At 42.6% G+C, this 60,552-nt stretch overlaps 3 protein-coding genes across 3 annotated transcripts in view; 2 read left to right on the forward strand and 1 right to left on the reverse strand.

Moving 5' to 3' along the window:
- klhl24a (kelch-like family member 24a) overlaps positions 1 to 19,627 on the forward strand; it is a 21,274-nt gene extending 1,647 nt beyond the window's left edge. Inside the window, exons 2-8 of the mRNA XM_061084028.1 lie at positions 398 to 516; positions 604 to 1,448; positions 2,983 to 3,167; positions 8,745 to 8,863; positions 13,795 to 13,983; positions 15,707 to 15,895; positions 16,018 to 19,627. Of these exons, the coding sequence (XP_060940011.1) occupies positions 442 to 516; positions 604 to 1,448; positions 2,983 to 3,167; positions 8,745 to 8,863; positions 13,795 to 13,983; positions 15,707 to 15,895; positions 16,018 to 16,218 (1,803 nt within the window). The 5' untranslated portion in view covers positions 398 to 441 and the 3' untranslated portion in view covers positions 16,219 to 19,627. The remainder of the gene's footprint in view (positions 1 to 397; positions 517 to 603; positions 1,449 to 2,982; positions 3,168 to 8,744; positions 8,864 to 13,794; positions 13,984 to 15,706; positions 15,896 to 16,017) is intronic.
- Positions 19,628 to 21,831: 2,204 nt separating this feature from the next.
- On the forward strand, positions 21,832 to 48,725 carry yeats2 (YEATS domain containing 2). The gene is made up of 28 exons (XM_061084732.1): positions 21,832 to 22,495; positions 22,592 to 22,689; positions 22,862 to 22,954; positions 23,291 to 23,524; positions 24,100 to 24,218; positions 25,177 to 25,338; positions 26,531 to 26,642; positions 27,202 to 27,246; positions 27,331 to 27,499; positions 28,231 to 28,467; positions 29,257 to 29,424; positions 30,333 to 30,424; positions 31,165 to 31,350; positions 34,500 to 34,728; positions 35,169 to 35,327; positions 36,431 to 36,555; positions 37,373 to 37,519; positions 38,274 to 38,462; positions 39,774 to 40,182; positions 40,288 to 40,422; positions 43,596 to 43,746; positions 43,991 to 44,067; positions 44,162 to 44,241; positions 45,075 to 45,279; positions 45,844 to 46,079; positions 46,178 to 46,252; positions 46,439 to 46,512; positions 47,108 to 48,725. Exons 1-28 carry the CDS (start codon positions 22,396 to 22,398, stop codon positions 47,214 to 47,216), a joined length of 4,215 nt encoding a protein of 1,404 aa, XP_060940715.1. The 5' UTR covers positions 21,832 to 22,395; the 3' UTR covers positions 47,217 to 48,725.
- An 812-nt stretch (positions 48,726 to 49,537) lies between these two features.
- On the reverse strand, positions 49,538 to 59,164 carry map6d1 (MAP6 domain containing 1). The gene is made up of 3 exons (XM_061083614.1): positions 58,632 to 59,164; positions 57,198 to 57,546; positions 49,538 to 49,615 (listed from the first exon to the last, which is right to left on the reverse strand). Exons 1-3 carry the CDS (start codon positions 59,162 to 59,164, stop codon positions 49,538 to 49,540), a joined length of 960 nt encoding a protein of 319 aa, XP_060939597.1.
- Between the last annotated feature and the right edge of the window lie 1,388 nt (positions 59,165 to 60,552).

A 60,552-nucleotide genomic window follows, 5' to 3' on the forward strand; every position in this document is an offset into this window, starting at 1 on the left:
CTGACTGACATGCAGGCCAACCCTCCCAACCGTTGCTCAGTCTGTCTCCCGCCTGTGTCTCCTCAACCATCTTCCGTCCCATTGTCATCCAAGGCAACTCAGATTTCATTCCTTGGAACTGTTTTCTTAGTCATCTTTGCAACACCCCCACAGGCAGTAGAAAAATATTTGTTGGATTCATGTCTTCTTGTCTTCTTTGTACACATGCTTTTTGTTATCGTTCCATGAGAGCTTTGTTTTCATGCAATGAATGTTTTCCATTTGAATAACGGTGATTCGATTAGCATTTATAAATGGGTGACGTTTCCTGGTCGTCCCCTACAATGACATCTGAAGCCGATTGTTTGAAGTGATATTTTATGGAAGCATGTACTGCATTTTCTTTCTTCGCCATCAGGTCATCTTAAAGTTTAGAGAAGGTCTACGTTGAAGGCTGCAGCCATGGTGTTGATTCTGGGCAGAAGGATGATCAGGGAGGAGTCAGGGACCAGAGATTCGCCAGCTGTCAAACGCAAGGTGCTGTGAAACAAAAGATTTGTATCGCCTTCTGTCGTTTAAGCCACACATTTTTGCTAATCTTTATACATGTTGTTGTTTCTTCAGGTCTTTGAGGTTGATCCCAAGACTCTGGCCAGCCAGGATGTCTTGGACTTCTGCTCCGGTGCATCCCACTCGGACGGCATCCTGCAGGTGTTCAACGAGTTCCGTGACACCCGCCTGTTTACTGATGTGGTCATCAGCGTGCAGGGCCGCGAGTTCCCGTGCCACCGCGCTGTGCTCTCCGCATGCTCCTCCTACTTCAGAGCCATGTTCTGCAATGATCACCGCGAGAGCCGCGAGATGCTGGTGGAGATCAATGGCATCCTGGCCGAGGCGATGGAGTCCTTCCTCTCCTATGTATATACTGGCCGCGCCAAGATCACCACTGAGAATGTCCAGTTCCTCTTCGAGACCTCCAGCCTCTTCCAGATCGCCACACTGCGTGATGCCTGTGCAAAGTTCCTGGAGGACCAGTTGGACCCGTGCAACTGCCTGGGCATCCAGCAATTCGCAGGTGCTCATGCCCTGAAGCAGTTGGCCAGCCGCTGCCGCAGTTACGCCCTGGCCAACTTCTCAGAGGTAGCTCAGCACGAGGAGTTCCTCGACATGCGCAAAGAGGAGCTGGAAGAGCACATTGCCAGCGATGAGCTGTCCATCGGTAAGGAGGAGGTGGTGTTCGAGGCCGTGATGCGATGGGTGTACCACAGTGTGGAGCACAGGAAGCCCATGCTGAAGGACCTGCTGCACCATGTGCGCCTGCCGCTTATGCACCCCAACTATTTTGTCCAGACGGTGGAGGGAGATCAGCTCATCCAGAACGCTCCAGAGTGCTACCAGCTCCTCCATGAGGCCAGGCGCTACCACGTGCTAGGAAATGAGATGATGTCACCCAGAACTTGTCCACGCAGGTAACTGAAATGTTGATTTACTAGTTATGAGTAAGCCAGAGGGAGATCATCTGTTCTAGATTGTTATCTATCATACATCTTTGTTCTGTGTTGATTCCATTACTTGTTAGTGTGACCAAATGCTTAAAGCGTATGCTCCATGAGGTCACATGAATGATTGCGCATGAACTTCGTGCTCCGTCTGACACTGTTGTTGTAAGTCTTTGTGCGAGTGTGTGCGTGATAGAGAGAGGGAGAGAGAGAGAGAGAGAGAGACTGTGCTGAACAAACAAATGTGTCATTGAATGCTTTTTTTTGAAGCCCTTTATTTAAATGGTAATTCTAATGAGGGAGGCAGGGCAGGTTCATACACAAACAGGTTTGCTGGAAATAAACGAGTGAAAAGTTGAGTCTTGTTATCATGTGCTGCCATCATAACAAGACTCAACTATGCTAATGTGTCTGATATACCAGTCAGCCAAGTCTATCGGTTCTACATTAGTGTCGGTGAATCTGCTCTTTTTTTGGTCATTTGAAAATGGTGAAAATACAATTGACAAAGAAAAGATGCCTTTGTATCTAATGTAGCTATTCATCCAGCTCTGTACACTGTACAGTATATATATATAGAGTGTGGTCTTTTATGTTTTTTTGTTTGTAGAGAGTCCAGTTGGCTGTTACAATGTGATATTTGATAACGAACAAAGGTTGCTGCTGACTGAAACGCTATGAATGAGAGACAAAATAAGCCATCTGGTCGCCCTGCTGTGCTACGGCAACAAACGGTTGCACAGCTGCCTTTGTGTGTTGGACCTGCTGCAAGGGTTAAAGTGGAGCCGGTGCCAGTTGTCGTATATCAAGGATGTGTGCAGTGTATTTCAGGTTTATTGTGTGATCTGTTCAGTTCAGCAAGCTCAGTTCCCGCACTGTCGGCTTTGTTTGCCCCGAGGGCCCAAACCTCGCCTGCTCAAAACAGATGCCTGCCTCTCTTCTTTCTCAGCCAACACCTGTGCTTCTCTCTTCTCATGGAAAGCCCGGAGAATCTAATTAATCACTCGCACACACATAATGTGAGGACACAGATAAAGCTGAATCGCTCCCGGGCAAGACAGTAAACACATGCATGTAAATATATATAAACTGTCAATGAGTGGGAGCTTATTTTCACTGTATGTGTGGGAATTATACACCGATAAACAGTTTGTAGCCTCTATGTGGTGTCAGTGTTTCAGAATGAAGCTGAAGTTAATTAGCTGCCTGTAGGAAATGTGGTCATACTCTCGGCATGTGACGAGCGGCCAAATAGGAAAGAATTGTGATCATGGAAATTGAGCTCCCAAGACTGTTTTGTATCACATCACACAGCCCCCTTTTGAGATTCAAGATTCCAACTTTATTGTCCAAACATGCAGGCTTTAATGAATGTGTATCTCTCGCTGGGGAGCATCACCCTTAATGCAAATAAGGAAAAATACAAAACACTGTATATTGACAGGACTGTGTTTCTTTTCCTCTGTCCATCCTTCCCTCCCCACCCCCCTTTTCATCTGTACAGGTCGACCGGCTTCTCTGAGGTGATCGTCGTGGTCGGTGGCTGCGAGCGGATAGGAGGCTTCAACCTGCCGTACACTGAATGCTATGATCCAGTCACAGGAGAGTGGAAGTCACTCGCCAAACTCCCTGAGTTTACCAAGTCAGAGTACGCCGTCTGTGCCCTCCGCAACGATATTCTGGTGTCCGGTAAGTTCCACATTTGTCACGAATAACTTCAATAACAAGGCTTGAAACGAACAAAACAGAAACTTCACTTGCTATGTAACTTCTTCGTCTGTGCTTACGCTCTGATATTCTTGAGTTATAAAGTTCAGTTTCCCTAAATTGCTTTATATCCCAAAAACAATTCCACTGAAGGGCCGTGGTCAGTGTGTGTCTGTGCTTCACACTCCATTAGATCTCACTGTGGAGTGGCAGGAAAGGCCTTGGTGGCTCTTTGCCCTGTGTTAGCTTTACAGCCCTGTTGAGTTTGAGATGAAGGAAAATATGAGAGCAGCATCTGGATGCACTCTCCAGGCTCAGCGCTGAGAGAGACATTGGCTCGCTCAGTCCTCTGCGCTTCCTGTTCGCCAATCATCAAGCTCACAACCTTTTACATCTATTCAGCAGCTTTCTAGGATCCTCATTGTGCCAAAACCCAACAACGGTTTCCAGTTTGAGCCTTCAGCCAATATGCTGTGGTGTTAAACTAGGTCTCAGGGCCTCTTGGCAAAGCCGTGGCATTTCTTGAACTTGTGCTTTCGGTAAATAAAAAACTAAACTGAACAAAACATTATTATTATTACATCATTCATTTTAACTGATGAGGTCAGGGTAATGGTAGTTGCCAGCTTCAACATTGTTTTGAATATGTGCTGTGCACAAGAGGCAGTTTTGTCAGGTTGTTGGATTGAGAGCATGGGAGATCACCTTACTTGACTCAAGTTCAAAATGTGCCTGATTGGACTGCTCATGCTCAGACATGCTTCATATGAACTGCATGACACTACTTGATGAAAGTTGAAATGTATAGAGAGGGTGGATGAGAATATAAATGAAAAAGAATGTTCCTTCCCTCAGCGGAGAGTGTGCGAATCTTCTTCATGTGCTCTCACTGTGCACAGTGACTCACAGTCCTTGCGTGTGTGCTATCTGTCTGCCTGCGAGCACTGCCTGGAAAAGTCAACATACCCCTCCCTCCACATCTCTCTGTCTAACACACACAGGCTCACTACTACTTTATACTGTATTATCATCTTCAATGCCCCGTTTTCCTTCTTTGTCTGCCCTGTCTGTATTTAATCAGCATAAAAAACATTTTCTTAAATCAACTTTTATCTTGTTATATCGCAACACATGCCTCCATGCTTCCTGTCTGTCTGTCCGCCCCTCTCCTCTTAGTGGGAACTGGGGCAAAACCTTGAAGATCCTCTGGCCTCTAGCACAGTTAGCTGTGGTCCTAAAGAAGGATGTGGCTCAGTTGGGTATAGAAGTCCTCTAAGGCCTTTTTCTTCTGGACAGCATCTTTGGCCACAGCTGATCCATCCAAAGCACTTCACTGAGCCACTTTGTTTGATCCAGAGTGTGTTTACAGGATTAGCCACGGAAATGCCTTTGAGTCCAGGAGTACTTTAGATTACAGTCAGCAGGAACTCGGTTATGATCTGATCTCACAATATGAAATATGTAACGACCAGAGGTGTAAAAAGAACTGAAATATTGTACTCAAGTAAAAGTACCTTTACTTTGATGAAATTATACTTAAGTACAAGTAAAAGTACCCATCTAAAAATCTACTCAAGTAAAAGTAAAAAGTAGTTAATTTAAAATGTACTTTAGGTAAAGGCTCTTATATACTTCTACGTTCTCCGTTTCTCGGAGAGGGCTCCACGGGGGGCAATGGTCTTTTTGATTTTTACTAATCCGACCACTGTACGTCGAAAAAAATTCACCGCCAAAACCATAGGTGGCGCAACGGAAGACGAGCTCAGAGAAGCCTACCCCATTTGGGAAGAAGAAGTCCACGTGTGTCTGTTTATATCTATCGGCTCGTCCCCACACACTGAACCATGGCAACTAACAGAACTAAATAAAGTGACACCCAGCGGGTCAAGATGCTGATGTAATCGTTTCTTAGCGCGGCGGTTCCCCGGTCTTGTTTCCGAACTGTGTTGCTGATTCCACAGCTTGAATCTGCTTGAGGCTACATGTAGCTAGAAGCTACACGGACCTAGCTCCCCCCAGCTTCCACACACAGTCAGCAGGGACTCCCGGCACTAACAACTACTATCCAGTGTTTGCTTCTAACCTGACGGTATTATAGAAACAGTGTCATGATAGAAGTGGAATTAAAGTCGTGACGGCGGGTTCTTACACATATTACCACCTCAGTTAGCATGGTGGCTATCCTAGCCCGCTAGCCTAGCCTGCTAGCGCCGTTTTGAAAGCTCGTCATAACCGTCTGTGACCGTGCACACATGCCGTCAGTGCTCGAACGAGCCACCGTCAGCCGGACAACTCCGCTGGATTAACACACACGTCACATTAATCGTAGAATCATAGTTGTGTTTGGGTTAGCTGTCAAGCAGAACGTTTGAGGCCGGAAATGACGTCGAACAGAAATGACGTCGTACGGAAATGATGTCGTTCGCGGACCAATCACAGCCAAGAGCTGTCCGTCGGGTCTCCAACATGAAGACGGAGAGTCAGAAAAATCAGACGTGTGCGTAAAGCTCTCCGACACGCTCGGAGAGGGCGTTCCACGACGGATAGGGCGGTCTTATCTATCCGTTTTACAAAATACGCAAAAGCATAAATTGGCCTTAAAAGTTACTTAGTTACTTCCAACAACTTGATGGGGGCCGCTCTTATACAGTGCAAAAAAGGACAAGTGGTCATAAATCCAATCCAAAACCAGTAATTTTTAATTAAAGGAAATCTTTACAAATATAAGTGCAATGACATCAAACATGTCAAACATTAAGCATTTAACATGTCAACACAACATTTAAGAACTTTTGGGAGGACATGTCAAGTTCAGTTCATTTCATAGTTCTAAGGTGGAAAGTGAGAATGAAAGACTTAACTTGTTTTTTAGAGAAAACTTTATCCATCACTACCCCTTGCCTTAAACTGTACTTCATATGTATCAATTACTAAAATAAATGTTTTTTTTATTTTGTTTTATTATTGCTAATTTTGCGTGTTTATTTATTCATACCCTGCGTGTTTATTTATTCATACCCTGCACAACAAATCAAAGTTTTGATAAATTTATTTTGAAAAGGTTTCTTTTATTTTCAACAGGCACTTTCTGAAAAATACAGAAAAGATCGCTACTGGCAGGTGTGTGCATAGATTTATATATAAAGGCTAGATGTCTCGTTCGACGGAGCTGGACGTCCGCACATGGCGGCCATCTTGCTACGGGGTAGCTCGCTCACCCATAACAATGTGTTGGTAGTGGTAAATAACCATAACTTGCTCAATTTGCAACCGATTTTTAAACGATCTGGTTTGTTATAGAAATGCCTTGCGCCTTGAACTATGTTTTTTTTTAACTCAGTAACGGATGTAATTTCCAATTCAGCGAAGTACAATACTTCAGTCAAAATCTACTTAAGTAAAAGTAAAATTACCCATTTCAAACACTACTCAAAAAATTACAAAGTCCACAAAAAAACTACTCAATTACAGTAACGTGAGTAAATGTAATTCATTACTTTACACCTCTGGTAACGACATGTAATAAATGTCTCTCTGCTGTGTGACACCATTGTAGGACTTAGAGTACGTCTGTACCATGTGTTATCAGCTCAGGAGTAGTGAGCTGACACATGTGCTTGCATCAGAGTACTCAGACTTTGACAAGTATTCTCGCTGCCTGCTTGAATTTCAGGAATTGTCTTAACATACTGAGCCAGATCATTAGCGCCAGCAATAAATCTGCATGTTCGGAAGGTTATGTGTAACCTTCAGGACAGCTGTCACGCAAAGTACAGGGAGGCCTCCCAAAGTCAATGCAAAGTAGTTGTAAATAACAGTGGTTAGCAGCTAGGGTCCTCCCCATCTGAGCGGAAGTTTAAGTTGTTGAGAAAAAAGCCTGTCTACTAACAAGCTGTCTACGTCCACAAATTGGTCTTTAAAGTTATACATCTTCCATCAAACAGTTTCCTCATGCAAATCTCTCCAGACAGAAAGGTCAATGGCAGCAGACTGTCTGTCTCTTTCACACCCCAGCAGATTACTGAGCTCACACACACTTAGCGACAAACTTCCTCCTCTCGTCGCCGCGAGTCTGTGTTCTACTGTGTAATTTAAGACGACTGAACATTAACTAACTAATATTAACCCCCCCCCCCCCCCCCCAGACACTCACACACACAAAACAGATGTGGTAGACATGGAGGTGTTTTTTAAATTTTTTGGGATACCTGTCAACTATCTTACAGTATGAAGGAAAACAATTCTTTGTGTGCATGGTTATGGGAACGAGGTCTAGACACCTTTGTTTACACTGGCAGGTTTTCTTCATGTCTTTCATTGCTGCACAGAACCACCCACATTTGTGTCTCTAACACAGCCAAATGTCACGGACTGACATTTTGGGTTATTTTACTTTCAGGAGACAATCAGGTATCTGTATCTCATTAAGAGATATCACCACCATGTGATACAATTGAAGTTCTGGTGTGAAATAACACAGATTGTCACTGACCTTTCTGTTCATGTGCTCGAGTTGTGTACCCATGCTACACACATGCTCAAAAGTGTACTTCTCCAGAGTTTCTTGTTGGACAAAAGCCATCAGATAACTGCTACCAGTTTAAAGAGCCCTGAGGCCATAAACATTGTTCATAAAAACATTGTTGGAGTGATAACGGTTCCCCAGTTGACCTACATTTGATCTCCCTTAAGGCCGTTACTTGTGTGGTAAACTGGCAGGTTTCTTTCTGCAGTTCAGAGCTGAATCAACAGACAGGTGTGTGCTTGGTGATGGCCATGGAGTGGTGGGGGGGTTTATTTAGCTAGAAGGGTGCACGTGTCCGGGCTTGTGAAAAAAACATGTCCTGTTGTTTCTCTTTAGAACTTCTAATAGCACGCTCTGTTTGTCCTGAGACAACAGAACAGGTACTCGGCCATAATGCAGTAGAGTTAATTATGCTGTAGATCTGTTCACTTCCAAAGATCCTGATTATGCTATGAATGACGGTGGCTGATGGTTATTTTGAGGGTTGACACCTGTGCCTACAACATGAAACATGATGCTGTGTGTGCGTGTGTGTGTGAGAGAGAGAGAGCGATGTAAAAACACTATATCAAGGTACATATCAACAACATAAACAATCTAATAGGAAAACCTAAAAACAGTACAAAAAGTTCATAGCACAAAAGGAACAATTAAATAAATAAAATATTTAATCAAAAACCTAAATTGCCAAATAAGGGTATAGGGGTGTGCCTTAATGGTACTCAAATTACATTACAAAGAGAAAATAGATAAGAAAAAATAAAATAGATCAGACAAAAGAACTAGAGGGCTGCCCCTGCCAAGGCTGTTGTCCTATCTCATGATGTCAAGTGAAACTAAATTCCTGGGTCTCCCCATTTATTCAGATCCACATGAACATTGACTAGGTTCTTCCCTGACTCGTACTGCCTCCTTCCACCAATTATTGTAGTAATCCGACCTGTAGTTTTTGCGTAACCCTGTCTTTACAAACTGAGCTCAAATCTCAAATATTGACAGTTGTGTGCCATCTTTGTGTTTTTTGGTGTTTTTAGGTGGTCGTATCAACGGCAGGGATGTGTGGATGTACAACTCACAGCTCAACCTCTGGATCAGAGTGGCTTCTCTCAACAAAGGACGCTGGAGACACAAGATGTGTGTCCTCCTGGGCAAGGTAAGGACTGGAGGGAGTCCCAAGATCTATGCCTCTGCTTTAGGGGGAATGACAACCCCCCACGATAGAACAGATTGCATCTGATGCAGGAACTGCAAACATTTTTCTGCCCTCTTGCATACCCAAAAGGAATCATGGTAAAATGTTTCATTTACCTCTTATAGTTGCTCCTCTGTGGAAAGTAGATGACAAAGAGATCATGTTACTTTCAGAATATAAAATTGGAGTGTTTCATATTCTCTTTACTACCTGGTGTGTACTTATCCAAGCGGAAGTACAAAGGGGGCTGTGATTTACACTTTGAGAAAATGATCTGTTCTGCTGGACTGGAATTTTCCTTGGAGCCTTTCTTTCAAGTCATACTTTTCACAATCATATGAGTCAGCCTACTGTTGGCATTCGCTTACCTGCACGCTCAAAGGAATTTCTCTTGAAACATACCAAAGGCTTTACAAACTAAGTGATAATGATTGAGATGAAGGATCTAGTTTCAGATTAGTTACTCTGCAGCAGCAGAATCCCAGTTAAATTTGACTACAGCCTCCTTCCTGCTTGAACTGCATCTCTTATGTTGCTTGATGGGGGCACACTCTAATGAGGAATGACATTTTATTTTAATGTGGATTTGTTTGTGGCCCCAGGTTTTTTTTAACACACTGTTGCTAACTTATCCATGTAACTGATCCAGCATTTGTTGGGCGCCCAGGTCTCTGTTGACCCCAAAGTCCCTTGAAATTCTACTTGATATCCCCCTGTATATATACGATACACCAGGATATGACACTGAAATGTTAGTTAGGTTAATGTCTAGACATGACTCGATCGTTAATCCTCGATCACTGTTTATATTTCCGAGCAGTACTATTTCCAGTTTGCAGCACAGGGACCGGTGGACATTCTTGTTCGAGGGCAGTGGGAGTTAAATGGAAATTGTGCCAGCACCTCATACTTTACCAAGTAAAGAACTGTATCGTGCTTCATGTCTCTCTGCTCAATCACTTAAGCCTGGTGTGGACATACATTGCACGTATAACTCCTGATAAGTCTGTAAACACACAGCAGGTGGGCATGCACCTGTGTAATTTGGCACGCATACTCTGTAAATGTAAACAGTACAAGGCTGCCCATGTCCCAGTGTAATGCTGAACACAGGGAAGAATAACTATAGATAACTTTATTCCTATAAAATGCTTGTTGCCACATGTTGTATTTTTTAAATCTTCCGTCAAGTTTGTCTTTATTGTGTAGAACTTACATTCGTAACATATTGTATCGACCATCATGATGCAAAACAAATGTGGACCTCTTGTGATACAAAAGAATGTTTACTTCACTAAAAGTTCCCCAAATGTAATTAACTGTTATTACTGTTGCGTAAAAGAGGAACAGCCAGTCATTGTCTTGGTTAAAGCAGGCACAGCACAATAAAGATGACACATACCACTCGCAGCCAAGTATAGTCATCATATATACAAGTGATCACACTTGTATACACAGACAAAAATTCAGGGATTCCTGGTAAGCTATGGACTTAAATAGTGCTGCATTTTCTCAGAAAATGCAGCACTATTTTGTCAGAAATGGCTTGACTCAGGAGGATTTCTCGTTGGTTCGAACATAACACTTTTTAGTTTTTGGATATCTGCTTGAGGCCAATCTGCACTGGATTTTCTGTGGCTGTCAAGCAACACCCAAAATGCTTTGTTGCCTCACCACCGAAACAACAAACATATGATCAGCGATCAAACTAGACACTGGTTTTCCACAACAGTGAGGAAATCAGCTGCCACACTGGGGCTATAAAAGTCAGTAATTAACTCCAAAGTGAGTCATATATCAATGTATGGTGAAAACAAGTCTGACTGTCTCGGCTGCTGCCATTCAACTCCACTATAGAGGAAGCCAAGTTGAAACTTCATTAACTGAAACTGGCTGAGCTCCCATGCTGAAAGGATTTGATGATGAAATAAGTTGGCAAAGTAGATGTTTCTGGTCAGTTGTTCCACAAACACATACTGTATTTTTATACTCAAGTCCAAGGCCTCTAAATTAGGAGCTGAAGTGTCATTACAAACGTCACACAAAACACTAGAATACCTCTGCCAAGGCCCGAGGGTCTCCTTAAAGTTAATCAAGCTTCACCAACATGTACACACTTAAAGATATCAGTTACTGAAACATGCCTGATTCTTCAATTTATTAAGATCCATGAATCATTCCCTGGGAAGTCAGTGAAAATATCCAAAAATGCCCCATCTACAATTAAAATAATAATAATAAACAGGAGGAAATTAACAAGCAGTGATTTATACAGTATATAGTCCTTTCACCATATATATATTCACATACACACACATTCTATTGTTTGTGGAAAACTGCTTTCTGTGGTGATTTTAAATCCCAGGAGATGCTCTGTGACCACATGTGGTGTCCTCTTCTGTTCTCTCCTCATTGTTTTATCGTTGACCTTCAGAACCCTGGAGTCCGCGATATTTCATTTTCTCTTGTTTCTTCTTTCCAGTGAATGTTTCTTGTTATTGTTTCATTCCAGGTTATATTTGGCCCATTTTATAAAGAAAAAAACTACAGTATCTCTTTTGGATAATTTCCCTTCAGAATTCAGTTCCCCCAGCTCCTCCTCCGGAATTTGTAGCCTGTCATTTCCTCTTTCCCTCTGTAATCTCTGCCTTTTTGAAGTGCAACACTGTTTCTGAAGCAGCATGTGTTGTAAACAAGCCTCTATAATGTATTGCTGCACGCTCACTACAGTGTACTTTGTGCTGACCTTTGATTAACTGCATTGATCGATTTACTCCTGCTAAGTTTAAACCTGGACAGTGGGTAAGTGCATAAGCACAAGAACACACACTTCTCTGTGTCCTACGGTCTGTGATGTCCTGTTGAACTGGTCTTGTTTCCATAGAGTAAAATCCAAAATAGGTCACCACTTGTTTTCCTCTCCACTGGTAACGGCTGTTCTCATCAATCATAATGTTTCACTCTGTCTCTCTCTCGCTTTGTCTCTTTGTCTCTCTCTCTCTCTCTCTCTCAGTCCCTCTTTATTTTGCTCTGATCTCCTTCCCCTGAAGTCACTCAGTCTCTTGTGTTTCTACTTCTCCCTTCTCTGTTGTCAGGATGTTAAGGAAACTGTTAATCATTCAACTACGGGCAGTGTTTAAACGTGCTCATAAAATTAGCCATGCATTTGCTTGTTGAGTGTCAGTCTGCAGAGAGTCATGAAACCCGTCGGCTAAGTGTTTATGCGACGGCCACATACCTCGGTTTGATACAGAGCATGTGCTTCCAACATCGAGCTAATGGGAAATGCTCCTATACTGATTAACACTTTCATGGTGTATTAGAACCACGTGCAGTGTTTTATCGTAGTGTTGTGTAGAGTGGTGAGGACAAAGGCGTTGAAATCCTAACCTCATTGGCGGAGCTGAATATCTTTGTAAGCACTTCATTCTCGACTCGTTTACTTTATGTCTGTGCCAACATACTCATCTTATCTCTCTTACATCTCAGTTATGGCATCAAATAACCTGCATTTATAATTTGTTATCAGTTTAAGATATCAGCTGATCCCTGTTCCCATAGTGTTATCCTGTGAATTTCCTCTACCAAATGTGGGTAAGATGCTGTGTTGTTGTCACTGAAAACACATGTAGACACACACAACTAACACAGCTTTGGAACCACAGTCTGAGATGTTGGTCAACAAGTGCATGAAGGTGTTTTTCCCCTGTATCCCTTTGTCAGTTAAAAAAGGCGGTAGTGCTTTCAGTGAGTTCAGGCGTTGAGTGCAAATATCGTGCCACTTCTGTCTTTTTGTTCCTCCTTCCTCCCTCCCTCCAACTGTCTCGGTCTTTGTTTCTCTCTCTTTTTCTCCGCCCCCCTCCGCCCCTCTCATCTCTCCTCTACACTTGTTTATGCTTCACATTCGGTGTAAAAACAGGAACAGCCTGAAGGTGATCTGTTGCATAAGACAAACCTGTTGATGAGCAGTGTTATGATTGAAACCAGCAATGCTGCCCATTGACACGTGATCTCCTGTATGTTATTGAGAAAATATGACTTTGCAATAAATCTCTACCTTTCACTGTTAAAAAAATATGATTTTCTACATTTTTCTCTTCTCTTCCTGCCTCTTGTTCCGACTTCTTTCTCATTTTGACATTCCTGGCGCTCGAGCAGGGTAGTATGCATAACCACGGGGCACTTATTGTTAGCCAACAAAATTCTCCAGTTTGCAATGCTTTACATTACATTTTATCACCATTTTATTACCAAATTAAAAAACATTTTCCCCGATTTCAGACATTGCGGCACAGAAAATCCATTAGATAGCCCAGCCAACGCGGCAAACTCGAATATGGGCTCAGGTCAGGTATCCACACTCTAAACTGTGAACCATTTTGGAAATAAACAAATTAGTATGAAAAAGTACACATTCAAAACATGATTTTCTGCTGAGTGACTCATCTCGGACTAGTAGCTGAGAATGATTTATGAACGGCATTTGTGTTAGTGAAAAACTCACACAGAGGTTTAACAAGACAGAACGGCGTCTCAGTGTAATGTTGAAGTTCAGGGTATGCAAATACATCAGTGCCTGCAGGTCTGCAAGGCAGTGTCTAGTGGTGTAAGAGGAACAAGTAATAGAATAATGTTGGTTCTTGAGAAGCAGTACGTCATCTTTCTACTGCACCTGATGGACTGGTTTGTTAATTGCTGACGTAGAGACTATTGTATTCATGAACTAGTAAGCTCGAATACGTACATCTTTTGTATATCTTATAACGTGAGTGTGTTTATGTGCGTATAGAGTGTGCAACAATTTTTTTATAACAAGTAGACACAACAAATGTTTTAATCTGGCAATAACATTCCTCCCTCTAATAGAAGTATGTTTGTGTCTTCGTCCTCAGGTCTATGCCGTGGGAGGCTATGATGGCCAGAGCCGCCTGAGCAGTGTGGAGTGCTACGACTCCTTCTCTAACCGCTGGACAGAGGTGGCACCAATGAAAGAGGGGGTGAGCTCTCCTGCGGTGGCCAGCTGTGCCGGCAAGCTCTTTGTCATTGGAGGAGGGCCCGATGACGAAACTTGCTCAGACAAGGTGCGAAACAGATGTTTGCTGCTGCCCCAACCACACACTTGTAGCACATAGTTATAACAGACAAGGTGCTTTTAGTATCAGATAACCTGTATTCAGTTATTATACCTTGCATACAAAATGAATGTGAAAAAAACATCAAAGTATACAAATTACAGGGTTGTCTGAACAAAATTTCAACATGTGGGGGGAAGGAATTGAAAAAAAAAATAATTACAGATGTTTGTTTTTTTTTGTTTCTTGTTCGTGTAATTGATTCTGGTCTTTTTTCTTGCCCTCATACAAAATTAGCATGTCTGATCTAACTCACATGATATATATCTTTTAAATTAAAAATTATTGGATATATAACTTGTGTTCTTCCTACTGGCACTAAAAAAAAATAATTAAGCCTAGCAGTTCTGGCGAATAATTTTTTTCTTTGATGAAACAAAGCTTCCTGAGTAGCCAAGATTAGATTGCTGAACTTGTTTTAGCTTGTTATTGGAGACTGGGGAGTGTAGAAAAACAGGAGTGTCATCTTTTCCTGTTAAACATCAGTGATTGATAGCCGATGACATAGCTGTACGATAGCTCATGTGATAAAATCCATAGCCTGAAGAACGTTTTTCTGAATTCATTATATTCTGGTCATTATCTGCATGCCAATTTTTCTATTTCGCTGTATTTCAAGTTTAAATTCGCATCAGTGACTGACAGAGTCTATTTAATCCGTGAGATTACACCAATCTGCTTTGAAACAATTTTTTTAATGGAAAGAAACCGGTAACAGTCATTAAGATCAACATTTTGGAGTTTGGCAATAAAAGGAATTCATAGATTAGATAATTTGTCATTGTAAAATCTGCCACTGTATAAATACTGTGTTTAGATAACGCCTGTGATCAGAGCATGACAAACTACTCTGGATTATCCCTATTGTGTTTTGACTTAACAGCCGTGATTCTGGTTGTAAACAGGAAGAAAGTGGCATTCGGTGACACTCAACTTTGGTACATGAATTTTTTTCTCTCTAGAATAGCTGATAAGTTGTTATGTGTGCCTCTGCCGACTAGGGACTGCACAGCCACAGGCAGAGAGAGAGTTTGATAAAAATTTGTCTTGTTGCATGGCTGACTGGACGTGGCCTTAAGACAATAGAGTTCATGGTGGCTCCACTCCCTTTGAGCCTCTTATCTCTGAAGTTTCCTTACATGGCCAACCAATAACATTGATTCCAAAGATTGTTTACTGTTGAAGAGAGAGTCTAAGCATGTGTTGTTCACAGCTGTAGTCAGACAAAACCGTTCGAAAAAGCGGCTATTTGAAAGACAAGTGGTATGAAATGTTCAGGTTTTTTACAGTAGCCCAGCATGGACAAACTAAAAGCCTTTTTGAGTTTTTATGTCAACTGAAGGCTATGACAGGTTCTTTCTCATGTTTGGAAGGGCAGGCTGAGGTGAGCTCTAACCAGCTGCAACATGCAACCTCTCCACTAGATGTCACTACATTCTACACACTGAACCTTTAATAACTCATTGTACGGCAAAATAAGCATTAAGTTATTTTCATTTCTTTAATGCGTCTTTGCTGTGTACATCCCTTTATTGGGTCCAATTATCCACTTGCATGGCTTCTCATATCACTGCTTCACAGATCTTCTAGATGAAGGAACTTCACCCTCATATTAACCTCTCCAAGATTGATATGAGTATTTATTAACATTATATGTCACTGTATGTCACAGGTTCAGTGCTATGATCCAGAGGAAAATTCTTGGTTACTACGGGCTAACATCCCCATCGCCAAGCGCTGTATCACGGCAGTGTCCCTCAACAACCTGATCTATGTTTCCGGTGGTCTTACCAAGTCCATATTCTGCTATGACCCCGCAGAGGACTACTGGATGCATGTGGTTCAAACCTTTAACAAACAGGTAATACATTAGATGGAAATACAGTGCACCTAATAAACAAACTGTTAGACCATGCTTGCAAGAATCCAGGGATTTGAACACTGCCAGCCTACAACCTTTAATTTCTGTCTCTTTCCCTGCAGGAGAGCTGCGGCATGTCAGTGTGCAATGGGAAGATCTTCATCCTTGGTGGCAGAGGGGAAAGTGGTGAAGCTACAGACACCATCTTGTGTTACGACCCATCGTCGGGCATCATCACAGGAGTGGCGGCCATGCCACGGCCAATCTCTTACCATGGCTGTGTCACCATCCACCGCTTCAATGACAAGTATCATAAGAAATGAGCATGAATAAAAACACAGACACACTCATGTTTTTCATGCTTACCCCATGTACAGCATCCTACTTTCTTTTTTTTTTTATAACAGGCACATTTTATCACACCTTTCAGCTAATGTTATTTTTCACAGCATCATGTAGCAGTTGTCGATGTGGTGCAGTGAATCTTTCATTGCTGTGCACCAGATAATAATAGCCCTTCTGTGAAAATGCTTAGAGGGTGGTAATGTTAATGACGTGCCTGGAACTTGAGATAAAGTGGAGTTAGATCAAAGTGGCAGATTTGTCTCGCATTAGTAGTAACTGCACAATATTGTTAATCTGATTGCAGAAATCCAGGAAAAACATGAGAACTTGCTAAATTAAAAAAAAAAAAAATAGAGATCATGATAGTATAAATAAAAATTGAACCTTGGAGATTCGTTCTTAACTTTTGGAACACAGCTTAGTAGTAAGATAAGATTTCATAAACTTAAGGTTCACATACTACCCATAGCCCATCATGTGACCTAAATGCAATGCACAAGTCTATTGTTTACATCTGACCCCCCGATTTGCTGAAGAATCCCTTTGCATATGGTTTAAAACTTAAGCTTATGAATGTTCAGAATGTTTTTTCACAATATTTGTAAACATTCTTCAAAATATTATTATGGTAAGTGTGGAGGATGTAGATCTTATGTTTCATACAGGAAACGTTATGCCAATATAACCACAAGAGCTCAAACTAACAACATTATGGTCAAATTTTTTAGTGTGATACTCGTTATGAGCAGGTAATCAGATTAACAGTGACCTTCACAACAATGTGCTTTTATTACTGTGCAAAGTAACCTTACGTTTAGATCTGGGTACCTGATGAGCTAAAGCAATCACAGATAGTGCTAATGAACAAAAACAGTGCCTTGTAGTGACAGTTAAAAAAACTCCATACAACCCAGAGAGTCATCTTCCTGCAGAATCAAAAATGATGACAGAAAGATGGAGTCAGGTCAAACATCTGACCTTGTGACCACTGCACTCATTACATTACATTTCATTTAGCTGACGCTTTTATCCAAAGCGACTTACAATAAGTGCATTCAACCCTGAGGGTACAAACCAAGAACACTCAATGCAGATGTGTGCACTCATTACAGTACATCACAGCACTGGGAAAGATTAACACAAAAAAACGTAGTGTCCGCAATTTGTATCTCTTTTCCGTGATACTAAAAATGACGTGTTGAAAATTGCGTGAGCAGTCAGCCAGCTGCTCGCCAGCAGTAACACTCGTCATAAATACAATTTGCTTTTACCCAGGCTTAAGAGAAGAGATAAAGAGCGGAGGCTGTACCATCAAATTGGAACACAGCCATTGTTAGCACTGCCCACTTGTTTCCTTTTGTCTCTCACATCCCTGCGCTTATCGCCTAGTTTCATATCCTGTGTGTGTTTCCCATTGCCCTGCTCCAGCTGTGTCACCATCTCACATCGATATCTACTTTTTTAACTTTATTTTTTATCATTATTCTTATTACACTCATTCTTGACATTTTTCCTTATTTTTTAAGTTATACATTACTTTGAGTTTTTTATAATTGGATGTTTGTTGTATTATTTGTAACTTTAGTGTGTCTATCAACGTTCGTTGATTGGTGCACTGGGCTTGTGTGTGGTTTGGTAGATGTGAGAAGCCTTTGTAGATCAAACTCAAAGACTGTTTAGAATAAGTGGCGTGTTTGTTACATAGGCTGAATGTAAAGATGGACGACATGACGGCTCCCCAAAAGTGAACAGGACAGACCCAGGCTCTGGCTCAGCGTTTGTATCAAAAATTAACTTCTTGTCTGGAAAGAGGGAGGAAGTGTCTTCCATCTTTATATACAGTCTATGATTTGTCATGCATGTACGTATATATGTATGCGTGTGACTTTTATGACTCAGTCTGGATGTGTTGGACGTTTGTCAAGGAGTTCCAGTGAACTCTGATGCTGGCACCTCTCACCTGTACACATACATTTAATGATGTAACTCGGGGTAACCATAGAGACCTCCAGGTGTGTGTGTGTTGAAATGTGTTTACTGGTCAGCAAAGGTGGGGTGTGTAGCAGTGCTATACCTCACGGGGGGGAATTCGGAGTTCTGAATGAGAAGGATTGTCAATGGAGTGGCTTACGGTCAGTAAAAGTCACCTTTTACAACCTTTGGTGTTGATAGAGTAAAAATATTGCTGTGAACATTACTTTATTTTAAATTTTGTTTGGTTTCGTTGTTTAACCTGTATTTAAATGTGTATCTTTCTTGGTTACGTATTGTGTTTTTTTCTGAAACTAAGAGCCCCAATCGTGCACTTTGACAGAATCCTGTTAAATGTAGAATTAAATGATGATGATTTCCTTTTCTTTTCTTACTGTATCAGTAAATGTTCTTTGCCTTCATGTGACGTAAGACTCAGGGCCTGTCAGCTCCTCCTGTTGGCCGCAACCTGTCATAGCTCAACACATAACAAAACAACTAAGTTAGCTGCAGGCGAACAATGCCATTATTGAGTGATAGAGTTTAAACTTTACTTTAGGGGATCTGCTTCCGTCTGTCAGTCACAGTGACAGAATACATGGGGTGGGGGATTTTAGCTTAAATCTTCCGGTAATGCATTTTTTTTTGAGAAGGAGGAGTTCTGTGTCAGGTCATCAACTTGAGTTCAAACTGAAACTTCCCCAGGTCCTCAGACACTCCTCCGCAGAGTGACATCCTGAGGGTTACACAGGAGGCCAACAAGAGGAGGCTGAGGGGTGAGGGGGTTGTAACGCAAAAGAGATGGAGTTCAAAAACAGTGAGAGAGAGAGAGAGAGTTTGAGTGTGTGTGCGTCTGTGATTTCACTGAGTATTTGATGCAGAACATGACACTGTTCTGTAATCTGGATTTCATTTTTCACTGTAGAGACTTTCATGAATTGTTTATGCTTTTTGATAAGATTTCGTTAATGTTTATAGATTTTCTGTGGTGAATTCTGGGTCTGTGTGTTGCTGAGGTATTTTTCACTCCCACGTGCTAAAGGCATGCCTTAAATTAAACAGAGCAGAGTGTTAAAAGTGAAAGATGGATTTTAGTAAGGATGCAGATTTAAGCCAAAGTGTATTTGATTCAATCCCAACAGGGCCTTTTTTGAAAAAAGTGTGCCCACGCAAGTTGGTGGCTTTAAACTGTTTAATTGCATAATGATGCCCTATGTGCCTTATAATTAAAAAAAACTAAACCGTTGGGAATTCAATTGGATCATTTTGGTATAAACTTTTACCATCACCTCTTCCTCAGATGCTTTTTGTCTAACTGTGGGAAAGCTTTGATTTTAATATCCTGCAGTGTGTTGAAATGTAATGTTTGAGTTGTGTAAGAGAACCATAAATAAAGTTTTTCTGTCTTTACCAAAATTTGTGTCCGGTCTCATTTGTAAATGATAAATATATATATATATATATATATGGTGAGCAGAATGTAGAGGCCAAAATGTTTTAAATTACCTCCGCCAATGTAGTTATGTTTTCACCCCTGTCCACTTGGTTAGTTTGTTTGTTAGCACACTAAAACAAGAGAATGGAATGCCATTTTGGCTCTTCAACATTGTCAGATAGGGCGTTTTACAGTATAAGTGAAAAAGATCTGACAGGGGGGATTTATATCTTTGAACATTGGAAATGTGGTGCAGCTTGATTGATTTTGCTCAGTTATGGAAAGACCTTTGAGCATTTATTGGATATCCTTGATTTCGCACAAAAGTTTTCTTGACTAATTCGGCATTTTACTGCACTAATAAGACAAAAAAAACGTTCAAGTGACACTATTTTCTGGCACTACTGTGACTAGTAGGCATTTCAGATGTCACTACTGCTTCGACCATACTAGTAGAACTGGTGGGACTAAAATACTCACTAGAGGTGAACTAGTGGAAGTTCAAAAATGCTCACTAGTCACACCAGCAGACTTTTTATTGAAAACCACAAATGTGAACCACAATATGAGGTCTCAATAAACAATATGGCTCCATATGGCTGTTGAATCAAGTAATTAATAACTTTAATGAACCGTTGTGTTGAACAGAAAGTGACACATACTGTATTACAACTGAGGATGATGCAACTCCTGCTGCAATTAGCATTCATGAGGCCTTTTTGTTGTGTCTGATGTTCTGATTTGTATACTTCATTTTATGGTTTCTATCAAAACCACAAACATTCTTCTTACATTCTTGAGGACACAATGTGTCTGCGGCAAAACTCAACAATGCAGAAAGAATTTCTAGTTCTCAGACAAGACAGCATTGTATGTAGATCACGTGAGTGCGTCCATTAATCTTGATCAGACGTTTTGGCACTCACAGTGTAGTGTCACTTCACACCCACACACATCCTGGTTAGAGACACAAGCAGACATAAATTAATAAGAATAAAAGATCTAGTTCTGAATGGACTGTATTTATTAAGCGCTTTTCTGGTGTCATCAATCAACTCAAAGTGCTTTACAGTACAAGTTACATTCACCCATTCACACACACATTCCTAATGCACGTCTATACTTTTTCTATCACACACTTGACAGCAGTCATAAGGGGCAATTTGTGGGTTCATTGTCTTACCCAAGGACACTTCAGGTTGCAGACTGCGGCAGCCAGGGAATTGAGCCACCAACCCTATGGTCTTGTTTCACCACAGTCGTGCTGGTCTTAATAAAGATGACATATTTAGCAGAATTAGCAGGCAGAGTTTCTTTAGAATAGCTTATTACTGTGACTGGGGTCAATATAAAAAGTTAAGCCATGTGCATGCCCTTATTTTAACCTATTTACACCAGAAGTGCTGCTTTATCAAAACACATCTGAGTTCAAAAAGAGGTGGGTCTTTTTCTAGGAGGTTGTGAGTTGTATCTTTCTAGTTCATGGCATATAACCAAATTTAAAACTAGGAACAAGATGTCCAGCCAGGAAAAAAATCTATTGATAGGTACTGGATCAACTAAACATAACTAAACATTTGGTTTCTGGCACCAAGTGTCTCCCTCTGACTTCAGAGGCTCTAATTAAATATCTTATCAGCGTATCTACATCTTTGTTTCACATTTATAATGGGCTTACGGTGGCCTCAAAAGTGTTTTGTGGACTCGAGCACTTTCACCCACCCCTCCGTCAGCATAGTAGATCATGATTGAATTTTCTTTTTTGGGTGAACTTTCCCTTTAACTCTCTTAACTGTGAAATATTTATTTTGTCTGTGCAATAGAGTGGCTCCTGTACAATACATTCACTGTACATATGTTTTTACACTGTTTAAACGAGTTTTTATTCCATTCATATTTTTCTATATTATTTTCTTTACACTTAAGTATTATTATCCTTACACTTAAGTCAGTCACAAGTGTAATGGCAATTCCTTTCCTTCCAGTATTGCATGTTACTAATTCTTACTTACTGATGCCTATTTTTGACTCTTTCTGCTGTTATATTGCAAATTTCCCCATCGTGGGACTAATAAAGGATTATTTTATCTCATTTTATCTTACCTTATCTTACCACAGGCTTTGCAGAACAGCGACCCCTGGTGGCCGGTTGTCTGAACTGCACCGTTAGCTCTCCACTACTTAGCCTACCTGTGCACCTCGACACTTTAGCCATTAAGCAAACACGAGTGTGTGAGGTGACGGCGGCTCCACGCACAGGGACATGCTCTCACTGAATTAAAACACACGCCTCGGGGAGAAGCGTGGCTCCAGTGCACAGGACAGCCCCGTAAGTCTGCGTCTCACACGGATTCACACGGGCTCTACGAGCGGGTGCTAACGCTAGCTTACCGTTAGCACAACACGGCTAGCGGCTAGCTGTACTGAGTGTCGCCGGCTGCAGGCACGACTAGCACGGCTCTCACCGGGAGATACAGCGCGGTAGCGAAACAGTTCACATGCTCAGTTAGCTTAGCTTAGCCCGGGCTTGTTGTTTCTCTAACAGTAATGGGAGAGTGGTCATATACATGCTATATTTTATGTGGTCTGCTAACTCATATTAGCACAACTGGCTAGCTGGTCAGCGCTAACCTGACAGCTTCCAATGCTAGCCAGCTAACTCTATGCTAAGTGGACTGATAACTGGCCCTAGGGAGCAGTGGTTTAAAAGGCTGAGCTTTGCCGTTTCACGTTCGTTTCACAGGCAGCCATGTCAGGCGTGAAAAGGAAGATAGAAGGCAACGACCCCGACTATGAGGACGTCTCCCTGGTCCAGAGCAGCAAGAGAAACAAAGCGGCTGAACACGATGGTGAGTCCCTGCTCTGATTGAGCCAGTGCACCTGATTTACATGTCGTGTTAGCCAACAACTAACAGTACAAACATGTGTTTTCATACTTGGAACAGCCCGAGAAGCAGCGGTGCAGAAGATCGAGACCATCATCAGAGAGCAGTTCTCTCTGGAGATGAAGAGCAAAGAGCACGAGATAGATGTGATCAGTCAGGTACCTGGAGGACACAGTCAAAGTGTCTTTTCCTCTTCTCATTTACTACACACACTATGTGACTACAGTACACCAGTACTGTGTTGATGCAGGGTATAGAGAAATGTCATAATTTATATTTTTGCTATGATATACAGAGTGTTTTGGCTCATTGTGTTTCATTGTTTTGCAGCGACTCAATGAAGCCAGGAGGATGATGGACAAGTTAAGGGCATGCATAGTTGCTAATTACTATGCCAACGCTGGGATAACAAAGCTCCCAGAGGTAAATCTCCATATCCAGGGGTTCAATATTGTTTTTGATGATTGAAAAAGCTGCCCAGTCCTACAAGCATTTAGTGTTTACAGGTGCTTGTAGATGATGGTTATAATAACGAAGATGACATGCCACCGTAAGCCTATTATATAACTGAAACAATTGTTATATACATGATTATCATAGTTTGATGATTGATTCAGTGGAAGTCTTTTGCAGGTGCAATTAATGTGGCACAACTGTGACTACAAATTTCTTTGCTTATAAGCTTGCACAGATGCGGCCACAGTAACTCTACTACTAATCTGCTTGACCCAGTACATGCCTGTGTCCTCTGTGTCCCAGCATGCGTCTAAGAGTGACTCTGCAGTGCTGAACCATCCGGCCATCCGCCGCTTCCTGGAGTCCCCATCCCGGTCCTCCTCCCCTCTCAACCAGGGCTCCGAGACGCCCTCTCTGGCCCACTCAGAGTCCGAGTCCCTCTCACAGCAAGGAGAGGGATCCGAGAGGGATGTGGAGGGAGCGTGGAAAGAGGAAAGCAGCAGGCACGAGCGCAGACCCGGGCGTAATACAGGCAAAGTAAGTTCAGTTGCTTCCTACTGGTTTTAATAGACAACATCACATCTTCCCAATCCTGGCCACTCTCCATTGACTCCCTGTTTAGAATTTACATTAGAATTAAACTGATCCCTTTTAAATTCTGCATTTGTGTGGCCCGAAGCTACTTCATATGAGCCATGTTGCAGCCATAGATCCGCCTGTGGGGACTTTTCTCTGTTCCAAAGTCAAGGCTCAAGTCTATAGGTGGCCGTGCTTTTGCCATCAGGACCCCTCCGCTTGGGAACGACCTGCCTGAGGAGATGATGCTTGCAGATTCACTGACTTCTTCTAAATCACTTCTTAAAATATGTTTTTATAGACCTGCCATCATGTGATGTTGTCTTTTTATCTTTTTAATGGTTTATTGCTTTTATGTAATGTCGCCTTATTCACAGGATGCTGCCTTCTTATTGCTATATTAAAAGGATTATTGTATTATTATTATAGATTACATTGTTGTTGGTTAGTTGGTGACTGTCGAGGGTGTCGGCATTCATCTTGCATCTTTTTTTATCTCTCAACATGTCTACTGTGCTCTCCATTATTTGCCGCAGGACACTTTTGGTGTGCCGTCAACTGTTGGAGCAGATCAGAGGGTGATCTACCACACGACCGGAGACGAGGCCTCTAGACTGTATGCAAAGAAGACCATTGTAGTGGGGAATGTGTCCAAGTATGTAATCGATTTTACTCACTCTGTCATTTCTGTAGCCGGTTGTAACACAGGTCTTTTATATTAAGAGGTCCGGAGCCATACAATTGAAAGTTTTCTGATAAATTTGGCTCCGGACAAATATGATCACTATAAGCAGTTTCCACTCTACTAGAATTTTGTTGAGAGGTGGAGGTGGCACGAAATGTGACGGAGGCGACAGCCTAGCAATTCTCTATGCAGGGAAAAGGGATACTATTATTTGTTAAAGTAGAGAGATGAAAGGTGGCTTGTCTCAACATTTTGTAAGGGAATATAAAGATGAGGGTTTTAAGTAGAAATGATGAATTAGTTATTGACTTATTGAAGTAGTTTTAAGTTATGTAGATAGGTTCTTGAGAGGAGCTGTCGTTAATCTGAGATGCAACTTCCAGGATCTGTGTCCTTAGATGAACCGTACTATAGATTAGTGGTTTCATGATTCTACGTTTAAGCAGGTATATCGCTCCCTCAATAGATTTCTACTTGTTAATGACATCATTTTGAACTCAGTCTGTAAGTTGAATTTTCAAGCGTGTGTCCTTAAAAAGAAGAGCTGAGCCAACATCATCATTCTATTACAAGCCTAGGCTTGATGAAGATGGAAAATGCCGTTTTACCCAGTTCATTTCTCCCTGGGCATAGATTTATGCACGTAACTGCATTCAGTTTAGTGTAATATAAAGCACGTTTTATAGTATTTTTGCCTTTGACCCTTAGAACTCTGTTCGCCAATCTTTACTATGTTAACTAGGACCGTTTTGTTCCTTTATGAACTTGCTTCCCCTCCTGCCAATCTTCTGTCTTTTAGTTATTTGAATTGTGTTAATCTCCTGGATTTTAACCATCTTAAACAACCAAATACCTTTGCGTTAGGTGTTTAATAGGTCTAGTTCTTTACCCCCTCTGGCTGTTTTTCCTTTTTTTCCATTACCCTCAGATACATTCCCCCCGACAAACGCGAGGAGAATGACCAGTCGACTCATAAGTGGATGGTGTACGTCAGAGGCTCCAGGAGGGAACCCAGCATAGACCACTTTGTAAAGAAAGTCTGGTTCTTCTTGCACCCCAGCTACAAACCTAATGACCTCGTGGAAGTCAGGTTTGTGCCTGCCTCTATGTTTTTCCTGTATGTCTAACAAAGACAAAGAATGTGTAATTACTCCTCAGCCCTGCACGCATCTTCTCCTATAGGCAGCACTCCTTACTTGTGGTAAATATTAGCGCTTGGTTGCTGTTTTATGTGGTAACCTCAGGCAACCTCAGAAGTTACACACCAACTTGTTCCAGTAAGTGCAATCTTGACATTGTTTTGTTGCCTTTGCGCGCTTTTTTTCTAACCTTATGTTATAATTGTATATGCGTAGTTTGCCCCACCTCTTTCCACACACGCTTGCCAAAATGATAAAAATAGTTGTGGATAATGTCTGAATGCTTAAGAGACTCTTCATCAGATGATGTTTATATCAACGTTGAGGTTAGAAAACACACTCACTATTAAACTGACTATTATGAAAACCTTTTAGTAAACAGTGCCCCCTTGTGGATAGTTGATGATTCAGCTCATCCAGCCATGTCTCATCTCAATCAATTATAGCTGAATATTTAGTGCCGGTGGGTAGTGCTTATGCAGATTGGGCACACACACCATTAGATGGAGTCTGTGGACAAACCAGATTATACACACAGTGCTGTCTTTTGCAAAAAACTTGGGTTTTTAAGGCGTTCGCCGTTTGAAGTTCTTTGGTTAAAATGTGTAGTTTGTATCCTCCAAGGATTAAAGTTTGCCCATGGCTTATGAATAAATACTCTTTCATCAGTCAGCTGCAGCCTCCTGGCTGTTTCAGCTGACAGTGCGTTCATTTTGCTGTAGAAGCAGATCATAAGCTCCCCCCCGATTGACTCAAGTTTTCATTCCCAGTGAACCCCACACAGGCTCAGTGCTCTGTGACGACTTCACGTAGCCTGAATGGGAATGTAGATGAAATGATGAATGAAAGCAAGTTAAACAATACACAGGCCTCATGTATAGAGCAAACTTGATTAGAAAAATAATATGCAACTCTGTAAACATGCCCTTCTAACTACGTGCAGTCAGATAAGTTTCTGTTCCGTGGGGATGAAAGCTTCAAAGGGGGAGAAGATGAGAGACTTTCAAGTCATTGATTTTTAGGAGTGAGTTGGATTCGAGGTTGGGCTCTTAGTTTTCTTTTGCACTGATTGTAATTCATTCTCTATAGATCCAGTTCATCTAGATTTGTCCTTACATTGAACTTTTGAATGTGTCTTTTCAGTGAGCCTCCCTTTCATTTAACACGTCGTGGCTGGGGTGAGTTTCCTGTGCGGATCCAGATCCACTTCAACGACCCTCGCAACAAACGCATCGACATCATCCATCAGCTAAAGGTCAGACTAACATATACAGATTAACTCAGTTTAGTATTGTCATTCTAATGTTTTTATGATATCCTTTATAACATGAGGCTGAATATAAAGCAACAAAGGGTATATTTTAAATAGGGCTGGGCAAGTTAACTCGTTTTAATCGAGTTAACTCAAGTGATGAGTTAACTCGATTGCTTATCCGCCAATTATTTACTTTTTTCCTGTTCTGCAGCAGTCAGCAACAGACTTTCACAAAATAAAAGCCTGACGTTCACAATAAAACAATAAATAATCAAACCTGAGTGAATGCGAGATAAAATAATTAATCGAGTTAACTCATCACTTGAGTTAACTTGAGTTAACTCGAGTTAACTCCATTGAAACGAGTTAGCTTGCCCAGCCCTAATTTTAAAGCAAAATATTACTTCTAGTTAAAAAACGTGTAGATTATTAAATCGCATGGGATCTTATGGTAATTGTCAAGAGTTTTATTATTATGTCATAGTGATTAAATCTAGCATATCCACTTTATGGATTTAAGTTAAAGTTTTTTATTTCACCCTTTTTTCTTGGCCTACAGCTGGACAGAACATATACGGGGCTGCAGACACTGGGGGCAGAAACTGTAAGTTAATAAAAGTTCATTATGTTTCCTGCGATGACTTGTCCTCACATCTCTTTCTCTGACGATGAGCTATATTCGTTCCAGGTGGTGGATGTGGAGCTTCTCAGGAACTCCCTTGGGCAGGACTACATCCCTCAGCCTGCTTCATCCAAGGTGATACACAGAGCGGCCAGCCCCACGTCCACCTCCTCCCTGACCCAAAGTCACGGACGCCCCAGTTCGCCCGTGTCACATGATCCCATCATAGACAAAGGTACATCGGTAGAAACATTTAACCTTTTTTTAACATGATCATGAACAAGTAAATTCACATGTTAGCAATTAACGGTAGTCTTTGCAATTTTTTATTATTAATATCTGTTTGTATGTATCTTTCACGTGCATGAGGATCCAAAGGCACACACACAAACATACAGGCAGCATAATACAGCCCTGCAGTGCTCTGACTCTATACCTGGCAAAAAACATTGCACCAACAAAGGCAGTATTAACAATGATTGCTGGTCGTAAAGTATTCTTTATTATATATTAATTGGAAAATCAGCAGGGTTCTCACTTGTTTTCATTTGTGTATTATCTCCATATGATTGTAATGCATGTTAGCCTATTTGTTACTTTTCTTACTGAGGCTTCTTATTCATACATGCTACCGTAATATGTCAGGGGCTCTCTGAAGGCAGGTAAATGGAAAGTATGTTTGAAAAATTTAACTAAGAATAATTTATTGAAAAGGTGGTTTGTATTAATGTGGAATTAGTATGAGCTGTAAGGTAGTGACACGAGTTTGCTTATCACAGACTGTGTCAGTTCGATCCCGTCTGCTGTGGCTCAATTACTTTACCTGAACCAGATTTGAACCGGATTCAATGGTTCCACTTAATTCAAGAATTAGAATTCAAAAGATACTACATCTGTAACTTTCTCGTTTTTTAAATGAGGTTTAAAGAGAGTAAAACTAAAATATACTTTCCCATTTCTTCCAAGGTTTCATTAAAACAGAGATGGGGAGACATGCTCACAGCTCAGCACATGCAGCCGGTGAGCGCACCCCGACCCGACCAAAAGCCAGTGACAGGATCACCCTGGGTTCCCATAGCAACTCCGCCTTCCAGCCTATCACGGCAAGCTGTAAGATTGTCCCTCAAGGACAGCCGCCCAGTCCTGCTGAGTCTCCTGGGAAATCGTTCCAACCAATCACCATGAGCTGCAAAATAGTTTCAGGTAACTGTCTCCATCCAGGTACCATTTCACAGTGGCTCCACATGATGTCCCATCACTTTGCATATCACCTTTGTCTTAAATTAGAAGTTGGATTTTGTCACTTAAATATGGAAAAAAGAAGAAATACTTGCTTGATGTTAAACTTTGTTAGATTTAATATTGACACCAACTCAACTGCTTGTATTTAAGATCCCTAGTATTGATGCTCATTCTTTACTCTGTCAAATTGTTTAAAATGTGCGGTAAAAAAAAGAACAGGACTTCTCACGAGCACCTCCAAGGTCACATTAACTGTTGGCAAAAACTATGGAAATGGTTTCGTCCCCCTGTGACAAACTAAGAATGGAACACATTTTTCTCCAAAATGAGGTCTTCAGATTTGCCAAATGGATGGTCAAATTTTATACAAAATGCCAAGTAATCTGTTCAACAGAGTATATTGAATATATGCACATACATATGTTTAACATTTTCATACCGAATTCAGTGCAGGTGTACAAAGTTTAGGAACCCCAAATAAACCCATATTAGATTTGATTCAGCATTAGTGTCCATTAGAGTCCGGGACTGAATATTGTGCATCATTCTTTTGGGCTTCTATCAAAACATTTGATATTTGTGTCATGTTAAAGCTAAAATCATAAATATTCACTCAACTCTCATACATTGCTTTATTTTGCAAAAACAAACACCCGAATCACTTAAGTACTTTTTTCCTGTGTACATTTGTTTTTAACACCCTTGAAGATAATTATTGATCTAATAGCATGTGCTCTTCCTCCTCCGCAGGATCTCCCATCTCCACCCCAAGCCACTCCCCACTGCCGCGCACACCCACCACCTCCACCCCTGTCCACAGCAAGCAGAACTCTTCGTCGGTTCTCAACAACCCTTATATCATTGTTGACAAGCCAGGCCAGGTGATCGGCATGGCTTCCTCATCCTCCACCTCCACAGGTACACATCTCCTACTCTTTGTCAAAGTGCAGCTTGAAATCTGAAGTGGACCTGAAGCAAATTTGAAAAATCTGTGTCTGAGCCACCCACATTGAAATGAAAAAAATGGCTGTGAAGAATGTGCGTTATAACTGAACAGATGATTTCAAATACCCTCCATACTCCTTCCTTACTCTTTTTCCTCAATTTTTTTAGTTTTTGTTTCTTGTCCTCTCTTACCCTCTTATCTATGTCTTTGTGCTCCCCCCTTCTATTTTTTTCCTCTGTCTCGCTCTCTTCCTCACCGTTTCTCTTTTGTCCCCTTTTTGCAAGCATAAAAAATGACGGCTGATGAACCAGCTGGGTGGTTGCTGGATGCAAGGTTACCATGGTGACTGAGCTGCTGAGTTTCATGGCCAGATTAGGTGGATGAAACCACACTCGCATCAAGTTTTGTGCTGTTTAATTATCTGCAAAGATGATAGTTCACTATCAAGCAAATGTCATGTGTGTGTCACCACATCATGGAGCGGAGTCATCTCACATCACCAAGGCTGCTGCATTTACTTCCTCAATTCGTCAATATTCCACTCTTTTCCTTACAACGCCCACTCAGCCACTCCCACTCGTCCTCCACAAATCCACAGCTCGACCTGATCTGGCAGCAGGGCAGGAGTGCGAATAAGTACTCTATTTATCAAGCTGGATGAGGTTGATGTGGGTGTTGAGGCTGATTCACCAATCCTGGGATAAAAGAAATTTAAATGGTGTATTTAAGGAGCGGAACTATAGTAGTGCTCACCTTCAACACCCACAGAAACCATCATCTCGCACCACAGTGGCCTTGATCCTTTTGGTAAGAATGGCAGGATCTGAAATGAGTAATCATCAGTTCAACTCTATGTGTTTGTGTGTATATTACTTCACAGGAAGCCCCTCGGCTAAACAATCTGCTGCTCAAGGCACTCGTTCTCCAGCCCCTAAAGTTCACACAGGCACCTTCCTCTCCTCAGGGGTGAAGGTGAGTTGATAATGTTAGTGGTTTAACATGAATCCTTCTGAGCTAAAACTTTGTAACTGATATGTCCTCTTCCCACTTTGAGGATAGTCTATCCCTGTAGTATCTGTATCTTTAACAAAGCAGCGTGGTATAAATAGTAGGCCAGGGTGCTATCTTCAGCATATGTGAGTGCCTTGGCAAGCTGTTTAAATGGGACATCACTCTGAAGATGGGAGGATGTGCAGGAAGCTTTGCAGAGACAATTGCACAGTTCTGTTTCAGTCGGTGTCAATACCCTGCTGTAAAATCCTCCCACTCCCACACATCATCACATCATCCCATTGCCATCTTCAAAGAGCAACATATGATTTCTTTGAAAACTTATTTGATATAATAGTGACACTCTGATCCACTCAGACTCAACAGTCTGTAAGCTGCTGGTTTCTTCTGTAGTTCTAAGGACCAGGGCAGATGGGGACAGATGGGGAACATTAAACATCTCCTTGATGAATAAATTATGTTGCTGATTTTCAAAAAATCTCTTCCCGCTACTTACTGTCTGTATCCTGTTGGAAAAAAATAAGGGGATGTTAATTTGCAGTCTTTTTTTTTCAATTATATTAATAATGAATTTCTCTTTTTTTTATTATTATTATAAATTACTGATTGATGCCAAATAATTATTTACAACCTTTTGAGGTTACAAAACACAGGAGCCTTCATGTTGCAATCCTCTCCATGTGCACTCACTTCTTGTGCAGGTTATTATCAAGCAAGAGCCCGGGGAAGTTTCAACACAGCAGCAGCAAATGGTTTCCACAGTAACCAGCCAGCAGCAACCTGCTGCTACAGCAGCTCACCAGTTTGTCGCAGTGAAGGGAGGTCACATGATCTCAATGTCAACCCAGAAACAGACAGGAGGGGCCACAGGGGCCACATCTAGCAAGGTCAGTGTCATGCCAAAAAGCATTCCAATCGTTTGTATGTTACAGTTTTTTCCTATCGTTTTCGGTCATGTACCCATACTATGGTCACTTTTCCCTATCACTTAACACAGTGGGCTTTAGAGACACACACCTCTGCATATCTGTTAACCTTTGGTGCAAAATGCACTACAACAACCACACCACAAACAATGCTGCCATAACTTAACACATGTTTCCTCTCAGAACACTATGACCTAAAAAACACTAACATCTTGAAGCATTGCCAATTGCATGTATAAAATGTTGCTGTGTCCTCCAGTTTGGCATAGATTTCCTGTAGTGTTGCATTGAAAAAAAGAGAAAAAACACAGACAAACACTTCTTTGGACTACAGTAATAAAGTTTGTAATATTACAGTATGACAATCCAAGCCAATTATCTGCTGACAGTGTTCATATGTCGGTTTACCTCCCACAAAAGATGTCACAATTGAGTGTGGTAAATGTACTGTAATTGTAAATACAGTAAGTGTTTTATGAGAAACTGAGAATAACAATTTTCAGTTTTTGTAATGCAAATTACATACAGTAAGTACGTAATATATGATCCAGAAACAAATCACAAACACAACAGTTTTTTTCACTGTGCTTTACTTTTTGGAGATTTTGTCACAGTGCAAGTGTTACACAAAACAGAAAATACATTACAAAGTCAAAAAATGTGTTCTAACAAAAAATGCAATGCACAAAACCTGCACGTACTGTATATTACAGTAGCCCAACAGTGGCGCAGAATTGGGCTAATCCCTCTTATCCTCCGCATTTGGCCACAAATTTTCATCTACGTTGCAACGTATGGTTTCTCTTGCCATACAACGTGGATAAAATCTTTTGGAATGCCTTATCCAGGCCTGGATATCTTCTGGGGCTATGTCCATACACCCAGCAGCCATTGCCTGTAATAGGGACATCTGGTCCTGAGGGCGGTGGTCATAGACCTTCCATCTCCACGCCGAAAAGAATTCCTCGATGGGGTTGAGGAAAGGAGAGTAAGGCGGAAGGAAAAGTGACATCATCCTAGGATGCGCCGCAAACCACCCTGTGACTTGCCGGGAGTGGTGAAAGGCCACATTGTCCCAAACAATTACATACGTTGGTAGATTCTGCCTGTCTACCTCTCTTGCTGTGAGCCTTTCGTAAAGCTCATCTATGAAGGCAATTAGGCGTTCGCTGTTGTATGGGCCTATGCCGGCCTTCTGCAGCTGCAGTCCATCGTTCGAAATTGCTGCGCACATGCTGATGTTCGCACCCCTCTGGCCTGGAACATCTATCGTGGCCCTTTTCCCAATCAGGTTCCTTCCACGGCGACGTGTTTTTGCCAGGTTGAAGCCAGCCTCATCCACAAAGATGAACGCATGTTCATTCTCACTGGCTTCAAGTTCCATGGCTCTCTTCAGGAAATTAGAGAATACACAAGATACCATAAGACAAAAATGGCATAGCTTACAGTTTTGTGCAAAATCACAATCAACATGACAGTGTGTCCTGTGTTCAGTCTTACCTGGACGTATTGGTACCGGAGTTCCTTTATCCGCTCAGAGTTCCTCTCGAAGGGGACAGTGTAAAGCTGCTTCATTCGAATTTGGTGCTTTTTCAGCACTCTGGCGATGGTCGTGGTGCCAACATTCTCAATGTTGGCAAATACACCAATGTCTGCGATGATGTTTGCACAAATTTCTCTTAGCCTTATACTATTGTTAGCAATAACCATTTGCACTATTGCATTTTCTTGTGGCAAAGTGAATTTTCTTCCCCTTCCACCTGAGTGGGGCAACCGTTGGGTCCTACAATAGTGAGTCAGACACAAATGCACTGATACCTCAGGAGAGTTTTGGAGACTTCTCACATCACATTACTACTGCTACAAACACATCAGTCAGAATGCTGTAAATACTGTATAGTACCTGTTAGTTTGTGTGAAAACCCTCACGATTGATGCCACCGTTGATCTTGGCAAGTTCGGCTGAACCCTCAGACCAGCTTCCCTCATGGACAGACCATGATTGATTACATGGTCGATGACAGTTGCTCTGATTTCATCAGATACAACTGTCCTTGCTGCTGCTGCTCCTCTCCCTCTCCCTCTTCCTCTACCTCTCCCTCTTCCTCTACCTCTTCCTCTTCCTCTACCTCTTCCTCTACCTCTTCCTCTTCCTCTTCCTCTTCCTCCTACTCCACCTTCACCTCCACCTCCTCCTCTTCCTCTACCTCTTCCTCCTACTCCACCTCCACCTTCACCTTCACCTCCACCTCTTCCTCTTCCTCCTACTCCACCTTCACCTCCACCTTCACCTCCACCTTCACCTCCACCTTTTCCTCTTCCTCTGCCTCTTCCTCTGCCTCTGCCTCTTGCTCTTGCTCTTGTTGCATCCATTTTCCTATACCAACTACGTAAAGAAGTCCAAAGCAAATGCCAAAGAAGGCCCTTTTTCAACAAGGCACAAATTACATGTAAAACACCTGAGTAGGTCTTTAGCTGAGTAGGTCATTAGCTGAAATGACCACCAGGTGTTTTGCATTGCAAAACTTATCCTGTGTTTTGTACAGATCATTGTATGTAGTGTTGCTTTTACATAAAAAAAGTAATTACATGCCAATTCACCAAGAACTATGGTGCACAGGGGAAAAAAAATCTAAATTACTGTAAAATAAAATAAATAAACTATAAACTAAATATTTTTTCTTATTCAAACATGTAACTTCATTTGTCTTTCCAAATGCAGCATCTTTCCATCTACAGTGATCTAAATTACTGATAAGTTAGGTTTTGAACAGAAAGTTCACTGTTTTGAACAGAGTATCTAAACATTGGTAAAATATGCTGTAGTTCCACAGCGTTTTGCCGGTAGTGAACATTGACTGGGGCAGGTATCCATGAAATTTGGAAGAAGGCGTCATTGCCAGCATTTGTATCTTAGCATAGGGGCAAGTAACCACAGTTTGGTTCACATGGTCTACTGGTATGCTCACTGTGTGAAGTGTTTAGGGAATGTGAACATGGTTTAGGTAAATTGCCTAAAACGATAGGAAAAAACTGTAACAGTGATATACATGTGTTATCAATAGTCACCTTCACTCACCAGGTAACTTTGGCACACTCCTTATTTCTAGATGTTAGGTATTCCTGTTACCTCAACACTTCAGTCCGCAGTCAAACAAGTGGCTATCAGCAGTGGACAGATTCTGGTCGCCAAGGGCAACCCCTCTGTCTCCAAGGTGATGGGTGGGAAGCAGGTTTTGGCTCAGGGTGTCGCTAAAGCCATTGTAAGTGGAGCCAGTGGCATCTCTGGTCAGCAGGCTGCTGCCAAGGCGGCTGGAGGTTCAGGAGGCAAGAGCGGAGGTCAGAGTTCACACCCAGACAACATGTATGATGTACAGGTCATGCTACGGCCGCACAATTGATTTTGAATGATCCGCACAATATGAAACACACTGTTTTTTCGATAATTTATTTTAATGTTTTGACAATATAACAAAGAACAAACATTAAATACATACAAACATACAAAATACATAAGTACCCAGACAATGTCCTTGTCCCCAAAGCTAGACCTCCCTTCCAGCATACAGACAAGAGAAATCAGAACAACAAAACAATAAAAAAAACACATGGGTAGAAAACTTCCATAACATCAGTTGTTGTGTAAGATTAGAGTCTGCACAGCACATGGATTGATAAAACATGGCAGCAGTATCCATGAACATGCATTTTATTCTGTTATTATAGTCTTTTGATGAGGAAATGTCTTGACTTTTATTTCTGTCTTTATACATCCACAGTAATGGCTACTCTTCAGCTGCCAGCTAACAACTTGGCCAATCTGGCCAATTTGCCTCCAGGCACCAAACTCTACTTGACCACCAACAGTAAGAACCCGTCAGGAAAGGGAAAGCTGCTCCTCATTCCGCAGGGAGCTATCCTCCGAGCCTCCAGTGCCAGTGAGTTATGCACCAGTATAAATCCTTTAAGATGCAGACGTTTGGAAAGAACTTTGTTGTCAGATATTAGTCATTCAGAAACCTCCCTCCTTCATTCTGTTTTTAGTTCACAAACTTGACGAGCTGTAAGAAATGTAGGGTTTTAAAACTGGTGACAGAGTTTCTCTCACTGCAGATATTTCCCTCCTTATAACATAATGCTCCACACTGTATTTGTGGCCGCAATACACATAACATGAACGTGCAGAGCATTTGTTAAAGGTTTAGGTTTGGTCGTGTTGGAAACTTGAAGAAACTGATATACGTCATCAGACATGCAATAGAGAGATAGGTTAAAACTTTCTAGTGAGGCAACATCGAGTTTAAAGGAGGATATTCAAGATACAACCCAGATATAAAGTTCTTAAAATTATACATTCTCCACTTTAAAAATGTAATTTCTAAAAAAAATAATTTGATTGCAGAGTGAGAGTGGGGGTTTTTGTTCAGCTTCTAATTTCTTGCTTTATATCATTTCTAAGCAGGAATCTAATATCCTACAAAACCCAAGGAAATGAACTAGATTGGATTCAATTGATTAATGAGCTTGATGGTGTCAGTGACTCAGTATCCACGGCCTCTAAAACAAAAGTCTTGGCCCCCTGTAATTTTCCTCCGGCTCCGTAGATCACACACATCTGTATTAAAGCCCTTGTTGCTCTCGACTCATCCTAAAGTTTTTGAAAAGAAAGAAACCCACTTCTGAAGTGACCCTACAGTTTGAAACAGTCTGGTGACAGTTACAGATTTTGACTACCGCACTACCTTCTGGACAGTGACTCACTTGTAGTCATCTGTTTCATTCTGCAGAGTATTTAATGTGTAATGCTTGGAGCTAGAATCACTCAGTGAGATTAAAGAGATTTAGCAGCATCTGAAATAAAGATCCAAACCAACATTACTCTGCCTCCCCCTGCTTTGGAATCATTTATCATGAATATGCTTTTACCTATTTGATTTTTCTCACATTAATAAATAGAAGATGATCTGTATTATTGGATAAACAGCGACAGATTTGTTTATGAGATTAGAGACTGACGTGTTTCTGACTGTGTGTAATTTAGGTCAGCAGTCGCAGAGCAGCTCGTCTGCAGGCGCTGGGGGATCTCAGACCTCCTCCTCTTCCTCTTCGAGCAGTCTGCCTTCCAACCTCTCCTACACGTCCTACATCCTCAAACAGACCCCACAGGTGGGTGGAAATCCATTAATGCTATAATAGAAAACTTACTCTGGTATAAAAGTTTTGTCTCTGATGTCTTTTTTACTTTTGCTTTATAGAACATTGTTATTTATTTGCCAACATAAAGATGCTTTACACACCATGCATTTAAATCAACTCAGTCATGAAAAGGTGTATTTACAGTTTGCCACTGCTGTTTATTTTCCTTCGCTATTCTCAGTATTCTTGTATTGTAGTTGGGAGGTTGATCCTGGTGTGTTTTTAATTAGAAACATTCATTACAGCATCATTGATCCTGTAGTCAGCTTTATGGACCGATTGTGCATATGTGCCAACAGCATAAAATCAGCTTGTCTGCAGAGAGGTTTCCAAACAACTTTAAAATGTTTCTGGGCTGTGTTTCATGTTAATGATCTATATTCAAGGTTAATTTCAGTGCTGTCTATCAGTCATTTATTTTGTACATCTCCCTAAACAGCTTAAGTGTGCATACAATACACACACACACACACACTAATGAATTGATTTAAAGGGAGGCTAATGCATTTTATATAAGATATTGCATATAAAGGATGAAACAGCTGAAGCAGTAGAATTGTTTCATGCTTAGAATAGGAACATACCTAATCCACCACATAGTGTGACATGAGTTGCGTTATAATCCTACCTTTTAAGATTATTTTGTTTGAAAGAGAATGGTTTCTGCTTTTGTATATGTGTTTTTTAAATGTGGAATGGATTATCTAGCTGAATTTAGACATGACAATTCCACTGACGTTATTGGATTACTACGTCATCCTTATCACTGTTTATCCATTTTTTCAAGGGCACATTTCTGGTGGGTCAACCGGCGCAGGGTTCAGGGAAGCAGGGTGTTTCCAGCTCTGCCGGTCACGCAGCATCATCTCCAGCGACTGTTACCCAGCAGGCCATCCGGGTAACAGCTGGACAGAAGGCAGCCATTCTGGCTCAGGTCAGTATTCACACAGTTAAGAGCTACAAGCAGTATCTGATGCTAACTGACAACATCATGGGGTACTTATCACTAAGGATCGAGCTTCAAGATTTTTGCACTTGAATTCCAGCTTTGGTGTTTGCCAGCACTTTAGTCCCAACTGAGCTGCCCTGGCTCTTCAGTTTTTGCTTCTCACTGAAATATCTTTTTAACCTCTAACCTCATTCTTACTTACTGCTGCACATCGTTTTTTTTAAACCAATGCAGTATGTGACCAAAATATGCTTATAACGTGACATTTGTATTTATTGTTTATTCTTGTTGTTTGGTTGTATCAGGGTTGATGAACCAAACAGATGGTTGGAAGCTTTTCCACTTTTTTGTGTTTTTTGGCACTTAAATTTAGATATTAACTGGTTTATTTTTAAACTAACTGAAGAGCTATTGCAAACTGCAGTTTCCTGTGAATGTATGGGTCGTTGAAACTGTGAAGGGCTTGTCCAGTAGCAGCTGGTGTTGGCTTTACTCACCCAAGTGCTGCTTGGCTGGAGGTCAAGTCCCCTCATGTAGTTTTATTCTGTCTCACTTTATATAACAGCACAGTAGCCGTTTTCATTTTTAACCATCTTGCTCTGCAGGCTGTTTGCAGAGTTCATATAGCCACAGTCAGTTTAATACAATTAGTCTTGTAATTGTGTCATAATGTAGATTAATGTTACGCTTTCATAAGTTGAAAGAAAGTGTCACAATGAGTTTTGTTTGTGACCGACAGGTGGTTGGCAGCTCCCAGGGCGCACAGGTGAAGTTGTCAGACGGCTCAGTTAAGACTGTAACAGCAGCGGCAGCGGGTCATTTGTCCAAACCGGGGACGACCACATTGAGGATGACAGGCGGAGTCATCACTGCTGCTAGCTCCACCCCCAGCTCTGTCGGCGCTGCAGCAGCGGGCAGCCAACAACAGGCTAGTTTCACAGTCCTCATATTTGTATGTTTTATTCTGCCTGACAGCTGGTCTCTTTTAAATGTAATGTCAAAAAAAACTGCAGTTACATTCAAATCTACGTGAAGCATTCTGTCATGCCTACATACTAGATTCATTAACTTGTCCATGTGGTTTAATATATAATATAGGAAATATGGCCTTACATATTTTTTAATTGCCAAAACAATTGTTTTGATTGTTTTGGAGGAAAATTTAAGTACATAGCTTTTGTGTTGTGGATTTATGTGTAAAAAGCAGGAGGTTTCTTTTGTATGAGGAATTATACCAGTTGAGCTCATTTTTTTTTTTCTTTGTACAATTGAGGTTAAAGCTGTAGTGATGCAGCATTTGCCACTGCAGTATGAATACATGTAAAACTGGATTGATTCAGTGTGGCTGCAGTGGCAATGTCATCAGTGTATTTGTCAGAGAGAGCAGAGTGTGAAGAGCCCAATGCTGTTCATCAGCACCGGTCTGGGGGATTACAGCTTCAGTCAGTGGCCTCATTAACTTGAGAAATAGAAACTTCCTGCAGGCTCAAACGTAAAAACAAACATGTTTACAGTATGTAACAAACTGAGAAAACAAATGAATGCTCTATCAATATTGATAATTGTAACAATAAATGTCTTATTTCTTATAAGTTCAAGCCTATTTATTTTTGAGTGAGGGTGTGGTTTTAAACTCTTCTCTATGAACATTTTTACAAATTTTAGGTAGTTTACTTGCTCTGCATTCAAGCCATCTATCGATATATATGTATCGGAACCCCAGTTGATACAAACAGTAAAGATGTGCTCTCTGTGAGAGAACACTGACTCTTTTGTCTTTGCAAATTCCATAAAACTAGTGACCTGGTCAAAACAGCTCACTGTCCCAGTTGGAAAACAAATGTGGACACAGCAGAGAAAAGACAGTAAACACCAACTCAAAAGTTCAAACACAGACTATTTATTTTTCCAGCACTCTTTTCCTTTATATTCACTGAAATCCAGCTTTATACGGATCTTATTATTCACAATCACTATTGTGCAACTACAAAGAAAGTAAATTGTTTAGCCTTTAAACATTTTTTTCCACACCCTGCCTTAAAGTATTTAAAATGTACAAATGAAAGTTGATACCCAAACAAATACGAACATTTTTGAATGAAAGATTGTTATGTGACCCTTGCTATGTATAAACACTGAACACACACAGTAGTGACCCAGTTTGTCTTTTCAGACACCGAGCGACTGTTTCTGTTTACTTCCTGGTTAACAGCTTTGTGTTCCTGTAATCTGCACGCAGGCTGCCGAAGGTGGGAAGTCTGCGCCTCAGCACCACTCGCTCCTGGTGGCAGCCAACCAAGCAGCAGTAATCAGTGCAGCTAAGAGCGCCAGTGCTGCTGCTGCTGCTGCAGCCGCCGCCGCTGCTGCTGCCGCTGGTGGTGGCAGCCTGTCAAAGACAGCCGTGGCCACTTTGGTCAAGGGTGCTGGCAACTCTGCCACAATGACAAAGAGTGCAGCTGGTTCAACTGGAGCTGTGGTAACAGTTGCCAAAGGCCCTGCTACATTGCCGGTCATCGGCATGTCCAAGGGTGCAGGAGTGGGGACTGTGGTGGGCGTGCCGAAGAGCAGCAGCACGTCATTGGTCACGGCAACCTCATTAGTCAGTGGGATGGCAGCCGGAGGAGGGAAGACTGGTACAACTCTCTCAGGTAGATGCAGAGAAACCTCACACTGCATCAGTCATCTGGTTCAAATGTACAAGTTTGATAATATTAACTGAGGAATTGCTCTGCATTTTGAACAATTTTGTCCAGGTATGCTGAAGATCCATTCTGGAGGTTCCAGCTCTCAGCAAACGGTTTTAACCATCCCCGCCAACCAGCTCAAACAGCTGGGGGTTGGCACTGGGTCTGGAGGGATGCAGACCATACTCATGCCTGTTGGGAAAGGTAGGTATCTGCAAACTACCAATTAAAGACAACATGTGAGGATTGCATATCCAAATACTGGATTCACAACTTCAAAATGACCACATCTAATAGCAGCTTAAGGTAAATATCAGTGGGGTTTCGATATAACATGAAGCTTCATTGGTATTGATTGTTTTGTCAGTTTGCCACATCTTTTACAGCAAGTGTTGAGATAAAGCATGTTGCTCTTCTAAATTACTTTAGAATTGAAAGGAGCATTTGCAAACAGTAACTTTATTCAGTTCATCTTTCTGAGGAGGAGTTTTTCGATCCATACGGCGACATCGAGTTTGAGAGAGCCTCTGTACGACCCATCTTCTTCCCTTCTCATTTTTCACTTCACCTTTAAGCCTGTTTGTCTAATGGCCCATCGATCCATCCTGAGTGTGCGTTTTCTTCTCTGTGTAGTCGTGTCTAAAGGCACAGTCTCAGCTACTCCCTCCTCCGCTTCTTCCTCCTCCTCTTCCAACAACCCTGGAGCAGCTGGAGCTGGAGCCTCCCCATGTCCTGCCATCCAGGCCTGCCCCTCCCTTGCTCTGCCCCTGGCACAAGGTGAGAGGGGTCAATCCCCTCCCCTTCTTTATTCCCAACCAATTTCTCTTTGTTTGGATTGGGTTTCATTGGAATAGCGTTCATACCAGTGGTAGCACAGATTTAGTTACTGATACCAAATTTTACGAGTTTATTTTATTGAGTGCAACATTATATAATTTACCAACATACGTTCAGACAGTCTTTCCCATTAACGATCTAGACTGTGGCTGCCCACCATATACTTATGTTTCCCGCCACAATTTAATAATGAACGCAAAATACTTTTACTCTTCTCATAATAATGTAAGTTAGTGTTTTGCTCCGTTGATTCCTTGTAAAACTGTCTACCTGCACTAGCACCATGAACTGAATCAGCTCTGTTGGAAACACTGGTAAAGATTAGATTCAATTGCATCAGTGTTCAATATAAATAAACAGCAGAACTTAAGAACACAATTATGCACAAAAATATTGTCATTTCTCATTGATGTGATGACAGATAATAAGTAAGTAAAGAGGAATCTGCTGCAGTGTTTGTATTCAGTGCTTGGTGCTTTAGATTATTTTGCTCTTTGATGGAGGTTCTAAGGCAGGGGTCTCAAACTCAAATTACCTGGGGGCCGCTGGAGGCAGTATCTGGGTGAGGCTGGGCCGCATCAGGTATTCCACAAAAAAAAAAACTTTGCTAAAAAAATCCAAACTTCTCTAATGTCATTACTAACAGTTATTTAACTTCAATGGGTTCTTCTGAACATGAATAGAATATTGAAGAACACGACCAGTTCTTGTAAACATGGTTTCTCTTGCCTACTTCTTGCTGCCAGAGACCTGGCAGCGCTTCCTCTCACATAGCTGAGCCACATTTGGCTTGAGGGAGGAAGCAGTTGAGACCCTCAGTATGGCTTGAAGATGATCATCAGTAAGCCTGGACCTGTACCTGGACTTATTGAAGTTCAAGGTGGAGAAGAGCTTTTCACACAAATATGTGCTCCAAAAAAGGCACATGGTCCGCTTGAACATTCGGGAAAGCTCAAGGAAGCTGGGGTTCAATTCTCACAAAAATTGCCCCAGCTTGTCTTCCTTTCCACTCACCTCCCTGAACTTGGCTTTGAGGTCAGAGTTGCACTGCAGGCCAATGAGCTCCATTTGAAGCACAGGAGGGGCATCTTGCACATCAAAGGAGAAGGGATCCGCAAAATTTTTGTAAAAGTCGCTCTGTGCGTCTTGAAGTCTGCAAATCTATGATCAAATTCCTCCTGTAGCCTCACATTTTTCTATACATTTTTGTGCTTACTTTGTGCCGGCGTGTTGGCTTGCCTGCGTTCTGGGACTTATTTGAGCAGATCCGGTACCTCTCGTATCGAAAAAAATATGAACATTAAAAAAAGTTTTTTAAGAAATGATTAAAATAAAATATAACAATATAATGTAATCACTAGAAAATTACGGAGCCCCTGTTGACATCGGTGGATGAATTACTAATTTGTGGCCACGCAATAACAAGATAATCTAATAAATTATATATAAAGCTTTCTTTACAACAGCATCACAATTCCATAAAATAATAACAAATGCAGACTTCTAAGATGAACCAAAATAACTAGCACATCGTCATGTACAGTCTGTGGCTCGGTGCGTAAATGTCACCACCAGAGGATGAGGGAATTTAAATCATTAAAATTCATCCACACATATCAGGTGTAAATAATAATGTAAAACAGCCCAGACTGTAAAATGTAGATATTAGCTCAATGACGTGTTATAAACTGCTGCGGTTTAGAATAATCTGTCTGCGTAAAGAAGCTCCCAAAACCTCACAGCGCAGCGTGTGCGTAAAGGAGCCGTGGTGTCCCTTGAATTTGCCTTCAATTTAACAAATTGTGTGTGTGTGTGTGTGTGTGTGTGTATGTGTGTGTGTTCCGTTCCGCTGGACACAGAAGTCGCCTTTGCTCAAGACGCCACTTTATTAATCACTGACATAAAGACTGATACCGTCACTGCAGTATAGCCTAAATAAGTCCCACTGCATTGTAAGTGGCATGTGTGTGCTGTTTTAAGCGGCGTTTTATGTGCGTTCCGGGACCTGTGCTCGTCGTACCTGCGCTGTGATATGTACTTAGCGTTCCGGCACCTTGTGATTTATAAATGAAGCACTGGATACATCATGACCTGCGCGAAAGAGGGCAGAAAACTATGAATTTCACCCTCCTGCACCGCACATCCAAAGCCACTCTTTTCTCTCCCGGCTCTCTCTCTCACTCACTCTCACACGTATACACACACACGACCCCGCCCCCCATGTCACTCACTTGCATGCTGCGTTCACTGGTCAGGCACACAGTAGGAAACCAGAACATCATAACATTGTCCCACACAGCAGCTAACAGCGGAGCTGCTACAATGTTTGTGCGGGCCGCACTAACATTAAACTTTCATATTAAGGTGGGGGCCACAAAATATCGTCCCGCGGGCCGCGAGTTTGAGACCCCTGTTCTAAGGTGTATTTCCCGTCTACGCACATTCTTCTCATCACTGTCTTTTCTCTATTCATGTCAGTCTCAGTTTTTGAGTTTAATGAAATCAACTTTTATCTCCCTCTCTCTCTGCTGCTGCTACAGTGAAGACAGAGCCAGGTGCCAGCACAGCTGTCACAGTGGGTCCATCTCCGCCGGTGACTGCCCCTGTCCCCACATCTGTTCATGTTGCCTCTGCAGCCACCACCGTCAAGCAGGAACAAGGGGCGGATAACTCATCGCACGACCTCATCAAGTAAGCAGGAGAAGGGGTCACGATGCCACATTCGTAAACAGTCTATGATTAATTCCTAGATGGACGGATTTACATTTTCTTTGGAGAAAAGCTACAAAACCAGAAACACATTTTTTCCACTGACAAAGCCATCACTGAACATTTGTTTTACTACTTTAGTGTTATCATCCATTTTTTTACTCTTTCAACTGATTTCTCAGTGAAAATTAGTGGTACCCTCTGACCCCTGTGATTTCCTTCTCAGCACTGAGCACATGGAGACCATGATGCAGCTGCTGACAGCTGTGGTGAAGAAGTTCCCTCTGATTGTGGCAGAAAAGAGTAAGTGAGCTTGCCTTCTGTCTGTTGTAAACAACTCCACGTATAAAAACCGACTGAGAGCTAATATACTTGTTTTGTTTGTTTGTTTGTTTAGCTGAAGACTCCCATCCATTCTGCGCCTCTTCAACAGAGCAGTATTATTCCTGGAATATCGGCAAACGCAGAGCATCAGAGGTTACTTTATTTTCTCTGCTTGTTTGTCTTTTGAAATGAAGGTTACAATTCAAACTCAGTGCTGCACAGCCTCAGTTTGTGAAGGTCCTCTCAGTTGAAATGTGCATTCATTGTGAAAATATTCTTGCTGAGAAACAGAGAAATAGTCAAAATACTTTAATACACATTAAAGCATTACTGTTCATTACACATCTTTGCTGTCGTTTGAAAAGACAAAGCTTTATCTTAAACACGTGTAACGGCTCAGTAGACGAGTGATTCTTCTCAGTAAAGGTTGAAGCCTGTTATTATCTCAGAGTGACAGCACCCACTTCCAATTTCCTACGCTCCAGATTCCAGGAGGAGAGTGCCTATAATGTCAGTAATAATTTGCAGTGTTTGCACTTTAGTTGTCTGTGTAATCTGTCTCGGTGCTCAGTCCTGACTCTGCGAGATTTCTGTTTGCCTTGCGTCTTCCTGTCTTATCAGGTCAGATGTGTGTCCCGGGTTTTTAGCTCCTCTCATCTCCTCCTAATGGGTTCGTCTGGAGCTCATAAACACCAGCCCGTGTACTAGCTGTCTGTTCTCTTTTCTCACAACTATAAATGGTTCTCAGACAAACCCAGAAATATCATGGATATTTATATCTACCGGTCGCTAATTTACATGAGGGGAGAGGGGACTCAAAGCTCATCATTAAACAGTGCGATCACAGGGGAAGAAAGGCTGCAAGGCACTGTATGCACACCAAGTCTCACCAGCCACAACATATTCATCTGTGTCACTTTGCAGATTTCAGGGCTTTTAGGCCGAATATAGGTTTGCTCAATATCGTCTGGCATGTTTTGCTGTAGCTTCAGCGAGCAGTGGCAGTGAAGCGGGTTGTCCAGGACGTGTTGGACCGCTCGCCGCGCCTGCAGGCCCTTACTCCGCCGAAGACCAGAGAGGTGGTGCAGTGGTGCCGGCAGAGGGGTTACACGCCACCTGACCCCGAGCCCCAACGCAAGAATGATGACGAATCCATCGAGGACATCCTCACGCAGATAGATAATGAGCCTGGTGAGTGTGTGTTTGTTCTTGAGAAAAGCCTCTGAAGAAGGATTATTTACTTTTGCCCATTTTTTTGCGATTTCACTGTTGACTCCTCTGCTTCCAGCTGCTCAAAGTGGATCAATATTTCCTCTTCAGCTTGGCATGTGTAGGCGTAGTGCTTCTGCAGTTACCAGTCAGTCCAGCAATGTGTTTGCAGTCCAGTTGGGTGTGAGGGCGGCCAGTGTGCAGCCTCAGTGTTTTTGTTCAGCTGTGTTGTATTAACAGGGAGTTCTTATTCATTTTGTCTGTGAGAGTCGAAGCTGCACAGCTCAGTGAGTCACCCACTTGCCCGAGCGAGACAATATGATAATCTGTTTGTTTTCTCCTCGTCTTTCCTCTCACAAATATTTTGATTTATAATTGTCAGAGTATTGAATCGATAAAATTAGTCAATATTTTGAACAAAAAGCATGGTTTTTCATCTTTGCTGTAAACAAACAGCCAAACAAGAAGAATCTACTATCCGACTGAAGTACTGAAGCACTTGATGTTTCGGTGCCGTGTTAAATCCCCATGTGGATGTGTCCGCAGAGTGCCCGTCGACCCTAAGTAGCTGCGACGAGCTGGTGTCGCGGCTGGAGCAGATGCAAGCTCTGCTGAAGACTGAACCCGAGGAGGCAGACGACGAGATAGTCGACATCGTCACCATGGTTCCACCCTGCCAGAAACTAAAGGTCAAAGAAGAGGAGCAAGAAGCAGACGCAGAGCCCAAGTTCTTCCTTGGCCCCTGCGTGTCCGCCCAGTTTGTCAGTGATGCAGCTCAGCAGGTAGGTTGACCAGTGTGGGGGTTTTATTTTTAATAGAAATACATGCTGCACCATTCTGTTCAGTTTAATGTGATGACTCTTGTGTGTGTGTCTCTCAGATCGGAGTAAACTTCCAGCCGATCGAGGTGGAGAAGAACGTGTTCGCTCCGTTAGTCGAAACCATGATTCTGAAGGTCGGTCCCTTTTCAGTTTTGCAAAAGGAAATAAAAAGTCGTCCAATTACTGTAGCTCATCATAATCTTGACATACCCTTGACTTGATTGATGAATATGAGATGTACACGTACACAGTGTGTGTATCAGACAGTGGGTTTCTTTGTGAGTAATAATGAAAATGTGTTTGTGCTGACTACACTGCAGGCGACAGAACAGTTTGCCAGTGACGTCCTGAGAGAAGCTCTGGCTGGAGCCTCCGCCAAATCCCCTCCGAACAGGTCTGGTGTTTTCTATCACTAACATGCAACCTGCACAGTGCTCCATCTTTCACTCTATACGTTTAGCCGTATCTCAGGCTCATCTAAACTACCAGTTACTACTACTACTCTACTTATCAACAAGTGATCAGTAAATTGTATTAAATGAATAGATACTATTATTGATCCAAAGAATTTACAGCAACTTAAATTGTTTCATTATTGCCGGAATAAGGTTTTACTACTAATGTATAGATAAGATACTAATATATCATTGTAGTATTTGGGCTGAGGTGGGGGAGGGTGCGGTAGAAACTGGAGATGGACAAGTTATTTTTGAATGGGTTTTTCTGACAGTAATGGACATAAAGAATAATCCAATGTCCTTGTTGTTAACAATGTGTCTCTGTATACATGCCAATATGTCACATAACAGTTTGTTAGACATTAACCAAATCTGCTCTGATTGAATTGATTCAGAGCTTAAGATCCAAGAAAACTAATTATTCAGATGATCACTGATATCTGCACACGTCTGAAACATCTTTCCTCTGTGTTGAGCTTTTCTTTCAATCCTAATCAAGGTCCACTGTTTTTCCATTCTTTTTATTTCCAGGGCTCCCAGAGAGATCACAGCCATGAACATCCACCAAGCGGTCAGTAGCATCCCCACCTGTGACTTCCTCACCAGCACACACATGGGTTACCTGTCTAAGGACAACTGACTGACACTGACTGGTCACTGACGCCGGCACAGATGTGAGGACTGCTTACGACAGAGCGGCTCGACACGTTGATCTCACAGCTCCACTGTGAATATTCACACCTGGATGTGGTCCTGTTGCCTCAGGTTGTGCTGTAATAACTAACGTAGTTTATTCCTTAACTTGATCAGAGAAGGGCTCAGTTTGCTTCTCACAGAGGCAGAATAACCAACGTCTCAAATACTGCGGGTATACTGTAACGTTTCAGTCCCAATGTGTGGAGGGAAGCAGCCTTCTGGGAATCATGTCATTTGATTTTGAGGCTGAAGGGCTCTTGCTTACCTCAAAGCAGGATTATTTTTAATGCTGAGTTGTTTCCTGCCAGTCATTGGGGAAATGAAGCCTGAGTGACGTACAGGGCTGAATAACAGCATCAGACAGCTGTCCCCGCCTTCATTCTTCATCCGGCTGTCATGGCCCCTGGACTGGGAACAAGATTCATTTTACCAGCAGACGTGAACCACAGATTTACAGCGAGTTGGAAACACTAATGAACACCTGAGTGTCGGCTCTCTCTGTCACTCTGATAGTAATGTCTGGAGTGTGGCAAAGCAAACGGAGAGATCCTTCCAAAAAGGGCCATTACCATGGCAACCATTTATCCATCGAACATCTTTCAGTGTTACCTGGCTGAGGTACATACACACACATGAGGAAGACAACCATGCAGGAAGTGACTGTTCTCTGAGGGAGAAGAAATTCACGTTTCACATTTCTAAAACCTAGTTCTCATGTCAGGTTATATTCTAATGAACAAATCATTATGAATTCAACACACCAGTATTTATCTTCTGTTTACCATGAACCAGCTTTCATAGTCTGTTGACGTGCTTTTAAGTGTTAAACAACCACGATACGTTTGTCATGTAATGTGCACACTGTATGTCTTCAAATCTTCTTTTATTTTTGTATCTAATATCAGCACCTGCAATCAGCAATGCCCTAACTGTGTGTGTGCGCGAGCGTGCGTGTTCTAGTTATTACTCATGTTGTGGGGACCAAAATCTGTTTACACAGTCACACTATGGGGATTTGTCTTTCTGGACAAAAGGAAAATATCCATAAAATCAATCATTGAATTTTAAGATGAAGACATGTTTTAATGTTAGAGTAAGGTCTGGTTCAGGTTAAGCAAGTTCTAGTTCTAGTTAAGGTTACAGTAGGTCTCCACGAAATGAGTTGAAGTCAATGTAATGTCCTCTGAAGTAGTGGAAACCTGTGTGTATGTCTGTGTGTGTGTGAGAATTAATGAATATGACAGTACTTGAGGCTCGTGTGTGTTTTGTTGGCTGATATTCTGCTGGTAATTCTGTTTAATGTGGAGCTTTTGCATTTTGTTAATGTGTTTGGGCCGAGTGGTTGAGATGCCTTTTAAACCACATTAGTGTAGAAAATAATCCAAACACTGTATTTTCATGTTGCAAACCAAAAAACATAATCAATATTCTTGTAATAAACGGAGAAAAACTACTGTTGAAAAACAATTATTTATCCAACTTACCTTGTGTTGAACCTGTCATTTTCAATGAATTGAAGAAGCTCTTATGTTAGAGCTGATAAAAACATCTACTTTTACGTGACCTGTGGAATAACAGCAGCTAAATGTAATCACCACTCTCTTGGTACACTACTGATGCCGCCCAGAACTGTGTGATGCTGTAAAAACCCAGCTGTGATAGAAAGTGCTAAGAATCTAATATTCTTTTATTGTCATTTCACTTACATCATACATTTACTCCTTCTCTGAAACAATAGATTTCCAAAATGAGAAACGGTACAGTACTTTCTGAAAAGAGTCAACTAACTGAATACTGAGGAAATAACTTAATGTTCGAGCAGATTTCTAGCAAACACCAAAGGGCAACAAGGTAGTTTGAAGCAAACGTCTTATCATTCATTGTTGGAGCAGATACAGCATGATGTACATTAACTGGACAATTCTGCATGTGCACACAGACACACACACAAAATCACACATTCAAACACACAGCAGCCACATTGTTGTGCGTCAATTAACGCGAAAACAGAAAAAATAGCTTCTTTTTTTTCGCCGACTTATTTTGTTTCATGCATATTCATTTCCATAGCAACAGGGGGCAGGGAGGATTGTAAAGGTCGAGGGTGGAGGGGGGGGCATCTATCTATCTCCACTCAGGATGCTGTCGCTGCAGCTCCGCACGCTTCACAACAATACATTCCCTTGCATAGATTCTTGTGTGTTGTTGAATGGACTGAAAACATTCTCCCGTTGATTCCTCTGAAACGGAGACCAAGACCGGCCCTCAGATGTTGAAGACCCTCGATCCACTCTGGAAGATGGCGGACGGGTTCGGGGAGAGCTTGGTCCTCACCAGATGCTCCTGGGATGAGAGAGAGGAAGAGGGAGACACAGTTATAACAGCAGGTGTTAAGATGATCGGAGAGATGAAACCGGAGGGGGCGGCAGCTGTGGTGCTCAGAATGGAGCCGTGAAATGAGAGGAGACTGGTCGGGCCTTGGCGTCAGAAAGCATCAGGGCCGCTGTCGGAAGGAAAGAGGTTTGGACTGGATTGCCACTTCCTGCTCATTGCTGCTCTCAAAGTCTGACCAGAATCTAATGGCAAATTAGGACAAGTGGCAAGTCTCCATCCGTCCATTATTTATTCCCCTTTACTTTGATGGCAGTGGAGCCAATCACCACTGATATTTGGCAAGAAGCAGGGTACAACTAGGACAGGTCAGCGTATCTCAAGGACAGGATACATTGCCAAACAACCATTACATTATCCATCCAATCGCACCTACAGTCAATCTAGGTTCTTCAATTCACCCAAAAAAATTCCTGGTTTGTTTTGATTGAGAGACTCCAAGCAGCCAGCCTTAGCAGCATGTGTTGATAACGCTTAAAGTGACATCTGACAACCCAGAATCTGGGTGGATCATGCAGTTGGGCAGGTTTCCATCAGAATAAAACCTCTGACTTCCCCTTGAGCTTTTAAAAAAACATAGAGATCACAAAACAAAGCAGTTCTCCAAAAGTGAGCTTTTTGGAGATGATGGAAACAAAAGTTCTGCAACTGGCAACAGCAGTTCCATTCATCAATACATTTGCTTTACCACTTATCTTTTGAGGGTCATGAGGGGCCCTGGAGCCCTAAAACCAAACCTCATTGTGTTTGTCTTTAGACATAGTAAACAGACACAAACATGGAGAGAACATGCAGACACCATGCAGAGAGACCCTGGTTAAGCTGGGATTCGAACCTGAGGTGACTTCTGCCAAATGTGTTCTCCTATTTATAGCAATCATTCGACAGGTTACTGAAAATATGCCAAGCTTCAATATTTCACCGAGCGTGTGTGGCAGCATTTTTATCTCTCGGTCTTTGGAGAGACTTTCTGTCCCAACCAGGGCCGGGTCTAGACAGGCATGTATGAGGGGGCAGCCACAAATCTTGAGGGGGCATTGTGCTTTATTATATTATTATTATTATAAATTGGGATTTAGTTTGAGGGGGCACAACATTTATTTGAGGGGGCCAGGCCCCCTCTTGCCCCTGCCTAGACCCGGCCCTGGTCCCAACAGCTCTTTAGAGTGTGAGCACACAGTGGGTGGCAGGGAAGCAGGTACATGCTGTTCAGATTGGTGTGTCACCCTCCCCTCCCTCCCTCCCTCCATACTGAACACACTCACTGTGTTTTCTGCTCCGTGTAGCACCCGGGTCTCTCTCTCTCTCTCTCTCTCTCTCTCTCTCTCTCTCTCTCTCCTCTCTCCCTCTCTCCCTCTCTCCCTCTCTCCCTCTCCCCATCTCCCACTTCTATATTAGATTGGTGCCAAAAACGGCCCAGCAACCTGATGCAACGTTGCACTTTAACAGATAATCCATCACATGGTGCTCTCCACCTCCAACACCCTCTACCCCCTTTTTCGCTCTCATTCTCCCATCACCTATCCATCACATGCTGCAACTCAATTTATCTCTCCTCGACTTTTTCCCACCCTTCCCTGTCCTGGTCTCTTTTCATTATGCCTTTTTTTTTTTTTGCCTTTCTACTCCGGTTAATGCCACCCTCTCCTTTCCTCTCCTCTCCTCTCCTCCCTGCCCCTCTCCTCCTTGCCAATTTGGCACAGGACACCTTTCAGTGTCGTCCTGGGCAGCGTGGGAAAAAAAGGAGGAGAAGTCCAAGAAAGAGAAAAAACAGTGGAGAGAAAAACAGGAGCGAGAGTCTGGCTCCTGGTGGATATACACTGCTCAAAAAAATTAAAGGAACACTTTGAAAACACATCAGATCTCATTGTGAAAAAAAATTATGTTGGATATTTATACGGATATGGACAGTTTAATGTCTTAGGAGCAAAAGGATGCCACATCTTTGATGGAAATAAACGTTTTCAGCCTACAGAGGGCTCAATTTTATAGACACCCCCCGAAAATCATAGTGAAAAAGTGATGTGGCAGGCTTGTCCATTTTGCCAAAATTCAATTTCTGCAACTCAAAATGCTTCTCAATATCTTGTGTGGCCCCCACGTGCTTGTATGCATGCTTGACAACGTCGCGGCATGCTCCTAATGAGACAACAGATGGTGTCTTGTGGGATGTCCTCCCAGATCTGTCTAAGGGCATCAGTGAGCTCCTGTAAAGTCTGAGGAGCAACCTGGCGGCATCTGATGGACCGAAACATAATGTCCCAGAGGTGTTCTATCGGGGTAGGTCAGGTGATCGTGAGGGCCATTCAATTGCATCAATTTCTTCATCCTCCAGGTACTGCCTGCATACCCTTGCCACATGAAGCCAGGCATTATCGTGCATCAGGAGGAACCCAGGACCTACTGCACCAGCGTAGGGTCTGACCATGGGTTCAAGGATTTCATCCCGATACCTAATGGCAATAAGACTGCCGTTCTCTAGACTGTAGAGGTCTGTGCGTCCCTCCATGGATATGCCTCCCCAGACCATCACTGACCCACCACCAAACCGGTCATGCTGAACGATGTTGCAGGCAGCATAGCGTTCTCCTTGGCTTCTCCAGACCCTTTCACGTCTATCACAGGTGCTCAGGGTGAACCTGCTCTCATCTGTGAAAAGCACAGGGCGCCAGTGGCGGACAAGCTAATTCTGGTGTTCTATAGCAAATGCCAATCGAGCTCCAAGCTGCTGGGCAGTGAGCACAGGGCACACCACAGGACGTCGCGCCCTGAGGCCACCCTCATGAAGTCTGTTTCTGACTGTTTGGGCAGAGACATTCACACCGGTGGCCTGCTGGAGGTCATTCTGTAGGGCTCGGGCAGTGCTCAACCTGTTCCTCCTTGCACAAAGCAGCAGATATCGGTCCTGCTGATGGGTTGAGGACCTTCTACAGCCCTTTCCAGCTCTCCTAGAGTAACTGCCTGTCTCCTGGAATCTCCTCCATGTTCTGGAGATTATGCTGGGAGACACATCAAATCTCCTTGCAACGGCACGCATGGATGTGCCATCCTGGAGGAGTTGGACAATCTGTGCAACTTCTGTAGGGTTAAGAAATCGCCTCATGCTCCCAGTAGAGATAATGACTCTTGTTAAAGCCAACACTTATGGAAAACCAGTCGAAGTGATCAAGAGGGAGAAACTTGAAATGGCCTCCACATGCAAAACCACTCCTATTTTGGGGGTCGTCTCATTGTTGCCCCTCTAGTGCACCTGTTGTTAATTCCATCAACACCAATGCAGCTGAAACTGATTAACAACCCCATCTGCTACTTAACTGACCAGATAATTATCAAAAAAGTGCAATTGAATTCATGCCATACCCTGTTAAAAAAGTGTTCCTTTTTGAGCAGTGTTTATGTAAAGGGGCAGAGGAAAGAACAATGGATGAAGGATGTGAAGTGGCTGCAAGGGGAGGGGGAGAATTTGAATGTGGTCCAGACTGAGGTTTGAGAATAATGATAGTTACAAATAAACCACTTTAATTATCCCGATGTGATACTAAATAGGAACTATTTGTTTCTGCAAACAGTTTATGAGACCCAGCCTGTTTTAGCCATTTTGTATTTCTTTTTAGTTTTTTATACGTCTCTGTGTTGTTTTTTTAGGCCTTTTGTGTCTCATATTTAGTTTTACTACATCTCCTGTCGTCTTTTGTGTGTTTTATGGTTTTTAGGCATTTGGCATTTGTTCTCTCTTTCTAGCTGTTTCCTGTCTCTTCTTAGGGATTCAAACAAGGGCCATTAATATTTTGAGCTTGTGAAATAATGATCAGAAATTATTCCGAGCTTGCAGTTGTATATCATGTTTAGCATCTTTGCAATTTCACATGTATGATGACGATATAAGTTCTGAATGTAAAAAAAGTTTTTGTAGCTGCAACATTGTATGAATCTAGTATTAAACCCTTCTAGCAGTGACAAACAAATCTGTGCACACATGTTCCACACTGTCCCTGCAGGTTGCATAAACCTCTTCCTGCAGTTTAAAACCATTGTGAGCAGCTTTCCCCTCCACCCACCGTGTCACTGCCAGGTGAAAACACAGCATTCAGAAGTAAATCAGGATTGTGTGAGAGCTATGGGAGAAAAACAATCCCAAACGTCATGGGGCCGCTGCATCTGAACTGACAATAAAACAACCAGGAACTTGTCGTAAGGAGAGTTTCCCACTGAGGGCTCCACTCTGCATGTTAAATGTGTTCCCTATTCTGCAGTTTTGTCTCACTCATCCCTCACACATACACACACACACACAGGCACACACTGCGGATTAAACAGCCCATCCTCATAAATCTGCCTTGTCTCTCTCACACACACACACACACACACACACACACACACACACACACACACACACACATGGTGCAGACAGTTCAGAGCTGCACTCATTTGAGCCAGACAAGCTGGGCTGCAGGTTTTTACCAGAGCTTCATTCTCTCATCATCCGACAACTCACAACAACAACAACAATGTCATCGGGATGTTTTAAATCACATTCTGGAGTTCTGCGAGTTCGAGACAACACAGCTCTCTCTCATCGTGAAAAGCCTCAGCACGGAGCTCTAATCGGTCACTTGTCTGCAGCGTGTGATCAAATTAGAGACGGCCTTTATCTGCTGAGATGGATTTGATCGGTTATAGGTGTGGGGGGGCACACAATTTGACAGATTGACTCGGGCAATAATGAGAAATTCATTTTATCATCACGCGCAGATTGATTTTGATTTCAGCAGCTCATTTGGGGACTTATCCATTAAGTCTTTTAATGAATAGACTCTGCTCCACACACTGAATGAAGAAGCTGTGGCTGCTGGTGATAAGGCAGTATGGTGTCGTTATGTGTCCAGCGACCGATCCTGACCTCGCCAGACAAAATACCAGCCCGGTGTCATGACCCAGCGTAATGCACAGTGCAGTGGGATGTGTAATGCTTGGTCAGACTCCTCTGCAGGGGGCTGGTGAGTCAGTAATGAGTTGGCAGGGAGTGGGCCGCTGGTGACAGGGGTGGATAATCTAAGATCAACTTGATTTGCTGCCAGGCGAGTTTATGTTGCTCTGGCATATTGTGGTCTGACTGATGGAATGCATGTTAAACAGCATTGTGTGTGTGTGTGTGTGTGTGTGTGTGTGTGTGTGTGTGTGTGTGTGTGTGTGTGTGTGTGTGTGTGTGTGTGTGTGTGTGTGTGTGTGTGTGTGTGTGTGTGTGTGTGTGTGTGTGTAGAGAGAGTCTGTCATAGGCTACCTTCGGGGACAAATTTCAGACTAAAAACTAGAGCTCCACTTGTATGGATTTTTGAGGGGCCTCTGTGAATACTAGGGAGTAAAAGAAATTATGAAACTGACTGAAGCCGATCTATGAATAAAATTGAAAAAGATTCACAAGATGTCGTTATCAAGTGCTTATTGAATTGGGGCTTGATGTTATAGAGTTTATTCATGAAATTTAAATAACTAAAGAAAACACAAAAACGATGAAAGGGATATTGAATTTGCCTTAAATTTATTTTAAAATCCAAATATAATTGCGTTGTTATTATTGCATAAAATAAAAGGCTTAATTTTAGCAAACATAATGCCAATACCAATGTGTCTGTGAAAAAAATTGGTCGGGCGCTTTTAAAAGTCAAGAGACAAATCAATTAGACCAACTCGTCCAATTGGGGCCGAAAGCTGATATATGTAAAGTCATCAAAAGGTGACCTATAATGATGTGTGTGTGTGTGTGTGTGTGTGTGTGTGTGTGTGTGTGTGTGTGTGTGTGTGTGTGTGTGTGTGTGTGTGTGTGTGTGTGTGTGTGTGTGTGTGTGTGTGTGTGTGTGTGTGTGTGTGTGTGTGTGTGTGTGTGTGTGTGTGTGTGTGTGTGTGTGTGTGTGTGTGTGTGGTGTTCAGTCCCACAGATGAACACACTGTCAGCAGCACATCCCTCCTTAATGTGCCGTGAACTCTCGCTCCAACTGGGCCAGGGTTATTAATAGTCTGTGTCCTGCCGCTGACATCTCCCACTTCGACCTCCATCACCGTCACACAGGACACTGACAGACATGACGGCTTAATGGTGCAGTCATTAATCAGACACTTATGCAAATTGCAGTACGCTGTCTTATCACCTTTTCGTGAAACTGAGGAGAGATGAGAAACACAGATTTTCACCACAACAGAAAGTTTCCTATCCCTCCCTGAGTCCTTTCAGAGTGAGATGATACTCTCTGTGTGAAAAGACAAACCCGCCTGTCCAGCTCCAGCCCAGACCTGGCCCAGCTCTCCTCTGGCAGATGGCACCAAGCGGGTGCAGGCGGGGAAGAGGGATGGCACTAAACCTCTGGAGATTCCCAAAAGCTGTCTCCCTTTCACTGTCACGCAACAGCTGACCTGCACTGAAAGAGGAAAGACGGGGATCTGTCCCCTTATCTCTCAATAATCAGGAACAACCTGCCTGAACTGATGAGTTCCCCGAGCAAATCCCGTCGCCTTGTTGTCGCAGTTAGTTTTGCTTCAAATTTCAATCTCCCTCTACATCTGTCTCTGTGTGCGCCCATCTTTCTGTCTCACTGCGTCCCAGAGCACAGATCCAGATTGTGCTTTAAAATGTTGTTGTTATGTCTTTGGGGCAACATTGAAAAATGATGACTAAAACTTGGGGGAAAAAATTGACATTATATATTTGACATTGAAATGAACATGTCAATGAGAATAAGCACAATTCTGCTTTGAGACATGAAAATTTGCACATTTTATTTCTGGTTTCTCAAAGAACACATTTCCTTGATGGTCAATGTCATTTTCCTCTTTATTGCACAAAAAGTAACCCCAAGAATTTTTTTTTAGTATAATAAAATATCAAGTTAAAAAAGTGCCTGCATGGTCAAAAGTTCCAGTTTCCAAACAATTTGTCATTCTTTATTAATAAATTTAATGTCGAATTTGGAGAAATCCATGTGTTGTTGTTGGAATTAACGATCTGTCCACACAAGTGCTGTGTTGTGGTTTGACAAACTTGTTTGCCATTAATAATATATAAGTGTTAGAATAAAATGACGAGAACCATTTAGTTTTGTATTTATATGTATCTAACTGCAGCCGCGGTCAGAGACACATTAAGTACAGACGTTAATATATCTGTCTACAGGTTTGTTTTATTTTAGGACCCAAATGGAGCACATTACTCATTTACAGAACTTCTTTGTTCTCATCCAGCTTCTTCTATCCAGGTCGAAGTGATGCGTGTGGCTGTTACCTAACATATAGACCATGGCCTGTTTTAAACAGCTGGGTCACTTTGAGCTGCTTAGGGACAGAATGCTGTATCACTGAGACGCCCCGACAGCAACAGGCCACCAGAGAGATGAGTGAAGATGACTTTCAGGAGGGAACATTATCTTAATGAACTCTCTGAACCTACAGCTCCTTAAGTGAAGGAGTGCTTAACATCAGTCATTCAGCTAAGTGACTAACATTACATATATAATGTAGAGGACATCTTTCTGTCTATGCTCACCTCTCCTTTGGTGATTCCGCTGAGCTCTGCCCTCTCAGGTGCGGCGCTCTGCTGGAGGCTGGAGGCGCCGGGTGAGCTGCCGGCCTGCGGGACAGCGGTGGTGGGCTGGGGGACAGCGGCGGTGAGCTGGGGGACAGCGGCGGTGGGATGGGGGACGCCAGCAGGTTGTGTGTTCGGGGCGGCAGACCTCCACCCCATGGATCTCTGGAAGTCCCCGTTGAAGGCAGCCTGGTAGCTGGTCTCTCGTGGGACGTCGGTGGCCTCTGTCCCCGGGCTGGAGTACTGAGCTGGAGTATTTCTTCTTGCACTTTTGGCTGGTGTCGCCCCTGTCCACGGCCTGTACTCTTGCCTGGGGGAAGAGAGGTGCATCAGAGTGAGACAGAGCAGCGAGCAGGCACAAGTTTGTATCTGGCTTGTTTTTGAAGTGATGCATGTGAGGATACTACTATAGTACATAGTACGAACATCAGTTAAGTTGTAATGCCGAGTGCTTGGAATGTAACTCTCAATTTTGTAAAGCCTATGTAAAAAAGTGAGGATGTGAGGTTCAGTAGACCAGAAGTAATGAAAGCCACTATTATCTCTCAACAGATTCTACATGTGAATATGCATAATCTGTAGGTTATTGACAAGACCTTGGGGAGCGAAGCCTTCTGGTTTCTAGTTAATCGAGTAATGCATGATTAAAAATCCCGATATCACAACTAAAAAACTTTATCAGAGTTTTGTGATGACTCAAATCTACAGAATAGGCCTTTAGGTGATCACCCCACATTGAGAACTATTTGCAAGCTTAATTTACGACAAGCTTGCAATGTGAGAAAAATATATATATAATATGTGAATCACAGGGTATATTTACTCATTTAAACCTAATAAGAGGAAAAATTTTTCTTCTGTGGTCACAAGCCAGAAAGGTTGAAAGGCTCATAATGGCTCGTAATGTGAGAGAATTATTGATAACCTCATCTTCATGCAGGCTTTCCTGGGACCACCCTACTTGGGAATTAACTGTGAATCTTGCAGACATCAGTTTCCACGTTGGAGGGGACAGCGACAGGTGCTGAAACAGGTCAAACCCACAGAGCAAAATTGCCCAATAAACGTGTGGAATGATGGCACTTGGGTTGTCCGGGCCGTTTACCAGATTTGGTAAACCATAGCAATGCCACATGTTCACCAAAGGTGCCAAAGTGTTTTTTCGCTATTTGGGCCATATTCATAATTTACCACATGGGCCACTTTAGGTTCACATCCAAGTAAAATGTTGTCTAGAGCACCGCATGTTTATCAAAAAGGTCCACATCTGTTTTGAGATAGTAGGGGCCACATTCTCTTTTTTACAAGTGGGCCACTTTGGGCTCACATCCAGTTAGTCCGGGCCACATGAAGGCCAGAGGTGCCAGAAGTGGCCCACATCCGGATGCCTCCTACCTGTAGGAGCTGGTTTTACTCTCCTCCGCCACCTGCTGCTCCCCCCATCTCTGCCCCCGGCCCCGCTCCTCCCCGGGCGGTGCCAGGCTGGGGTGAGTGTTCCCCGGGCTGTCCGACACACTGTCCGCCCTGCTGCCCCCGTCACTAATCCACGGGAAGTTCTCTTTCTTGGGGATGGGCCAGGGTTTGAAATCCTGCTTGTATTGCGTAATGCTGGTGAAAGGCACCCCGGGCGGGTGGTACTCATCCCGGGGCTTGTAGCTGGGCTCCCTCCCCGACCTGAACGATCCCCGGGTCCCCGGGCCATCCAGGGGCGCATGGGGGGGCCCCACGTCCTTACGCGCGTCCGGGGTCGAGTAGTTATTCCCGGGTGCGCGCTCCAAGAAGGAGAGCTGCTTGGTGACGGAGCGCACCTCCTGCTCGCCGAGGTCCGAGTAGTTCTGGATGGTGAGCGGCACGGACAGGTCCGATTTGTCGAACTGGTTCCAGAAGCGAGCCAGGCAGCACACTCTGCTGATGCACGGCCAAGCCATCGTATACCCTCCCCTCTCTAACTAACACTTGGGCTGGGGAGGAGAGGAGAGGAGAAGACAGAGAGAGAGAGAGAGAGAGAGAGAGAGAGAGAGAGAGAGAGAGAGAGAGAGAGAGAGAGAGAGAGAGAGAGAGAGAGAGAGAGAGAGAAAGAGAGAGAGAGAGACAGAGAGAGAGAGAGAGAGAGAGAGAGAGAGAGAGAGAGAGAGAGAGAGAGAGAGAGAAGGAGGGAAATGGAAAGAAAGAAACGATCAGAAAGAGTGTCTCCCTCCCTCCACGTCCGTCTGTGCGCAGCAGCGAGTGGACAGTGTCCCGGGGTCCATGTCAGCAGGGGGGGGTGAGCCGGTGTGTGGATGCGCCTCTCACGTGGTCTGTGGTGGAGCCTCCACTATGCAGAGGAATCTGTGGCAGATCCTTCCCCAGCATCTCAGACCGGAACCCGGGAGTCCGCATCGCTCTCAGCGGACCCAGCATCAGAGAGACGCGGTTAGATCCTGTTCTCCACTACACGCGCCCACTCCCACTATCACAAGCCTGCAGCCTGAGAGGTTTTGTGGCTTCTCCCACTGGGCATCACTCAGATGAGTGTACCTGAAGTGCAGCGGGCTGAGGGTTGCATAACTCTGCTGCAGCATCACATACATGCACAGAAACCTGCAGGAGTTGTCACAGTTTGTGTTGCACCAACCTGCTCTCAATGAGATTATTTTGGGTGGTTGTAAAATTTACCCAAACTCGATCATGTGTTTTGTGCTATGTCATTTCATGTTCCTGAAAATGCAGCAGTCTCATGTTGAAATCATATTCTGTAGATCTACATTTCCTCAATGTATAAAAATGAAGCCAAAATATACGAGGCACGGGTGCTGCCATCTTGTGCTTTTGACATCATTTGGAGCGAAGTCTGCACAGTTCAAGTTCACATGCTTGACCCATCGTGAATCAGTATCAGTTTTTTTTTAAAGCATCAAATAACTAATTAATACCAAACTTAATGGGGAAATTAACAATTGGACACGTGATAAGAACTACATCAGAAAACATTTATTTGACTTTTTAGTTTGGCGCATTTCTTATTTGCTCACATAGAGGAGGCAGGGCTTATGACCTATACCGCAGCTAGCCACTAGGAGGTGATCAAGATGATTTGGCTTCATTTTATAGCTGTCATGTTGTCCATCTTTATTTAAGGTCTATGGCTCATGATGTGCTGCACATTTCTGTATTTGGTTGTGATGAAGGTATTTGCAGCATTTTTTTATTACTATTATCAATATAATTATTATTATTATTATTATGTCTATCATCTGTTTAAGAAAACTCAGATTTAAACACCATTTACTTTTTGTGCAGATAAAAAATATATATTCTTGTAACACAAAAAAGACTT

This window comes from Limanda limanda, chromosome 13, assembly GCF_963576545.1.
Source record: "Limanda limanda chromosome 13, fLimLim1.1, whole genome shotgun sequence".
In the NCBI taxonomy this organism is placed as follows: Eukaryota; Metazoa; Chordata; class Actinopteri; order Pleuronectiformes; family Pleuronectidae; genus Limanda; species Limanda limanda.

Coding starts and splice junctions, on each gene's coding strand:
- yeats2 (XM_061084732.1), top strand. CDS start 22,396: ATGTCAGGCGTGAAAAGGAAGATAGAAGGCAACGACCCCGACTATGAG. Junction 27,500..28,230: donor TGATCCCATCATAGACAAAG/GTACATCGGTAG, acceptor ATTTCTTCCAAG/GTTTCATTAAAACAGAGATG. Junction 31,351..34,499: donor CAGGGGCCACATCTAGCAAG/GTCAGTGTCATG, acceptor CCTTATTTCTAG/ATGTTAGGTATTCCTGTTAC.
- map6d1 (XM_061083614.1), bottom strand. CDS start 59,164: ATGGCTTGGCCGTGCATCAGCAGAGTGTGCTGCCTGGCTCGCTTCTGG. Junction 57,547..58,631: donor AGTAAAACCAGCTCCTACAG/GTAGGAGGCATC, acceptor CTCTTCCCCCAG/GCAAGAGTACAGGCCGTGGA. Junction 49,616..57,197: donor GCGGAATCACCAAAGGAGAG/GTGAGCATAGAC, acceptor CTCTCATCCCAG/GAGCATCTGGTGAGGACCAA.